The 72089-nt window shown below is 36.9% G+C and overlaps 2 protein-coding genes across 2 annotated transcripts in view; one reads left to right on the forward strand and one right to left on the reverse strand.

Annotated features, from left to right (window-relative positions):
* Positions 1 to 11578: 11578 nt before the first annotated feature.
* On the reverse strand, positions 11579 to 37078 carry LOC129928933 (uncharacterized). Its single transcript, XM_056045482.1, has 7 exons — positions 36863 to 37078; positions 33007 to 34100; positions 26416 to 26604; positions 20104 to 20218; positions 17665 to 17777; positions 14031 to 14135; positions 11579 to 12085 (listed from the first exon to the last, which is right to left on the reverse strand). The coding sequence occupies exons 2-7, from the start codon at positions 34066 to 34068 to the stop codon at positions 11990 to 11992; spliced, it is 1680 nt and encodes a 559-aa protein (XP_055901457.1). The 5' UTR covers positions 34069 to 34100; positions 36863 to 37078; the 3' UTR covers positions 11579 to 11989.
* A 28151-nt stretch (positions 37079 to 65229) lies between these two features.
* The window catches only part of LOC106076462 (alpha-(1,3)-fucosyltransferase C-like), a 13700-nt gene continuing 6840 nt past the window's right edge, over positions 65230 to 72089 (forward strand). The window contains exon 1 of the mRNA XM_056045634.1: positions 65230 to 65944. Coding sequence (XP_055901609.1) covers positions 65353 to 65944 — 592 coding nt within the window. The 5' untranslated portion in view covers positions 65230 to 65352. The remainder of the gene's footprint in view (positions 65945 to 72089) is intronic.

The raw sequence follows: 72089 nt of genomic DNA on the forward strand, positions 1-72089 counted from the left end.
TCTATGCGTTACCGAATTAAAGTTAGAAACCTGCTAAACCGAAGCGTTATCTTGTAACAAATCATCATGAACTAAAAGACAAACCCGTTGATTTCTTTAAACTACAAAGTAATACTTATGCTAATCAGTAGCAAACTAATAGCAATGCGACAACAGGAAATAAAAAATCTCTTAATGCTTCAAATATCTTTGCATAGAGAGTAGCGCAGGCAAAAAAAAAAAAGGACTCCAGGTTGCTGAGAGCCTGATTATGCAAGTGATTTTAGAAATATGCGATTTGGGAAGACAAATTAAGTGGATGTCATTTCATTACACGCTGTTTATTTATTAATTTTTCTATCTCATTTGGGGGCCACTAAACTCACTTCGCCTAGAGCCATCATTGTGTGGCCTGTAAAATGGTATACGAACTGAAATTGTTTGAGAATCTCTGATCTATATAATTTTTTTTACTTAGGGATCCATGAGCAAGCTTTAACTTTCTAAAGGGGCCTTGTTTGAGAACCTCTGCTCTTGACCACAATAGCTTTAATGGGCAATACTTTTAGTAAAGCAGTTTTTAAAATACACGTCACTAGTATGTGAATAAGTAAAAGTAGGCTACACATGCAAGTCTAAACTGTATGGCCACATCACGTGGTCATCAGGTTTCGCAAAGACCTTCCTGCATTTCTGCAAAGAAAGGTACCAGAGAAAAAGGGAGGGTGAAAGAGAAAACAAGAGGAAGACAAGATCAAAGATTGGAAGGACCTCTCATCAAAACAGACTTAGTCAATACAAAGAGAAATAAAGAATGACGGTGGACAGATTTATGTGTGGTGCCCGAACGATAGGTGAATGTGCAGTAAACATGATACGGTGACTCATTCCTGACATTTTATTGACACAAATTATTTCAAGCACGCGGAGTATCTGCAATCATTTCCTTGAAAAAACAAAATGTCGCTTCTAATAGAAGAGGACCGCCTACCCAGCAGATCATGTATACGTCACTGTTGATCGAGATCTTCAAACTTACAATTCATCACTTAATTAAATAATTAAAAAGGGCGGATCAAAGCCACTAAAGCAGGGGTTCTCAACCTGTGGGTCGCGACCCCCTTGGGGGTCGATTGACGATTTGCCAGGGGTCACCTAAGACCATTGAAAATATGGATTGTTATTGTCTATTCCTCTATTGATGTATGTGTGTGTGGGGGGGGGGCTTCGCGGCAGAGTGGGGGATTGTAAAAAGGGGTCGCCGAGCATAAAAGGTTGAGAACCGCTGCACTAAAGTAAAGTTCCCCTTTCACAACTTGTGGTGATGTAAAGGCCATCGGTTTCTGTGGGCTACGTTTAATGAGGATGTCATGTGGCCAACACAACGACCACCCACCTTTACATTTTCACAACTAATGTGAGGTACCCATTATAGCTAGGTGGACTCTGAGGCGCTGAAATTGAAAAATCCCACTCTTCACAAGAATTTGAACCCGGGACCCCGGTTCGGAAGCCAATCGCTTTACCGCTCATCCACCGCGCCTCCGATCAAAGCGTAGATGTAGATAATTATTGATACAATGACGAACACAACTTTACTATGTAATTTCAAGCCAAATCTTTTTTTGTTGATGTCTATGCATTCATTAGTACTAGTATTAAAAAAAAATACAAGTTTTTTTGTTTTTTTTTTTTTAGCATGTTGAAGCTCATGGTTAAACCATTAAAAATGTTTGTAATATTTTGCGCATACAATTTTCAAATGTTTTTAATTTAGCGTTTAATGGCAGTTTATATTAGACGTGTTAAGTGTTTTTATGTTTGTTTGTTTGTTTGTTGTTTTTTTTTAGAATTAACACAAGTCATTTAAACTTATAATTTTCATCCTTGGAAATAACAGAGGTCAAGAATTGTAAATGAAATAAAAATGTTAAGATTAGGATTCAACTCGTTTGTTTGTTACAATAAAGTGTCGTTTAAAAATGTGTACATGGATGTGTTGAAAAGAAATATTCGGAGTGGCATAAACCGTTTGGCTACTTATCTAGGGATGCCTAGTTCGAATCCCAACTCGAGCAATTGCCTGGAGGCCGCACAAAAACCATTTCCCACATGCCCTCTGCGCCTAGAGCCTGCGATTAGTGGGGACATTGAATAGGACTCATAACAATTTTTTTTTAGATAAGAAAAAGCTAAACTAATGACCTGTGCTGTTATTGTAGTTAGTAAACTATGTTTTAAATAAATTTTTGCTGTGTAGTAAAGTAATGCTCCCCTTTTACTCCTTGTGGTCTATAGGGCAGATGATGTAAAGGTCATCTGTTTTTGTGGCCCACTGTTAACGAGGGTGTCATGTTGCCAGCACAACGAGCAACCGCCTTTACTTTTCCCCAACTAATATCAGGTACCCATTAGAGCTGAGTGGACTCAGAGGCGCCCAAAGATCCCGAAATTAAAAATCCCAGTTCAGAAGCCAAGTGCTTTACAGCTCAGCCATCGAGCCTGTGTAGTTAATAATTTTCCAGAGTGTCAGAAGGTCATGTGCCTGTTTACTGTTGTCATGTCGCTTATCTATTTCATTGCACGCTGTTTATTTATTTATGTTTTCTATTTCATTTGGGGGCCACTAAACTCACTTCGCCTGGAGCCTCAAAGTATCATAGGTCAGCTCTGGTTGCCCCCACAGGTTCACAAATAGATTAAACCAAAGCGCTTTAGTATTATATAGCATGGAAGTCGAGCTATGCAAAAGTAATGTCTTAAAAAAATTGCAACCTTTTTATTTGTTCAAAAAAAAAGTTTGTAATCAGTTACATAAAACAATATCTTCAACACAAATCACCTTAGCATTAAATATGGGACTTGATTTTTATATATTAATTAACCTTGTCAAATGTCTTCTAGAGATGAAATCATATTATTCTATACAGATCTTTACTGTTAATCGGGCACATATATAAATGATTAGCACAGGGACTGAATTAGGGGTGGGGCGAAATCGGCCCAGTCATTTTTATACAATCTGGCCCATCTGCATATTATGTGATGGACACCCAGTGGTAGGCCTAACTTGATTATGTATCGATCACTGTACGCATACTCTTTATCTTTATAAGAAATATGCGCCTCGTGTTGTTTTTTAATCACTAAGAGTGTAGGCCCTAGAGGATAAAGCCTGCTAGTAGTAGGGTAGAGTCTGTAAAAAAGATTTTTTTTACATATTACCTCTATTCAACTCAGAGCTTCATGGAGGAACCTGGGTGGGTGAAACATGGTTGGATACGGATATCAAAAACGGTTCTAAGGATTTTACTATAAACTTTATAGTCAAAGTATATATGGCCTCCTTCCATCGCGAAGCGACTATGGATCATCTCATGGAAATGAGATGAATGCCTGGGCATAAGTTGTGGCCGGAACGATGTCGCCCACACATCAGTTCCCCCACTCCACGAAGCTTATATATCCAAAGGAACGGCAGTGCCGATACAGTTTGGGGTCAGCGGCGTCGCAGGTTCTGCCAGATTGTAGCACTGAGTGTTGCAAACTGCGTTACGATCGCCAGCTCCTGATTTTTTCTCAGGGTTGACTCCCGAAGCCTTTCCCATGATTGGGTATAGCTGCAAGGCAACAGAAGTTTGAATTCAGAGTTTTCCTTCTCCTAGGTAGGTAGCCAGCCAAGGCTAACGAGCCCCTCCTGCCCGAAGCTTACTGGTTAAGGCGCCAGTTACTCGACTTTGAACCTTCTCCTGTTAGTGAGAACTGTTCCGCCGGACTCAATATCTGAGCCACACGTGAAGGCCAGGAGTTGGACTGGTTGTCAGAAGCTATTTGAGACGCATGCCATGTCAGTTAAAGTCTAGTGTTGGGAAAAATACTAGCTTGTTATAAGAGAACATTATAAAACCTTTAACTATTAGTATCCATTCGGCATTTTTTGTGTCCCTAATGGTACATTTGGTTACCGGCCCACCGGGCATTGGCCCTAATGCCCATATAGCCAGTCCGCCCCTGGATTAGCATTAGAATTACATAAGACAATAAGACATTGTCTTTGATTCCCGAAACTAAGGATTAGCGCAGTATTTCACTGGCCTAATTTTAACCTTATTTCGACATGTATATTTTAACACATCTTAAGCAGACAAATTAGTTGTCCGCCAGGGATTTATTTAATTTTCTTTTTTTTTTTATTGGAATGCAATGAAATCGTATTGCTCAAAATATTTTAATAAAATATCTGCATTAAAAAAAAAGCAATAAAATAGCATGTTATCTTTCTAAATGAATCACTGCTACAAACAACAAATAAAGGAAAAACAATACATGTAAAATTGTAAAATCTAAAGTGCTACTAATATTTAAAAATTTATATTTATATATTTATTTATATATTTATCAATACCCGGTAATCGACAGATATGTAAGGCATGTCTTCTAATCCGAAGATAAATCAGGAGTGCACTACTTCACATGGCCACGCAGCCAAAGCTGCGACATTCATATATATATATATATATTATGTAAAGAAAGTCTGGACTCTAGAAACTGGAGACCTTAGGCAGGATTAGTGTGGAGATCCCTACACTATTCAAACTTCAATTTTAATACTCCTTTTAATATCAATAAGCTTAATATGAAGGCTCTAATTCTGAATAATGGACTAAAGAATTTGAATAGGCCTATTTAATCTTTTTTTCCAATATATATTTTAAAATTTTAATGAACATGTTTTGTTAATAAGCGTACTGGTCTTTTATGTGGAGGCCCCTTTTCTTTTGGTCGAGGCCCGTTGCGGCCTCGCTGTCGTGTACTGTTGTCAAACTTAACATGTATATAGGTTATAACTATTGATTTTTATAAAATTATTAGGATGGGGGGTTTACTCACCCGTCAGCAGCAGCAAACGTTTCGGTTTCATGGTGAGTCTCTTTACAACTTCTTTGACGATAGGCCACGAGTGATAATGATGATGCCACAGAAAGAGAAGCTTAAGAGCCTAATAAGAAAAACGAAGAGAGAGAGAGAGAGCTACTTAGACAAACGAGACGCACACAGCACACAATATAGTAAAAAGTGGGCCTAATGTATGGGCATCAAAAGACGTCCTACCAAAGTAATTGTTCTAGTTCCGTTTTGTGAGAATAGAACGGAGAGGGCGCGTTATGCGATAACAATCAGGGGCGCCCTCAGGATTGTTATGCAGGAGGGGGGGGGGGAAGTGTCAAGTTATTCCAAGATCCGCCAAACAGTCAAAGAGCTTCTCAAAGCTTTGATTAAACGTGTCAATGAATTTGTATTTTTTAGTCCATCGTATCTCACCCAAAAGAGGTAAATGTAGCACCAACGCTCTCACTTGGAACTGCCAAGTGAGGAAATTGATAATCTTCTTCATGACACCAACAGCATTATTTAATTTTATAACCTCATTCAGGTCATAGAATACAAAGATTGACAAAGGCGGTGACTGCAGTACAAACAGACCCAGCTGATGCAGTTAATTCATGCTTCTGAAGCACGTATTTTCTTTTTTTTTTTTTTTTTTTTGCTTCTGCCAGAACCTAGTTGATCCAAAAAAAATCACTGATTTAACTCGAACGAGAACATGTGGAGAATTTTCCTAGACTGATGGACATGTTTTAGGCTGACATTTTATCGAACGCTAACAGCGACCGCAAGTTCGCTAGACTTAAAATAAATTTACAAAGATGACTGCGCTCTTCATTCTGGTTCAAAAAATCTTTCACATATATCTGATCGAAAGACATCTTGCAAGGATGTCTCCTCCAAGGCAAAAAAACAACAACATTTTATCACATTCTAGTCCTTAGCTTACGATTATGATTATATGCAAATCAAAACATAACGTCACGACTACCGTTCCGTAAAATATTTCATACCTTTTATAGTGCAAATAATTGCAAGCCTATAGGTGACAAACCATACATGGTTGGCCCTAAACGCCTGATTAGCCTTCCCATATAACATAGGATATGAGCATAGCAGACACGATATGAATTATTGAATTGAATAAGAAGAACACAAGCAGTGAGTGTCCAACTCTGAGTTACGGAACGAATACATGCATTGACCTCTTGCAGTCGAAAAATGACTTCAGTTTTATTTCATGTAGCACATGTGACAAGAGAACCTTAATCTCGAGAAATATTTCCGTCGAAATACAAAAAAAAAAAATATTTTGAAACAGGATCTTACAACTTCTTCGCCGTCAGAAAATAGATTATGTTTTGAGTCAAGGAAAGAAAATATAAAAAGATGTTTCAAGTCAACTTTTAATTCTCCTCTTTAAGAAGATTTTGCATGTTTTTTTGTTTTTTTTTATATCGTCTTATTTCTAGACCACATTTACTTTTCAAACTTAGGGCCCATTTTTTTTTTAAGATCTGCATCTTTTGTTTTTGTGGTGAGGTTATTAATTTCCCAGACACTAAAGCAAAAGTTGATGCAGCCTTCTCAAGAGGATTTTGTATGGAAAAATACACACTTGTTGACGTCGCTGTAAGCATAATGCATAAGAGAAGATTATGCCAATCAGAGTAGGTGCGAGCACTACACATCTACACCAGTGCCAAAGAAACCAAAAATAGATTGCTTAAATGATTTCCGCCCAGTAGCACTAATACCTATTGCTATGAAATGTTTTGAAAAATATATCCTTAAACAACTTGTAGCAAAAGTCAATAACAGCCTAGACCTTAACCTATTTGCATATAAAGCAGCTAGGGGAACTGAGGATGCCATTCTATTGCTTTTGGACCAGTTTTTATAAGCATCTCGATATACCCAAAACATATGCACGAGTCCTCGGCTTTCAATACCTTACGGCCACATCTAATAATAAACAAACTGAGTAACTTAAATGTAAGCACTTACGTACAAGCATGGGTTCTAAACTTTTTAACCCAACGTCCCTAGTATGTTAAAGTCAACAACACCAAATCGTCAACTCGAGTACTATGTACGGGTGCTCCACAAGGTTGTGTAATTTCTCCTGTACTGTACACTCTTTACACTAATGACATAAGAAGCATCTATGACTCAGTTAAACTCATTAAATTCGGTGATGATACTGCCATAGTCGGTCTTATTTCAGGAGACGAAACTCAGTATAGAAGCTCGATAGAAGAGTTTACAAATTGGTGCAACGACAACTTTCTAGAACTGAATGTTACAAAAACTAAAGAACTTATAATAGATTTTAGAAAGAAAAAACAAACTATGCGTGAACTGCAAATAAACACTACATCTTTAGAACAAGTAAAGGCATATAAATATCTAGGCGTTATCATCAACAACAAGCTTTCATGGGAAGACCACCATGGAACTCTGACAAAGAAAAAAGCCCAGCGACTCTTTTTTCTATACAAATTCAATAGCTTTAAACTAAACAAGAATATCCTTGAGATTTTTTACTGCGCGACTATACAAAATCTGCTAACATACGGAATAACTTGTTGGCAAGGCAACGCCTCATCTAAACTGTTGTGACGTCTAGAAAACATAAAAAAAGCATCAAAAATTACACTCACAACATTACCACATTTAATGGAACTTTTTGAACAAAAGTGCCTAAGAAAAATTGAAAAAATCTTGGAAGACAACGGCTACCCGCTCCATCAGAACTACGTTAGGTCGTCGCGAAGTGGGCGACTGCTTTCAATCAAAACAAGAACGGAACGGTACAAAAGCTCGTTTGTACCTCACTCGGTCAGACTCTATCACCGCCACTCATTGATCAGGGAACGCAAAAAGCACCAGGATACCTGTGTGTAGTCGCTGAATGAACTCTTTATGTTGTGTCTGTTGTATTTATGTGTATTTTTCTGTTGTGTTGTCTTTATATGAGAAAAGGGTCCTTGTAATCACAACAAATTTCCGTAAGCATCAATAAAGTTTTAGTCTTGACACCACTGCTAACCTCAAAGGGTGCTGTTTGGGCTCCATTGAATTTCACACTACATTTTGATTCCTCATAAAAGCACACAATGAACTTCATTTGTTTGGGAGGACATTCTATTTTCATTAAGAGTTTGACTAAGACTTATATGTCATGCTCCATTGTTCGTAATTGCACTTTCTAGGATAACAGAAGACAAGATCATAGCAGATACTACATGAAATACCAAGCTGAAATAGAAAAAACCCTGAAGCTAGTGCATAGCTCTAAGTTACAGAAAGAATGTTTTAAATTATCTATCGTGAAACACCGAATTGTCAGTGGACGATTTGTCGTGAACCAACTGTCGGTGAACAAGTGGTCAGTGAACAAGTTGTCCACACTTGAGGAGGGGGGGGACATTAAATATTAAATATTACACCACTGTCATGTAATCTTGCTCTTCACTAGTAGACAGCACTGATCTAGATAATGTTATAGATGCCATGGCTGCACAGACAGCACTGATCTAGATAATGTTATAGATGCCATGGCTGCACAGACAGCACTCATGTTATAGATGCCATGGCTGCACAGACAGCACTGATCTAGATAATGTTATAGATGCCATGGCTGCACAGACAGCACTGATCTAGATAATGTTATAGATGCCATGGCTGCACAGACAGCACTGATCTAGATAATGTTATAGATGCCATGGCTGCACAGACAGCACTGATCTAGATAATGTTATAGATGCCATGGCTGCACAGACAGCACGACGTAAAAGAAAAAAAAAATGTCCACCAGACTACCCGGATGTAAGACTTGGGAGGGGGGGGGAATAGGGCTGGAGAATCAGGTCACCTATACCGTATGGGGTACACTAAATGCGAAAGGTAATCTTTAAAGCGAGCTTTAAAAAAGGAAGGCGTATGAGACAAGCGAGATGAATAGGAAGGTAAAAAAAAAGAAAGTTGTTGAGTCAATCAACATCGACTGTTACCCTTGACAAAGCAGGTTGACTGAGTCCCATCTACGCCAGCAGATTTATGTCTATCCTGTTCGTTTTTGTTTGTTTATATGGGCGTTTCTTATTAGCCGGGATAACAAGTTGCAAATATTATAAAAAAAAAAAAAACTACACTTTGTATAATTATTGTTCAGAAAACTTCAGGGCCCCGGCGGACTTTGTCTGAATCAGATGTGGAAACATATGCAAGTCTCAACTGGATTTGCGTTATTATGTGAGACATTGAACTCATCTTAAATCTTTGAAATCAATGGCATTACTATTGTTATTATTATTATTATTTTGGAAAGGAAATTTCATTCTCTGGCACTGCCAGAATTTTTAAAATGGAAACAAAATTCGTTGTAGTCCCTTTAACTGTGTCTACCTAGAAATTTTCTAATGATGTGACAGGTCTGCAGCAATAAAAAAATAATAATGTGTAGACTCACCGGAGTGTCCACACTTTTGGCCTTTTGTCAACAACATCGAGTTATCGGATATGCTTTATACAGTTGTAGTCCTGATAACTTGGTCATGTGCTGGTGTAACCAAGCCGTCTGTTCCAGGGTAGAGATGACCTGCATTGAGTCATGCCAAGGAAGCAGCCTTGTCCCTGTTGTCACCGTACGATAGAGCTCGGAATTTCCCGTGAGGTGCTTTTTCTTCCAATTAGCGAATCTCATGCCCTATGTCATCTAAAGTTTTTAAACCAACATTCTTGTTCAGTGGAGTTGTTCAAAGTCGTTATTATTATTATGTAAATAATAACGAATATCCTTTTTCAATATGTAGTTTTCTTAAACAACAATACATAATTAAATAAAAAGTACTTTACTAATTAAAACATTTGCGTTCATAAAATAATTCGTTAAGTTTTGAGTACCGAGCAGTAAATATACCGTTCATGTAGTATGATGTAGGTCTAGCTAGTTATGCAAATTGTCATAATATTCTTCTCATTTATTTATTTATCTATTTATATATATATATCCTGTATGTTTCTAGTATATTTTATTTGGCACCAAAGTTTTTAAATTGTGTTTATGTGACACTGCTGGTCTAACTTTAGTTTATCTCATCAAATACCATAAATCAAAGCAATTGTAGGATTTAATCTCATGCATCAGGAGGACTACGCCCTGTCAATGTCTCATGCAACTCTGTGAACTGTTATTGTCACACGTCTGTATTAATGACCTGCATTACACTCCAGACTTTCAATACGTCAAAGACGTAAACAGTAATAAAAAAACAAAAAAGAACTCTTCCCTCTTTGACAAAGCAAAGCAAGAATAGGATGTTAAAAATTTTAAAACATTTGCTCTTTATTGAACGAAACAAAAACCCAACTTATTCTAGATAGTACCTAATCAGTTATTTGTAAAAAAAAAATAATTACTAAGAGAGTTTCTTTTATCACACAAAATCACAGACGGCCCCCAACAGATCCACCCAAAGACAAAGAATATTCAGGTAAAGGTCTTGATTTATTAATGAACGTAATGAGATTATGTATGGTTAATGCAGGTCTGTAATGACTGCTTTCTGTAATGATGGTGTCTGTAATGACTCCTTTCTGTAATGATGGTGTCTGTAATGATTGATTTCTGTAATGATGGTGTCTGTAATGATTGATTTATGTAATGATGGTGTCTTTAATGATTGCTTCCTGTAATGATGGTGTCTGTAATGATTTCTTTCTGTAATGATGGTGTCTGTAATGATTGCTTTCTGTAATGATGATGTCTGTAATGACTCCTTTCTGTAATGATGGTGTCTGTAATGATTGCTTTCTGTAATGATGGTGTCTGTAATGATTGCTTTCTGTAATGATGGTGTCTGTAATGATTGCTTTCTCAAATGACGGTGTCTGTAATGATTGCTTTCTGTAATATTGGTGTCTTTTTGAATCATTTTGATTTCCTTTCTTCATTCTGGAAATCACTCGGTAAAATAGAGTAAACAACACTGAAATAAGATAAGATTATTTTATTCGTCTAAAAAATGAATGTCACTTTCACTACATTTGTACACTTCAGTATTACTTATATAATAACAATACAGGCGCTAACACAACAATAATACCAAAAAAAAAAAACAGACACAAAATCCACACATAAACAATGCTTTATAAATCGACTCCTTTGTTCCTCTTGGTAACTATAAATATATTGAAGCGCCTTGAGGACTGAGAGTTAATTAACTCTTTCTCTCCTAATTGACGATACCATCGTTGATTTGACCCCATTAAATTCAATTATTTTTTTTTATTTTATAAACTCGGCTAGCTAACACTTTTACAAAAGATGAATGTGGGTAAGGATAGTTTTCAAAACCAGGCTCTAGGCGCATAAGTCATTATAGTCGATTTACAGCTGACTATCATCTCTACGAAACATACTGCTTATATCTAGCAACCTTTCCACTGTTTACTGCATATTGCCTTTTTCAGACTCTGACGTTTAATCATCTTCTAGAAATGAGATGAGTACTTCGGCATGGTCGGAACCATGACTCACACAAAGCGTATCCCCAACACATCATAAACCTTCACACATAGTAAGCCCCATACATCATAAACCCCCACGAAGTATCTCCCCCATACAGCATAAACCCAAACACAACACGAATCTCCACACAGCATAAGTCCCATACATCATAAACCTCAATATATTGTAAACCCCATACATCATAAGCTCCCACAAAGTATCTCAGCCATACAACATAAACCCACACACACACACCGCATAAAGCCCCACACGGCATATCCCCGTTTCCATGCAGCTTATATGTCCAAAGGAATGGCGGTTTCCGATTGCAGTTTGAAATGAGCAGCATTGCAGGTTTGCCATAGTGTGCTAAACAAAATATCATCACAACACTCATACATCTAAAAGTACTACAAACATATCCAAAAATGATAGTCTTAAGACTTATGGAAGAGCTCATTGAGTGTAAATTAATGCCAACCCCCCCAATCTTTATGCCAGCTGGTCATTTCAGGCTCATCATTAAGGCGTCATTTCCTCTCCTAGTTTGACATTCTTGCAAGCGCCTCACAAGCGATAGTTTTCAAGCTGTATAGGTTCCAAATTATTTTACAACATATCTACGCAAACATCCATGTTATTGTTGGTTGTTGAACTCATTTCATCTTTAGTATTCTTTTCCTTTTTGCCAGTCACGTGATAGATCTTGCATATGTAAAACAAAACAAAAAAAAAAAGAAAAAAAAAAGAATTAATGTTTTTAAAATAACACGTTTTATGTTATAGTGATAACTAAAATTAGACAAATTTCATGTATATTGGATATTCCCAAGGCAAACTGAACAAAGTCAAGGAAGTGGAATTGTACGTCGCTGTTGCCTATGAAAAACATACAACAGAGCTCTAGTTGGACACCATCACAATGGCTAGCAGTTGATCTGTAACGATTGTGTCTGTAATGATTGTTTCTTTCATGATGGTGTCTTTCATGATGGTGTCTTTCATGATGGTGTCTTTCATGATGGTGTCTTTCATGATGGTGTCTTTCATGATGGTGTCTTTCATGATGGTGTCTTTCATGATGAGTGTGTCTGTAAAGATGGTGTCTTTCATGATGGTGTCTTTCATGATGGTGTCTTTCATGATGGTGTCTTTCATGATGGTGTCTTTCATGATGGTGTCTTTCATGATGATGTCTTTCATAATGAGTGTGTCTGTAAAGATGGTGTCTTTCATGATGGTGTCTTTCATGATGAGTGTGTCTGTAAAGATGGTGTCTTTCATGATGGTGTCTTTCATGATGGTGTCTTTCATGATGGTGTCTTTCATGATGGTGTCTTTCATGATGGTGTCTTTCATAATGAGTGTGTCTGTAAAGATGGTGTCTGTAATGATTGTGTCTGAAATGATTGAATCAGTGATAATTGTCTTTAATGATGGTGTCTGTAATCAACTCTCTTTTAATACCGCTACTTTTTTGTTCATTAGCTTTTAAATAAGTATTAATTCAGAGAGAAAAATGTAATCCATCCACTAACTGATAATTATTTGTGCTAAAATTAAATTATGGCTTTTATATAGCGCTACATTCATGCTTATAGCATGCTCAGAGCGCTTTGGTCCAATCTCAATTGTGGACCAGTGGGGGGGAGGAAGGGGGTATCTAGGAGAAGGTTTTTCCGTGCTGCCTTCAGGCGCTCAGTAAACACTACTCTGCCCGAGTCGGGTGTCGAACCTCGAGCCCCCTTCATAGGTAGCCAAGCCAAGATTCGACTACGCTACAAAAAGAAGAACTTTAAACTAATGATTATGATGTGCTAAAAAGACCAGGAATACGATGGGCTGACCATATAGAGGAAGAGTAACAAGACACGAAAAGCTCAAAAAGCTTTAGAGAGAGAAGACTTATAAGTAAGGTAACAATTATACATAAATTACTGAACCATAATCTTCAAATACAAAGGAAAGCAGAATCTAATAAAATACTCAGAAAGACACCAAGATACAGTCACATTTCTCGTTCCGTTTACTAGGATAAATGTGTACAAATGTTCATTCTTCCCTAGTGGTATTAGAACATGGAATGGGTTGCCTGAGCCGCCAGGAAAACCAGTGACTTGGCAGAATTTAAGCCATTGGTTAACATGCATGACTAAATGCATGACGTCTGTATTCTTATCTTATCTTATATAATACAGACGTTACTTCAAAAAGAAGATGATTACGTCCTACGCGTCATGCATTTAGTCATTATATTAGATACGATATAAGAAATCTGAATGGAAGACTGTGCTGAAGCAGGCAAGAGCTCTCCATGGGCAGTAACTCCAAAGGAATGGATAGATGTGCCAATCAACAGGTCCTTCTTTATGTACATCGACTACACCAAAAAACTTTAGCCCCTAAAGGAATATGCATAGAAGGTTTCACCTTTTCAACTACATACACTTAATGTTGATGTTGAAATGATAGACAACTTATTTAACTGCGCTCAGTTACCGAATTATCGTAATTCAGTAAAAAAAAAAAGACTGTCTGGGAATTCTTAAACAGTAATCCCAACCCCCAAATGTTCCGACCTGTTTGTTTCTTACATGGCTTTCCTAAATTAATATGGTTATCTCAATACACCGATAAGTTTAGATCATACCGGTTTTCTTAGGGTCCACAACTCATGTAAATGTGTGAGGTAGAAATGGTCAAACACGATTCCCTCCCCTTGTTGAATTCTACCGTCTCGTATACAGCCAAGAACCTGAATAGGATAGGAATATAATAAATGATTTGAAAAGTGACAAAATGAGAGAGAGAGAGAGAGGGAGAGAGAATAAAGGAGAGGAAATGCCAACTAAAAATACTAGGCATTGTCGCTATGCCGAAAAACATATTGGTACAGTAATGCTACAAAGCATGAAATCACAAACATAATTCAGTTACAAAAAATAAATAATTAATACCTTAAAACAAATATTTCTAGTATGTGGTATTAAATCGTACGTGGTACTCTCGATGCACTATGATCCTATAGCCTGTCTGGACCAGTTGTGAAAGGGAGGGGGAAGAAGATATATCCTAGTGAATGTTTACACGATCATTTTTTTTAATGCACTGAAAAAAATGTTCACTCACAGCTAGAGTCCTCAAGGGGACAAATTCAACTTTGTACCAACTGACAGACAAATGGAAAGAATTGATACAGACTTTGTACCAACTGACAGACAAATGGAAAGAATTGATACAGACTTTGTACCAACTGACAGACAAATGGAAAGAATTGATACAGACTTTGTACCAACTGACAGACAAATGGAAAGAATTGATGCAGACATTGTACCAACTGACAGACAAATGGAAAGAATTGATACAGACTTTGCACAGGACGTTGGCTGAATTTCTCATTGTTTTAGTAAATGAAAAAACAATAAATTTGTAACAATTTTCAAAACTTTTCGTAAAATATAGTACAAAGGATTGAACATTCCAACATACCTAGATAAATACTAATACGATAAGCAGTATTAATTAAAATATTTTCTTCCCAAAGCGTTGAAGTCAGCAGTGCTAAGAGGTTAACATCTAGTGCATTCATTCGAACTAGACACTAAACTTTATATTTAAAAAAAAATGTATTATTCATGCTTAGTGCGCATTTAGAACTTCAATGCAGATTTGTCAAAGCGTTTTTAAAACCCTTTTTATGTATACCATTCCATATCAATGTGAATAAAGTCAAGTACTACGACAACACCATAAGCGGTATGTCTTACTTTCCATATTAGTATTATTGATTCTCTACTATTTTCTAGCCTTTTGTTAACAGAATAAACGTGATCACTGGCCTGCCTTTGAATATCAGGTGAACTGCTTTGGTAAAAGTTATTCACAACCAGAAATAAAACATAACTTTACTAAATGACATAAATGTTATGAAATATAACTTGCTTATGATACAGTATGAATATACTAAACTAGCGTATCATTACACAAATCAGAAGCTGGATTAGTATATAATATTATTTATTAACAGAATGTAACGAGCACCGGCAAGGTATACTGTAATCTAAACGACTACCCATGAATTAAATGTCATCTCATTTACAAAGTAAAGATCATACTTTACGATCATATATATAATATATATATATATATATATATATATATATATATATATATATATATATATATATATATATATATATATATATATATATATATATAGAGAGAGAGAGAGAGAGAGAGAGAGAGAGAGATAGATAGATAGATAGATAGATAGATAGATAGATAGATAGATAGATAGATAGATAGATAGATAGATAGATAGATAGAAGACAGGCCTGTCAATGAAAGCGACTCTAATTCTGACAAAAGCCAGAGAGATATGGAGAGATATGGTCAATGGATCATTGGTTATGCCACAACGGATCAAAAGACTAAGGGAGAATTTAAGACTTCTTTGAAGTATTCATTTTTGCTGATAGAGTAAACCTCACTACCAGAGGCGGAACTAAGTAAGTGGAGGCCCAGAGGCAGAACTTCGTGGAGGCCCACAGGCAGAATTTCGGGGAGGCCCAGAGGCAGAATTTCGTGGAGGCCCAGAGGCAGAATTTCATGGAGGCCCAGAGGCAGAATTTCTTGGAGTCCCAGAGGCAGAACTTCGTGGAGGCCCAGAGGCAGAACTTCCTGGAGGCCCAGAGGCAGAACTTCCTGGAGGCCCAGAGGCAAAACTTCCTGGAGGCCAAGAGGCAGAATTTCGGGGAGGCCCAGAGGCAGAATTTCGGGGAAGCCCCTACACTTTTTCGAACGCGTTAATAAAAAATAAATTATTAATAATAAAACATAACTAAAAGCATGCCATATTTTAGAAGAACAAAATAGACTTGCCCTACTTGTAAATTTAATCCTATTTTTCTTTTAAAAAATGTATTATGTAAATTTTAGTTTTGAAATGTCTATTTTTGAGTTTGTGGAGGGTTAAGTCCTGGGTTGACGCATTGGCTTAATCTGTAGATGTTTTTTATATTACAAGAAGGCTGCAAGAGGACTCAATTTGATGAAAATACTGTTTGAAAAAAGTTTTAATTTTTGACTCGTCAAAATTCGGATTAAAAAAAAAAAACTCTTTTGAAGTGAGCCCTCCCCGGGAAAGTATCCCCGCCTGGCTACCCACCCTTAAAGCCGGACCTGTTCTCTACGAGATCACATACATTCATTTTTACAGCATATATTTATTTCAATAGTTATTCAAACTAGATCAATATTTATTCCCAATGTTTGCACATATCCTCTTTCTCTTTGCAACTCCAACTCAGTGAACTAGAGATCATTATATTCGATTGAACAGACAGACAAATCAATGGCTCTGGTTATATCGTAAGGTCATAAAACATTTTCCTATATCTTTATTCAAATTATTATGAAGACATGTCGTGATGGATTAAAATACAAACATCTTAGCATGGAGTGGTTCTCGGCTTTTTAACGGAGTCTCATATCTCAACTTCACCTTAACCATGTTCCCCACAGGAGATATTTGAGAAATATCGCTAACTGCGTGGTCGGGTGTGATAAAAGAGTTTCTAGGCACCAAAAGGAAAAAAAATGAATGTTGTTAAGTAAGAAACTAGAGATTGACATGAACCCCCGGAGAAAACAATGAAACACAACCATTGGACCGCCCCTACATCACGGTGGACACCAGAAAGATGGCGTTCTGCAGAAGGGAAATGGTTCCTCACTGAAACTTATTAACTGTACATTTTAAATAATTGTTACATTTTTAATTATAAAAAAAAACAGTCTCAATTAATATCAAAGGTGTTCAAGCTAGGTTACAGACCATGAACCCCCGGAGGAAACAATGAAACACAACCATTGGACCGCCCCTACATCACGGTGGACACCAGAAAGATGGCGTTGACCAGAAGAGAAATGGTTCCTCGCTGAAACATATTAACTGTACATTTTAAATAATTGTTACATTTTTAATTATAAAAAAAACAGTCTCAATTAATATCAAAGGTGTTCAAGCTAGGTTACAGACCATGAACCCCCGGAGGAAACAATGAAACACAACCATTGGACCGCCCCTACATCACGGTGGACACCAGAAAGATGGCGTTGACCAGAAGAGAAATGGTTCCTCGCTGAAACATATTAACTGTACATTTTAAATAATTGTTACATTTTTAATTATAAAAAAACAGTCTCAATTAATATCAAAGGTATTCAAGCTAGTTTACAATTAAGCCTATATTTCATTTTCCATTCCATTCTATTTAACGTACCGGTATGGATGTAGCTGCCATCCCTACGGCTAGTAGAACGAAGCTTGATATATGACACACCCAGTAGCTGACAGGTTTATATGGCAGGTAAACATCCATGAGTGTCCACAGACCTGACAGGAAATATACATTATTACATTTTGACTGAGTAAAAGTGTTCATTATAGTTTGCTCAAATGGATATTACTTCTTCTTCTTCTTAAACTTTCAGGTAGAGTTGAGCCTTCGGCTCTTGGAACTCTAGGTCAGCAAAAGTGAACAAGAGCTCCCTCTAACCGGCCTGAATGAGAACACTCAGAACAGTGTACACTGTTCTGTCTGGCGGGTGGGTCAGACTCGAGGCAAGAGACCGCGTACACTAAGACCCCCGCCATTTTTCTTTTCTATACCAGGCTAACCGTGCGGGACACGCCACCATTTATGTAACGGCCCCTTGAGGAACAGCGCCTGGATTGTGACAAGGTTGTGGGAGCTTTTTTAACAACTCCGCGTAGTTCAATGAGGATGCTCTCGCACCCCTTTAGGCACCCCCCCCCCCACGGTAGTCTTGTTTTGCTACCCTTTAGCCTAATCGTTTCCTCTTACGATCGTTTCCACCAGGGCGCCACAATGAGGCAGGGTAGCATGCCCGGGAAAGGTATATTAAATATGACTTCACAGGATAGTTTGGAGCTTAGACCAATTGTTATTATAACTTAATTATCAACGTCACTTCCGTCATTAAAAAATAACGTAATGTATCTGTTAGAGAAAGAAGCTTATTATATAATAAGTAAGTGGTTTGTTGCAGTGGCGTAGCTAGGGGTTTTGGGGCCGGCGGGGCTTGACCTCTTCAGGGGCCCCTGCATTATAAAATTCGACATCATAACATGAGGTAATAGCGTAAATATTTAATGTAAAATTAATTTCGGACACTCTTTTGGCGGCCACGTCTTAAGTTGGGATCGGGGGAAATGTCAAATTTGCCCCCCCCCCCTTCCCCACCCTAGCTACGCCACTGGTTTTAGGAATACATCTACATGTTAAGTTTAACAACAATATTGTTTTTACACTTTCATTGCTGCCTGGGCCTGGTCGTTTTGGTAATTCCATCCGGGCAACGCTTCTCAGCCTCAGCATGGCGCTTGGATACAGACGATGTTTAAAAGATATTATGGCCCATTGGGGAAGCAAATAGAACCGAGCTCATTCCTGACACATCGTCAAAGAAGGCCTGAACACTGACATGCAACGTCGCTACCTGTAGGCAGTGAAGACCAATAGCTCGATGCCACGTCATAGGTCTGTACGACGTAGCAACGAGCTTTTGGTCTACAAGTGTTAGTGTTGAGGCCTACTATGAGGATAGATGTCGGTTCATTGCCCATGAATGGATAGAAGAGAGCCCTAACCATATCAAAGCTCACCTTAAGGGGTCGTTTAGGACGGAGACAAACACGGCTGTTACAGAGAAGGGAAATGGGGTTGGTGCGGGTCCCCCCGGTGCGCTTAGTATTTGGCCGCACCTCTGGCCATGTGATTCATCAGAAACAGAAATTAAACGAATATACATCTGCTTATGATTTCCGGAGGGATTAATAGTTCAGACAGACCGTTTCATGGGAGCTACCTCCTGCGTGTTGCTTTAAGAGACGTTGTCTTCACTCTTATGAAAGCTACAAATCGGTTGCTATGTTATGCGAAACTAAGCTGTCATCATTATTGTCCCAAGACCAACGTCCCAGCAGCCACGTCCCTCAAGAGTCTGTTGGGACCGAATAATGTTGCAAACATAGACTTATCTATATTGTATCTAGACTGGCCATGGGGTTATTTTAAACCCACAAAAAATGACGTGATTTTAATTTAAAAGTTGAAACAAGGCGTTGTTTTGTAAAGTAGTTATAAGAAGTAAATTATTTTTTCAACCCAAACCTATGTAACATATAATTTAATTTATAGATCTTATTCTAGATCTAGTAACTGAACATACAGAATGACAGTCTCATGATTATTATTTTGTAATTTTTAGATACATAATCTAGAAAGATCTAGGTAATCAATCTATTTAAACATACATAACATTATTAAATTAACAGACATGAATTATTTCGATCTTGGATTTTTGAAACATTATCTAAATGTTTCATATATTAGCATGAATATATAGTTTTATAATTACTAGCCCATTCTAAAGAAAATCCGAGAAATGATTTGGCATTATTTCTAAACTTTGAAAACTAAAGATCATTACTTTTCTAAGACACAAAAGATTGATTGGGGCGACTTCCCTTGGAGCGTGAAAAAGAGTTACGTACATAAAAATCTATTCATATAGGTCTTTGAATCGATCAATCGCGGATAAGAATTTGTTTCCGGTTTCCAGTCTAGATATAATATATAAGTCTATGGTTGCGAAGGTAATATTCACGAGAGATATAATAACAATGTCCAACTAACCTCTCCAGTGATTGATGGTAACAACAGAGTGAAGAATTGTGATAAAATCTTCAAAAATTAAAGATACGATCCAATGTTGGCCTTCTAATGCTAAAGATATTCTTGTCACATAGTCCTGAATAAGAAATTAAATCAGATCATTTTAATAAAGAGTAAAGCAAAGTTCCACTTTCAGACCTTGTGATGTATCAATGTATAGGGCAGATGATGCAAAGGTCATCTGTTTCTGTGGCCTACGGTCAACGAGGGTTTCATGTGGCCATCACAACGACCAACTGCCCTTACTTTACCTCAACTAATGTCAGGTACCCATTACAGCTGAGTGGACTCAGATACGCCCAATGATCCCGAGATAAAGGATCCCAGTCTTCGAGCCCGGGACCCGCGGTTAGGAAGCCAAGCGCTTTACCGCTCAGCCACCGCGCCTCCTAATTTTTAATAAAATTAAACAAACATTTAATTCAAAGTACCCAATGAGTCGTTACGTCAGGATTGTGAATTTCAAGTGTTAATTCTAGGAGGATTCATCGAGACTCTCGTCCTTTTGAAATTTCTTACCACTTTAATAATAAATGTAAAAGAATATATCTTTTTTATGGTCTATAGTAAGTTGCATATGCGTTGGCTACAGTATCATATAAATTAATTGTGATTGGCAGTCATCTCGCAGGAAATGTTTTTGAAGTAGTCTATAGTGTACTAGTCGACCGGCGGCGTAGCATAAGCCGCTATTTTGCAGGGCCGGCCTTAGAAATGTGCAACCTACGCGACCGCAGTGGGCCCCACACTTTTATAGGACCCGCGCTAATTCTAGGTGTATAAATTATTAAATTAAACCATTTTATAACGATTTATAACAGATTTCCCGCGGCCTTCTGTCTCATGAAATATACATACAAAAATTGTCATTTAGGTGTGTTATTCATTCAATATGGAAAAACGATAATTCTACGCGCGATGAGTAAAAACGGCATTATGCATTACCCGTAATTGTGAAATCTGGTGAAAGAAGCTTCTCGTGCCTTAAACTAATGAAGAATTACTTGAGGTCAACAATTCTCGTAGATAGATTGAAACATTTGGTAATTCTTGCTATGGAGCGTGATCTATGTAGGAAATACAATTTTTATTATATACTGTATGACTTCTCTACACGCAAGGCTCGTAAAGTCATTATGTACGTAGTAAAGAATGAATAAAATGCAAAGACGAATTTAATACAAACTCTTAATTTTCACTTATTATCCGTATCCCTACTCAAACTTGGCCCCGCGAAATCCGTTTCGCATAGAGCTCCACAATGGTTAAGTCCGGCTCTGCTATTTAGTGACGGGTGAATACAGAATAGATTACTCGTTCTGTTTCTATGACTTCTTGGTCACAATGGTTAAGTCCGGCCCTGCTATTTAATGACTGGTTAATACTACTTGTTCTCCCTCCCCCCTCTTTTTCTTTTCGCCTCTTAAATTACGTAGGTTAACTCTAGTAATGCAATGGCTCAACGTGGTCTCGAGAAAATCTCATTCGCTTTATTTTTTTTTCTTTACATCTTCTTTGTTTTATTCTACGTTAACATCTTATTTATAATTTCAGATACGGTGTAATAGTAATCCCAAAAGTAAGTAATAGTAAAGGTACCGCTATTAGATTTTGCTCTGTATGAATGATGTATACTTGTATAGCAATGGTCAGAGTGGGTGTCATGTGGCCAAACCAACGACCAATCTTCTTTACTCCCTCTACGTGAGTCAGATTTTATTAGAGATGGGTGGAATCTAAGGGAAGTAAAATTCCGAAGCTCAAAATTCCAGTCTTTACCTGGATTCGAACTTGAGACACACACCTCGGTTAGGAAGAGCTTTACCACTCAGCCACCAAACCCCTAATTGAAAAGTACGAGCCCTTTTTTTTTGGGGGGGAGGGACACTAAGAAGTAGTTAACACATTGTCAAAACTGGTTGACATCATAGGTTACTAGGCCTTGATCGTAAGCTACATTTAGTGAGGTGGCCGTTATATTATCACAAGGTATACTTTTTGCAATCATTACTATTCTCAACCTGGACATGCCCTAGAGCCGGCCCCAATATAAAATCAACATTTAAGTCTTTGTGAAGAAACAAGTCCTTTTACGTTTATAGTGCCTTTTAATTGTGTAACATTTCAACATAACATATATACATGGCAACGATATATACAGATACCCAACTTCAATCGCTGACTTTCTCTCTCTCTTTCTTGTTTACACACTCGTCACTTCCCGCAAGTCCCCTAACTCTCGATACCCAACTCTTGACCATGTGTCACGGTTGACCACACAGTAACCGTGTCACCCACAGTCCTTCCAGGGCAAAGAAAAATTCTGATCGTATCAAAATTTCATGAACCAAACAGTTTGGGTGTACATCAATAATGTTTTACATCGACAAGAAAAAAACAATGACATGTAATACACTGGCATCTTCAATTATGAGAGAACTGATAATGCCTATGACGACAAATAAATCTTCAATAATATGTTATTGCAAGGGACATTTCCAATTGAACCATCGCCGAAAGCTTTCCTGTTATATTATACAACTTATATAAAAATAAATCCCGCATTTAGTTTTTTTCAATGTAACGATAGTCTTTTGAATGCCAACACTGTCAGGTGAAAAATGCACAATTAGTTAATACTTTATGTTACATCAAAACCTCTTCCAAATTAAGGGAATTGTTTACTTTGCGTTTCTTCCATACCAGTTCCTAAATGGACATTTATGACTATAATCAACATAAAAAAAAACTAAATTGTAGTACAAATTTCACATCTCTGAATGAAATTTAAAAAAACATAAAAAAAACTAAATTGTAGTACAAATTTCACATCTCTGAATGAAATTTAAAAAAAATTCAGAAGCGTAATGTTCATTCAATTTTGACAAGACAAATTTTAAAGTTATCTTACAAGTTATTTGTTAATGTTCTCATTATCTGATGAATGAATGAACCAAAGTCCAGCGGTCCCTAGACACATCTTGTCAACACGTCAGCTATCACGTTGATTTGTCCCGGAATAGCTTGAACTGTAAAGCTGAAGTCTTGAAGTTTTAAAGCCCATCTAGTGGTCCTCTGGTTGGCTAGCTTATTTGTATTGATATAAGCTAGTGGGGCGGGATCTGTTAGTAACAGATGAACGTGATCTTAAGCAAGTAACGGGATAGTTTCGTTATGCAGAACACAATGGCTAGAGCTTCAGGCTCTATCGTGGAGTATTTCTGTTCTGCTGCGTTCAGCTTTCTGCTAATGAAGTAGACTGGTCGTAGCATTTCTGCATTAGCGTTCGTTGAAAGTGTAAATGGTCTGGGCATGTACAGCTTCAGCATATTGATGTGAAATACTTTGTCTCGACCTCTGATGTTTATACTGTAGTCGACCTTCGAAATCACCTTTGTGACTTGGAATGGGCCCTGCCATTTTATAAATAGTTGGTTATTTTTGTCAGGCAGCAGAACCATGACATTATCACCAACTTGTAGTGTTCTCAACTTTCGTCCCTGATTTAGCTTTCTCAATAGTTTTGGTTTCTCTTTATTTGCTTGCTTTTGGACAGTTTCGCTTTGATTATATTTTGTCTTGTCTTGATGACAAGATCGTATCTTGTGAGTACGTCATGTATAGTGACATGGGTCCCCTAACAGGTGAGCCATAGAGCATCTCGAATGGTGAGAAGCCGTTGTTGTGTGTGGTACTTCTCTGTAGGCGAACAGTATGGGGTTGATCAGCTTGTCCCAGTCTGTTGGGTTGTCCTGTGCTTCTTTGTTCAGCATTGTTTTCAGCGTTGAATTCAGGCGTTTGCACATCCCATTCGTTTGAGAGTGAAATCGGGCAGCAAATTGTTGTTTAATATTCAGAGTTTTGCAAAACTGTGCGAATTCATTTGATTTAAACTGGGTGCCTCGATCGCTCAGTATTATACGAGGGTAACCTGTTCTTGAAAATATTGTTGTTAGTGCGTTGTTAGTGCGTCTTCCACATCTTCGGAAGAAATTCTTTTCAATGATATTGCTTCTGGAAACCGTGTGCACATGTCTACAACAGTCAATATGTAGCGATGGCCTCTTCCGGATATTTCTGGCATTGGTCCAATAATATCTACAGCTATCTTTTCAAATGGCATTTCACTTAAGTCTGTTGTTTGTATTGGAGCTTGCATATATGTTCCCTTTGCTCCATTTATTTGGCAAATATGGCAAGATTTTATGTAGGCCTTGACTTCTTGCGTAATTCTAGGCCAAAAAAAATCATTCAAGATTCTATTCAATGTTCTCTTTACTCCCATATGTCCGACAAACGGGGTGTCATGTGCAAGCTTTAAAATTGTTTCTCTATACTTCTTTGGAACTAGCAATTGTTGTGTCTTGCCTGCTTTCAGATGAATTTCTCTCACATAGACACCATCTTTGCCTATCTTGATTAACCCTCGTCTTGGTGGAGCTTCACTTTCTATGAGTTTTATTAGATCTGGATCATTTTCTGTTCACTGACAAATTTTTCTGTTTTAATCTGTAGTGGGTCTTGACTTTCTGTGGAGATTTCATTCGGGTTTGTTCACTTGATTATGGCTTCTCATATCCCTATTTTCTGTTTCTGTATTTTCATTTTCATTGTGTATGTTGGTTGATACGTGCTACCAGGTGTGTAGTTACTTGACCAGTGTAACCAACACAGTCTTGTCTTCTTCCGGTGTACTCTTGTGGGTTGCGACTAAAATTGCGGTTGCGCCTGTATCGTACAGTACGTTGGTCATCTGTTCTCCCACAAAGCCTGGGTATACTATATTATTAGTGTGTTTGGCAGTTCTCTCTCTTCGATATCTATATGTTGGACTCATTTCTTCATCTTTCTCTCTTCGATATCTATATGTTGGACTCATTTCTTCATCTTTCTCTCTTCGATATCTATATGTTGGACTCATTTCTTCATCTTTCTCTCTTCGATATCTATATGTTGGACTCATTTCTTCATCTTTCTCTCTTCGATATCTATATGTTGGACTCATTTCTTCATCTTTCTCTCTTCGATATCTATATGTTGGGCTTATTTCTATATCTTTCTCTTCTTCCTGTATATGGTGGGCTTGGAGTCCGCATTCTTGCAGCGTTGTTCATCATACAAGCTAATGCAGTTGGGTTCTCTCTAGCTAACACTTCCCTTGGGTGTGCGGCCTTATACTGCCTTAGTTGTGCTATCAGGCTGCTGTGGTCTTTGGCTCTCGCTCCGTGAAGTATGTTTTCACATTATTATTGTAAGCTTCCATCACAGCGTCCATTATGATGTGTTCTCTGATGGTTTCATATTTGTGATCCACTTTTGACAGGTCTCTGTCTACCCATCGATCGAAGTAAATCGACATGTTGGTGACGAATATTTGTGGATCGTCGTTCGCCAGAGGTGTCGACTCTTTTAATCTACTTCTGTATTCGTAACTTGTGGAGCCAAATTGTCTCAGCAACGCCTCCTTCACGGCCACGTACTCTTTTCTTTCTTCATCTCTCATTTGGAGACAGATGTTGATGGCTCTACCTTTTAAGCGCCCCATGAGGCTTCTTGCCATTCTGTCTGTGGGAGGTTGCACGCTGTTGCTATGTCCTCAAATCTCAGGAGACATTCTGTCTAATTGTTTGTATTTGTCAAAGTATTCCTCCTTTTCATTTTGCTGTTCTTTGTCTTTCTTTTCTTTAAGTTTTAGTTCTAGTTGTAAGAGTTCCTTCCTTCTACTATTTTCTTCTTTCTTTTTGGCTTCTTCCCTCTTAAATCTCCTTTCTTCCTCCTGTGTTATTTTTAGTGTAATGAACTTTTCCAGTTCTTAGTCTTGCAGGCCATTTTCCTTGCCCGCTTCTCTATATATTTTGTATATTGACATTTCCACTTACTTGTGCCTCGTCGTATCTCGTCGTGGTCGCCAGTTGTGAAGAAACAAGTTCCTTTTACGTTGAAAGTGCCTTTTTAATTGTGTAACATTTCAACATAACATATATACATGGCAACGATATATACAGATACCCAACGTCACTCGCTGACTTTCTCTCTCTCTTTCTTGTTTACACACTCGTCACTTCCCTCAAGTCCCCTAACTCCCGATACCCAACTCTTGATCATGTGTCACAGTTGACCACACAGTAACCGTGTCACCACAGTCTTGTTCTAGATTATTTAAAAAACATTGCAAAATTTTGCAATCAGCGACTCCATTGTTGTGCACATTATATAGTCAAGGCTTTGTGTCATGTATTCTTTCTAGGTAGAAGAAATTTGAATAAAATCTACCTGAGATAGGAACAAGGTAATGGCTAGGCCATAACTGATAACCAGGCTCCACACTCCGCTCATAGTTTTGTCGTCTGGTGTCAGTGTGAAGTCCATCACTTCCCATAATCCTCTCCAAACGGCTATCCCCACTGTGTCAATGACCAGCACCGTAAACGCTGAGTCAGCAGCTTTAAAGTGCAGACCTGACTAACAGAGATACAAAGTAGACTAATAGATACATCTAGAAGTTAACGACAATTAAACTGCATTAAAAAATAAAATTTCTAAAAAAATAGCGATACTACAAAGAAACATATTGCTTAATAAAATGCAAGTAAAACGAAATATAACAGTTGTATGAAGACCCCTTCATTGTGATAGTAATAAAAAGGAACAGATTAGATTGGGCGCAGTTGCTGAGTGGTTAGGCGCTTGGCTCCCGAAACTGGGGTCCTGGGTTTGAAACTCGATGAAATCTGGGATTTTAAATTTAGGGATTTTTAGGGCGCCCCTGAGTCCACCCAACTCTAATGGTTACCTGACTTTAGTTGGGAAAAGTAAAGGCGATTAGCGTTAGGGCTTGCCACATGACACACTCCTCGTTGGCCAATGAAACACATGATTTTTACATCATCTGCCCTACTATAGATCGCAAGGTCTGAAAGGGAAACTTTACTTACGCTGGGCAAGGTCACGTCGAAAGAATGTCAGAGAACAGAGGAGCAAAGATTGTTGACCGGCAAATAAAACAAAAGGCAGGCGACCCAAAGACAGACCACGAGTACGGTGGTAGCTTGGTGACGTAGAGGCAGATCTACAACAGCTAAATGCCCAGGCATGGAGACGTAAAGCCCAGGATAGATCAGAATGGAGAGATGTGCTAGAGCAGCCCCTGGGCCCATCCAAGGGCTACATATCCACTGGGATGGACAAGCAAAACAAACTGATACTAAACGTTTGAGTATATACTGAAACGAAAATAAGTTACAAAAAACTAAAACAATTCTTTTATTCGTGAAATTTTCAAATTACAAAAAATAGGAATTTAAAAACGAAGTGAAAATTGAAGCGTTGAGGAACCAACTGGTTTAACTTACCGATATATAAGTATATTTCTTTTACCGTATATTATTAATTCGGTTTGCTCGAAGCAGCTAAACCAGCAGATTTTGATTCCCTTATTAACATTGAAGATTAGATTATACCTTGGAGAAGACGTTGTTATCTAATTATTTAAAGAACGTCAGTATTTTATAAGATAAGTAGGCTGAAACTTAATAAGCAAAGTATACAAATTATTATTTCTTTTACAAAACAAAGCTCATCAAAGGGAAAGAACACTGCACTTACAACCATATCTTTTAATCATGTAAAATGTATTTGTCTTATTCGATATCCAACAAAATAATGAATTACCAACAAGTCAATTATTGGTTATTTTTTTTTTATCGATTCTTGCTTTGTTAGCTACAATAAATATTTGTTTAAAATTTCATTTCTACTTTATTCGAGAATTGGTGTGGGAGAAATGACGTGTTTAATTATCTAAGTGAACAAAACCTTACATATTTGACCGTATCTGTGAATACTGAAGGATTAATTTCCCTTGTTAACATCAATCAAATATCTAATTACCAGTGATTAATTGACTGATCACATAATTTTTTTTATTGATTCGTGTCTTGTCTATGCCAAAGAATAATAGCTTAAAGTTTCAGCTTGATCCGAGAATGGGTGTGGGAGAAATAACGTGTACACACTTTTTACCAGACAAAATAAGTTGATAAATGCTTTGTAAAAACTGTAACAGATGTTTATCACAAAAACTAATTTAGTGTAAACGGGTAGAATAAAGATATTATATCTTTTGAAGTAACGTCTGTAATCTTTAAGATAAGACATATACTTAATAACCATTCTTTAGTATCCTTATTTCTTTCTGCCTTATTTCCATTACTTTTTATGTCAAAATCAGATCGACCTTCATAATTATATTTGTATTATTTAGGGAATCAGGCTTTGGGACTGATTTGGGTGTCAAGCTGCTCTGTGGACAGGATGGGTCAAACTCGGTCGTTTCTCTGCAAACAATGTGAGCCCGAAGTGTATCGATGTCATGATGACAATGGAGTGCTTTCATGTGACGCTAGTAGATATAATATGTTATTAATGTCTATTCGTCTATTTGCTTCATTATGAGCCATTACTCACATCATGTCATTAAACATATGTTAATTAATGCTTGTTTTTAAAGTACTGTATGTTAGTTCAGTGGCAGTACTGATAAACTGTTGAGAGTGCCCGGGCAGACGAGCCAAGGCTGTACAAATATAACCCTGGCAAGAAGAAAAAGTGTTTTTTTTTAATGGACTGATCAGACCATCACTCTTTTAGCTAGGTATATATATATATACCTCAGAGAGAGAATTGTTTCAGAATCTGTATTCAAAAACTATTTCTTATTACTCTGTCAAGAGCACACTAAACAATTGATTGGTTCTCCAGAAAGATGTCTGCTTAGTCGTGCGATTTGAGCTCATGACTGTAGTTCGGATTTATCGATGGTCCGGGTTCAAACCCTGCCCGCTCCCACCACCCATAATCTTGCGGGGCGTTACAATTACTAAACACATTGGAAACATTTGTTTTTCAAGGCTTGCAAGCTCACCATCGGTTGCTACAGAGATTATTTTTCAAATACGGATTTGTTGTTTTATGAAGTAGTTCTTCAAAACATTAAACATTAATGTGCCTTAAGTATCACAGTAAAAGTTTTGAAAAGAGCAGTTTTTCGTGGATTTCTTGAGCCATAATAATTTGAATAAAAAAAATCATTACCAGACAAGGTCGATTCAGCCAGCTTTATAGAGAAATATGTTACAGAAATACTTCGTTTGCAAAGACTTACATAAGAAGAAAGAAATATTTGACTATATTCCAACAGAGCTCAAGAAATTAGTGAACTCTTCTACAAATCCATTGCCCTAACAACCGATGGGTCAAGGTTTGCATGGATGGTTCTCAGAAAGCCACCACAAACGGAGGAGCTGGAATACTTATTGAATGGTCCAATGGAGAAAAAATAATTTAAAAATTAAGTTCATTGTAACTAATGAGCTCTATGACAACCACAGAGAAGAAATAGGAGCACTGGAGCTAACAGCTACCATGCTAGCGAATCAGCCAAATTCACAAAACAGTTAAATTTATTTCATGACTAATATAAAGACAGTCCTTCAAAGCTTGACAAACTCTGATGCTTCCTAAATAAAACAACTCATGATGCCTGGACTGACGTTCGGTTGTCACCTTGCCTGCTTGCATCTCCCTTCGGGAGATTTGGGATTGGAGCATCCAAAAGATTTTGTACAAAACGTATTATGTGACCTTGTAAAGCGCAAAAACAGCAAGATCACTATTCTCCAATGTTGAAATAGAAAGAAATAGAAGGCTAACACACTTGCCAAATGTAAGAAAACAAATACAAACTTGAACATCGCTCTCTATCAGGAAGAAATGAAGAAACTAATTGTGAATTGTAAAAACGAGAAATGGACAAGCTCTTATTCGTTATACAAGAAAGATGAAACCTATTATAAACTATCCCAATTATAGGACCACGTATAATTGTTCACATCAGAACTGTACACCTCTTAATGAGAAAACATATGTTCCGGAAGCTTAAAATTGGGACCACTGAAATTAGCCCTTTTGGAGTGTCACCACAGAATGCCAACCATGTCTTAAAAATTGCATTCTTCATCAAGAGTCCCAAAACAAAACACCGGCCACAAAACCCAAACATGAAATTCTTTTCATGATATAAGTTTGTGTAAGAGTTTTTACAATTTCTTCAATGGCTAGTGAAAATCAATATCATGTGAGGTTTTCAGTATTTTACTTTAATCATCATCTTCTCACTGTCAGGTCATAGAGAGATTTTGTGGGTGTATTCTGAACTTTATCTTTAAGTATTTCAAAGTTTTGCAAGCTTTTATCTTTTTATCAGGGTGGCATCATCTCAAATTATGCTCCAGCTTGATTGGTTTCATAGCATCATAAACAATGGCACATTAACACTCGCTTGTTTGACAGGGAAGTAATCAAGTTCAATTTCAAATACTTAACGCTGTACAGTCTACATTTCTTTTGGTTAAATTTATAACTATACAAAACAACACTATTTAAATATAGTTATCAAATTAAATTAAACAATATTTCATTTAGTCAGCAGGATAAAAATTTTAAGGATTTTCTAAGGTACAAATCATAAATGTGTGGATGAAAAAATTCCAATTGTCAAAATTAAAGTCACGACATGCTGAATTGAGATTCTTTATCGTAGACCCCCGAGCACATCTCATAGACCCCCAATTCCCATTTTAACTTTCGTAGACCCCTGGGGGTCTATATAGACCACTTTGGGAATCACTGATTTAAATGGAGAAGTGACATGAGTTTGCTATGTGATAATATCCAAAACTAACTTCGGACAATTAGGTATACTTCGCAATACTCTCTAATGATATGCTATCAACTGTGATTTAGGAAACGGATATAATAATAATAAAATCATTGAAATAAAACAACTTCACAATATCGGACTGCGTTCCTTTTTTAATTATAAATCCGGCTGAAGGATAAATTTGGATACTTCCACCGTTATTAATATAATATTATTTTTTTATTTTGTAAGGTATCTTTTTTTTTTTAAAGATTTATGGTTTAATAAAATATACATTACTCTATTAGAGATTCTCATTTATCGAGGTAGAGCTATAAGTATCTAGATTTTTTTTTCGTGTATGAAGTGCACAGAAAAAAGGTGCAGATAAGTTTTAAGTACAGTATCTTTTGATAAAGTCCAGAAACTTTTTTCCCGTTGATCGTAGGAAAGGCTTGGAAGGGCCAACGAACAGGTCTGGACCCTAAGTCCTGTCTGAGGGCTCCCAGCAGTAGCGGTCATAGACCGATTAAGGGGACCTTACCGCGTACACGGCGCACCTCGCTTTGGGCGACGGCGGGCTGAAATCTTCGAGCAGTGTATCCAGACACTTTGACACCCAAAAGATGGATTATCGACAAGGACGTGGAAGCTCTCTTTCAACTCCGCACCGTGCAATGGGAAAGCTCCTCACATTCCCTTGGACACTCCTACAGGAGTTTTGTTTTGCTATTCATTCAGCCTAATCACTTTCTCAAGTGATCGTTTCCACTCGGGTGCTATCTTGAGGCAGCATAGTGTATCCGGGTGCAAGGTAATCCTTACAGCGGAGTAGACTCTCTAAAGGGGAGGTGTGTTTCCGGTGCATTAGGTGGTTTTCTGCTCGTGCGGTATACGTTACAATGTTCTTCAACTTCTTGAGTTCTAATTCTTTCCGCTACCTTGCCGCCCTATAGGAATAGGAACTCTCGAAACATGGGAGATACGTACCTTACTTGTGCAGAGATTGTTTTCAGAGCCTAATTTTACGAACGTTTTTTTCCCCTACCTTTTTATATTCATAATGAACTAATTCTATCAGACTAGAGTCCAAATGACGCTTGTTTACCCAATCGGCAATCATTTTCTCCGCACGAATAGATCAAATTAAGAAAAATTGCTTCCAAAATTGTCTGTTGTCTTTATGAGGAATTATTCCCATTTGCACGGGAGCTACTAAATTTAATTTCGAATATTTCTTCGTGAGGTGCGTGCGTTACGACAAAACGCTTAGCTTTTAGTTGTAACTGATGTCGTTGTTTAAGTCTTTAAATAGCATCTAACAAGAGAATTACAAATAACAACATATTACGTGTGGAATTTCTCATATACTGACCAAGTAACGTTATAAATTTACAACTCGTAATACGATAGAGCGATTGCTGGAACCCACTATGAATGGTTTATTTATTGCAAGGTAGTTGGATACTGGAAAGACTGAAGAGCAGCCTAAAATTGTACATGTTATAATTTGAAAAGCTTTCTTTTCTTAGAAGAAGAACAGAAGAACTACTCGCCCCCCCCCCCGGACTGGGGTATACTGACTTATTTCACTAACTCTTCTACTTTTACAAAGCTTATATCAACTCACTCTGTCTGTTTGTCTGTCTCAGTAAAAAAATGTGTACACGTAATTTCTCTCACACCCATTCTCGGATAAATCTGAAACTTTGCCCAATTATTCATGGACATAGACCAGACATGAATCAGTATTAATTTTTTTTAAAGTAGCAATTCATTTTTTTTAAATAGGAAAAAGTGAAACTATTAATTCAGTATTCACATATGTGGCTAAATTTGTTGGGTTTAGTCCCCTTAACTAATTGTTTATGTTGTTTATCCCTCACGCATTCTCCGGCCAAGTTGAAACTTTATGCAATTATTTATTGTTTCTAACAAAACATGAATCAATAAACAAAAATACTCAATTAATCAATTGATGATTGATAATTAATTATTTCGTTTAATATCGAATAAGGGCGATAACTTGTTCAGTATTGGTAGCTATAGTTTTTAGAACGAGTTCTTCTCCTCTAGATAAGCTTTGTTTTATTTTAAAGGAATTTTAAAAAATGTTGATGAAGTATCTGTTTGTAAAATACAACCGCAACAAAAGATTCACTCACTTGAATTTCGAAATATGTGTTCATTTTAAAATGCTCCTTTACAGGCAGGTCCATTCGTACAGTAGAGGGTGCCGAGGCTATCGTCCGATGCGCCCTCAGCAAGAGCAATAACCCCGAAGCCAATGAACATGTTAGGGCTGCATTTAGAAGGTACGCCCCAGTGTACTCGTCCAGCAGCACCCAGACACATCGCCACTGGTTGACGTTTCCCCAGCACATGACGTAGGTGTAGGCTTGAATGATGGCACACTGGACTGTCCTGTTCTGCTGACGCACGGCAACATCTGACATCACGTCTTGTAGGAAGTAACCCAAAAAGAAGATGGTGTATCCGACGGCTCCAGAGATCCAAGCTGAGGTCACTGGGTTAGTCGGAAAGAGGTAGTTCTCAGGAATATGCCAGGAGTTGCACCAGTAAACAGTCACCAGAGGACCCACCCAGAAGTACGCCGATGCAAAATTTAGCAGCCTGAATACAGAAGAACTATTTCTTTGCGGCGTTTTTATTTGTGTAGCGTCATTAGGTTTTGAGCTGAAAGTATCCTTTGCTTCGTTGCCATTTGCAATAATTCTGTTAGAACTATGTGAATCTAAGTTTTTCATGTGAAGTGTTGTAACTGCCTTTGGATCTGACACAATGCTCGCGGTAACGCGCAAAACAAGTGATGGCTTCTCACTTCGATGTAAAATAGTTGTTTGAAATTCTGAAGAGTTTTTATCTATTAGATCCATGTCGTTAATAGACAATTTTGAAGTAGATTTATCTAAGTTTTTCTTTAATATACTTTCAGGTAATGTTAATAATTGTATACCTTTGTTATCTTGACTAGTATTGTTATTGACAGAGAGTGGCGTCGCCGCTGTAGAGTGGTGATCCTTAGATCTATAGGAGAACTCTGTACTTGATAAAGTTTGTTTGTGAGTTACTCTTGGGACTCGCTGCTGGCCATGCCGTGAACTAGCCAGTATCTCAAACGATCCTTCTGTGTTTGACGTCATTTGATGAACGTGGCTAACCTCCGAAGAATTTTTTAAAATATCTGTGTCGTCTGATGGAATCATAAGGGCTAATTCCCTGTCGTCAACTGAGGTGTCTGCAAAATAGGTTTTAATATATATACATAGAGAGAGATATGTAGATAGATAGATAAATAGATAGATAGATAATAGATAGTTAGATAGATAGATAGATAGATAGATAGATAGATAGATAGATAGATAATAGATAGATAGATAGATAGATAGATAGATAGATAGATAGATGGCCGCCTGGTCGTGCGGTTTGCGCGCTGGACTGTCGTTCAGATTTATCGACGGTCAAGGGTTCAAACCATGCCCGCTCCCATCCCCTCGTCGTCATGCGGGAGGTTTGGACTAGGAAGTAAACTATCTTCAACTCTGAAGGAACATCCGAAACATGTAAAACATTTGACAAAAGGCCTAACAATAATATTTATCATAAAAATTAAAACAAAAAAAATTTCAGTGACAAAATAAGGAACTGATTCCACGACTGTTAACGAGGGTTTCAGGTGACCAGCACAACGACCAATTACATTCACTTCTCACGGGTAATAGTATTTACTCCTGAGGATGGGTGGACGGCGTCCTAACAATCTCAAAGCTTAAAAATCTTTGTCTTTCCTAGTCTGGAAGCGAATTACTGGGAATGCGATATTTATATTGATAAAAAGTAAATTAACCTTTTCAAATGTTGTGATCAAGTGGCAAATGATATAAACTGTTTCTGTGACCTACGTTTAACGAGGGTGTCATGTGGCCAGAACAACGACTACCTCATTTAATTCTCCCCAACTAATGTCGGGTACCTATTAGAGTGGACACAGGGGCGCGCTTGTAATAACCGAAATTCAATCTCCCAATCATCACAGGGGTTTGAACTCTAGACCTTTCAGTTTGGGAGCCGAGGGTTTTATCGCTCAGCCATTTTTTATTCATAAATTACATAAAAATATAGCCACAAATTCCTTGGAACTTTTTTTTTCTTTTTTTGTATACGTGGCGGTAGCATTGTAGCGAAGTAATAGAGCTACGTAAATGTTTCCGACACAAAAGCAAAAAGATTATGTAATTCGGACTATACAACTGGCATAAAAAACTATTTATTTCAGACAGGGCCGGTCTTAGGCCACTGCAACCTATGAGGCCGCAGTGGGCCCCGCACATTCATATTACCTGTGCGAATTCTATGTGTAAATTATTAAATTAAACCATTTTAACTTATTATTAAAGGGTACCTTAAATTTCCTGAAATTGCAAAATATACGAAAAAACATGAAAATCTACTGAAATAATAAAAATCTTCTGAAACCTCATGCGAATCTCCTTAAAAACAGACAAAAATGTCATTTTGGGATGATTTGGTACTTAGTAAAGTATAAATAAAATGCAAAGACGAATTTATTTTCTATTACAAAATCTTAATTTTCAAGTATTAGCCTTATCCCTACCCAGAGTGGGCCCCGCGTAATCCGTTTCGCATTGGGCCCTCAATCTGTAGGACCGGCCCGGATTTCGGACAAGACAACTACATCAAAAATTATGTATTTCGGACAATACAACAGCAAATCTTTTTACCTTAGTACTTGAAGTAATAATTTCGTAAATATCGCAATTGCTTAAACAAGCAAAATATATTTATTTTAAAAAACGAAAGCTGTTTTAAATGGAAGAACTCCATATTTACAGCCATACATCTCTATAATATTTATTTCCCTTTTACGATAGCAAACAAAATTATTAATGATCGCTATTCAATTAACTAATTCGTTATTTGATTATTATTCTTCATATTTTGATATGGACAAGGAAATACTTGATCCTCGAATAGAATGTGGGGGAATAATGACGTGCTCAGAATGTGTCCCAGGCAAACAGACTGAGCCTGCGAAAACCATCTACCAATGTTGCAAGGCAGGCACTTGACTGGAGCCCACAAGGAAAGAGAAAAGTGAGCAGACCCAAGCAAACCTGGAAGAGGTCAGTCATCAGTGAAGCTGCGGGTACTGGAAAGACATGGGAGCAGATGAAGAAAGCTGCTCAGAATCGAGTTCGGTGGAGAGGTGTGGTTGCGGCCCTATGCTCCCTTGGGAGTGCACAGGATTAAGTGAGTAAGTAAACAGACTGAGTTGATATAAGCTTTGTAATAAGGTAGCCAGTATGTTAATCATAAGTCTGCTCAGGTCCGGTAGCTGATTAATCTTTTTATTTGTTTTAGTTTCTTCATTTGTCCGTCACCAACTTCATCTTGCTACCTGCCCAATCTTCTTACAAATTGTAAACTTAGGTCAGGTAGCAATGTTAACCTGCTTACGTATATGTAAGTCAAAACATCTTCTGTACTAAGCTGTGTCAATAGGTCCGGTGGCTACCTGCCCTTTGATGTCAAGCAATCATTTAATCTTATTTTTTTTTGTAACTACTTGTGAATATAGGTCGCTTAGCCTTTTTAAACTTTTGTACTAAGCTGTGTCAATAGGTCCGGCAGCTACCTGCTCTTTGATGTCAAGCAATCATTTAATCTTATTTTTCTTTGTAACTACTTGTAAATATAGGTCGCTTAGCCTTTTTAATCTTGTTAATATGCTAAAGTCGGTTAGCAAAACATCTTCTGTACTAAGCTGTGTCAATAGGTCCGGTAGCTACCTGTGTATTAAAGTCAAGTATTTACTTAATCATCTTAAGTACCTGTTTGTTAAGGTCATGTAGCCTTTAATCTATCTACCTGTTTGTTATGACCAGATAGCCTTTAATCTACCTACCTGTTTGTTAAGGTCATGTAGCCTTTAATCTACCTACCTGTTTGTTAAGGTCAGGTAGCTTTTAATCTACGTACCTGTTTATTAAGGTCAGGTAGCCTTTAATCTACTTGCCTGTTCCTTTCTCTTTGTAACCAACTCGGAAAAGGTTCCCAAAGCGTTGACCTTTCCCCGCGATCACCTGCGATGAAAGGTCAACACCGCAACCGTGTGGACCTGATGAACGTGACGTCACACTGATGGCGTTCTTTCTCCACGCTTCATTGGCAATCCTTAGCATCGTTTTTATGGCTTGATCTGTGAACATATCAAACAAGAAGCTAATCGATGGCAGTTATTAAACAATGTTTGCTTACCACAAACGTAACGACATGGTAAATGAGGACGTCAATTTGCTTTAATCTAATAGCAATGACTAGAACTTTACAAATTTGGAATATAATGCAGGTGTGTATATGTGTGTATGTATCTATGTGTGTATCTATGTGTGTATGTGTTTATCTTATCTTATCTTACATAATACAGACGTTACTTCAAAAAAGAAGAAGACTAAGCCCTACGCATCTTGCATGTTAAGCAATGACTTAAATTCTGCCAAGTCACTGGTTTTCCTGGCTGGCTCAGGCAACCCATTCCATGCTCTAATAGCGCTAGGGAAGAAGGAGTATTTGTGCTAATTTGTCCTAGCATATTTGACGAGGAGTGTGCCTTTATCTTTGTGTCTTTCTGAGTATTTTATTAAATTTTGTTTTTGTGTTTGAATATTATGGTTCAGTGTTTTAATTACTACTTTACCTTTGAGTCTTCTGTCCTGAAGGCTTTCTAAATTTAGGGATTTTACTAAAGGTGTTACTCTAGTCACATGTGAATATTTGTTTGTTATAAATCTCACTGCTCTGTGTCTGTTCCAGTTTCTTAATATTTTCTTGAGTTGAGGGATCCCTATGTGTGTATGTGTCTATGTGTCTTTGTGCTTATGTGTGTATACGTCTATATATCTCTTTGTATCTACGTGTCAATGTGTCTTGGTGTCTGTATATCTGTGTGTCTATGTGCCAATGTGTGCAGGCGTATGCATCTATGTGAGTATGTTTATACGATGGTGTTGAGTGATTAGCATATATATCTCTCTATCCAACTCTTTCACATCTCTTGTTGATGCCATGTATACATTTGGTCTAAGCTTAGGGGACATTACCCGAGCTCTTTAGATCAACACTTGAGTTCAATATTAGTTCAACAACCAACATTTACGATCTAGTTAAAATATCAACTTTGTATTCGTATTTATTGAATAATGCCCACATTAATATTAGTGGCGTTGTAAGGTACTCGTGGTCTAGGTGTCTAGAATGTAATAGTGGGCCCTCTTCACATAGGTCTAAGTTCACCATCACCTATCTATTAGTCTGTTGGACAGCTGGGGCACCACACAAGATCTGTTGACCGTCCTTCTCCTTTTCATTATGTTGTTTGTTGTTTTTTTTTGTTTTTTTGTCCTCTGATAGAACCTCTTTCAATGACAGACCCGTCCATTCTTTCAAGCTGAAAATTTCCACAATCATGTTTTGTCAAATGTTTTGCATGTTTCGGATGTTCCTTCAGAGTTGAAGATAGTTTACTTTCTAGTCCTAACGGGAGCGGGCAGGGTTTGAACCCGAGACCATCGATAAATCCGAACGACAGTCCAGCGCGGAAAGCGTGCGAACAGGCAGTTAAAATCATTTATTGACATAGACAAGAAATGAATCAATAAAAGAATAAAAGAAAAAAAAAGGAACCAATTAGACAATTTATTTCTGGTAATTCATTATTTTATTGAATAGCCACAAGGGAAGCTAATACGTCAGTATTCACAGATATGGCTAACTTAAATAATTATTAACGCTATTTCTCCATCACGCATCCTCCGATCAAGTTCGATAATTTAAACAATTATTTATTGAGCCTTACAAAACATGAACCAATAAACCAAAATACTCAATTAGTCAATTAATTATTTGAGATCTAAAATGGGGAATAACTTCTATATTATTAATAGATTTGGTTTTCATTGCGAAGATAACTTTTTTAAAAAAAGATTTTTTTGAAATTTTTTCCTAGTTTTATTATATGATATCACCTGTATCTGTAGTTGTTTTTTTTTTCATGTGGCCAGTGATTGCTACATTGAACATTACCATCGTCATCCTCGATTCAGTAAACAATCAACGTATTAAATAATTTATATGTAGGCCCCTACATGAATGCCATTAAGATATTATGCAATACCCACTACACCTCTCATAATTCTATTACTCTCTTTATTAGAATAGGGGGTGAAAAAGGGGGAGGGGCACCTGCGTCTCTACTAACAATAAAACATCCCTACGAAAGGCCCGTATGTTTCCGCAATAGTGCAACGTTGCCTTTTAGTAAACAGGAACTGTAACTGTTAAAAATACTGCGACAATTTTTAATATTAAAAATTCTTATTCAGTTCTAAAAAGGTAATGGTAACTACCAATTGAAAAGGTTGTGCAATGTCAAGTTTTGCACTTTAGAGCAGGGGTTCTCCACCTGTGAGTCGCGACCCCCTTGGGGGTCGATTGACGATTTGGCAGGGGTCGCCAAAGACCATTGAAAAAATGAATTGTTATTGTCTATTCTTCTATTGCTGTGTGTGTGTGCGGGGGGGGGGGGTCGTGGCTAAGTGGGGGATTGTAAAAAGGGGTCGCCGAGAACCGCTGCTTTAGAGTAAACAAAAAATCCATATTTCCGAATGATCAATGGAGACCCCTGACAAATCGTCAATCGACCCACAATGGGGTCATGACACACCGGTTGTGACCCAAGGTATAAAATTACTTAGCATGAAAAAAATGTGTACAATTAAAAAAAATAGGCCTATTAAGAGAACTAACGGGAGTTTCGCTATTTTGAGACAAAGAAAGTGCAATCTTTGTGCTATGTTAGCTTTAAACAAAAACAAAAAACGCTTCTTTTGCGATCGCCAAAACGACTTGGGTGTTCTGATTGCCTGGTAAGTAAATATCTATATATATATGATTAATATTTATTTTAAACGAGTCCGTATTCTACAATACCATCTATCATTTAGCACTTTTTTTCAGGTCATAAGTACCCTTACGTTGAGTCGTTTATGTAAACAAATAGTAGGTCGACTTTACTTTTTTATATTGTGCTGGAAAGAGATAGTTTGTTTTCAGGTAGATCCTCGTCGCTATTAATCTGACATTAAGGCCAGTCTATTGACTATTCCGGTACTAGTTCGTCAGGTCAATGCCTTGAAGCGTAGGATAACACCTTTAAGTTGTCCATTTGTTTTATTTTGACAAGTTTTCTTTGCCCTCTCAAGTGGGGGTATCGAAAGAAAATTGACATTGACTTGGAGCTCTTCCAGACAGAACGGTTTGTTCAAGCAGGCTTACACGCCTAGAGTTCGAAAAGCCTTCGGCACAACTCTTTTGACAATCACACGGTTTTGGTTTTAAAAAATCGAGAGCACAGATCTATACAAGAACATACAAACATAGTGAGTCTACAGATATACAGATAGAGATCTAGACAAGAACATACATACAGAGTGAGTATACAGATATACAGATACAGATCTAGACAAGAACATACATACAGAGTGAGTCTACAGATATACAGATACAGATCTAGACAAGAACATACAAACAGAGTGAGTCTACAGATATACAGATACAGATCTAGACAAGAACATACATACAGAGTGAGTCTACAGATATACAGATACAGATCTAGACAAGAACATACATGCAGAGTGAGTCTACAGATATACAGATACAGATCTAGACAAGAACATACAAACATAGTGAGTCTACAGATATACAGATACAGATCTAGACAAGAACATACATACAGAGTGAATCTACAGATATACAGATACAGATCTAGACAAGAACATACACACAGAGTGAGTCTACAGATATACAGATCTAGACAAAAACATACATACAGAGTGAGTCTACAGATATACAGATACAGATCTAGACAAGAACATACATACAGAGTGAGTATACAGATATACAGATACAGATCTAGACAAGAACATACATACAGAGTGAGTATACAGATATACAGATACAGATCTAGACAAGAACATACATACAGAGTGAGTCTACAGATATACAGATACAGATCTAGACAAGAACATACATGCAGAGTGAGTCTACAGATATACAGATACAGATCTAGACAAGAACATACACACAGAGTGAGTCTACAGATATACAGATACAGATCTAGACAAAAACATACATACAGAGTGAGTCTACAGATATACAGATACAGATCTAGACAAGAACATACACACAGAGTGAGTATACAGATATACAGATACAGATCTAGACAAGAACATACAAACAGAGTGAGTCTACAGATATACAAATACAGATCTAGACAAAAACATACATACAGAGTGAGTCTACAGATATACAGATACAGATCTAGACAAGAACATACATACAGAGTGAGTCTGTATAATAAAGAGATTCTGATTGTACTCTTTTAAATTTATAATCATCCTTTCAAGGGAATGTTCGATTATAAAATTAATACATACATTTAAAAGAACAGTTAAATAAAGTTGACTTTGATCTTACATATTTAGTAGAATGTAAGGTGTGTGTGTGTCTTTCATAGAAATAAAAGTTGTTTGACCAATCTTATTAAAATTGGCATGAAAGTTCGTTAGATAATAGTGTTGATCTTAGGAAATGTAAAGGTCAATGAGACATCTTGACATAGAGTGTAACTGTTTCAATTGCATAGATTAAATTTAGAATATAACAAAACAAAAACAGAAAAAAAAAATCCGCCCAAAGCCGGGGTAAAAAACATAGCTAGTGTAAAATATAACTACAATTCACTCTGTAGTTGCTTAACATACCTGCTACAAATCCGAAAGACCAAAAGAAAAAACTACTGCCGAAGACCTGGAAAGACGGCAAAAAGAGAACTTAGAGCGACCACCGGAAGACAAAGATTTTGTCTGTGTTGGTTGTGGCAAAATATGTAGGTCACAGCTAGGACTGTAGATTCACGTGAATTACTGCATCCCCTCCTTATTCTTCGGGCATTAAGACAAGTCTGAGAACAGTCTTCATACAACATAATCACATTGACAAATGCCTTTGTATTTAAGCTAAATATAAAAGCACCTGTGACCTCGTTGGTAACTTTCACTGGGTATAGTACAGCGACACTTTCTTTGGTTATTGGTTACTGCACAGAACGCTTTATACATTGAGAAAGTCATCAGAATTAATGAAGTGCCCTTAAGTCTCACCAATGTTGTGGTTAGCAACACAGCCGCTGCCTGATACACAACAGCCGCTGCTTAGATATTATACATATACACATACATGTATAAAGATAGCGCGAATTGTAAAATTGTTTTAATGAGAGAAAATGGTGATTTAAAGAAGTCGAAATGCTGGACAGTCCTGACCAAAGCCCTCCAATAGATGTCCAGAAAGTCAGCAGTTAAATGACCTATCATTTAGATCTCTACTACTCGCTACAACCGAGACCCTCCTTATAGTAGGCCTCCACACTGACCTGCCAATTCGCAACCTGTGGGTAGTGTAGACCAAAAGCTCGTAGCCACGTCATACATGGGGGCGCGGTGGTTACGTGGTTAAGCGCACGGCTTCCAGACCTGGGGTCCTAGGTTCGAATCTCGGTTCGAATCTTCGTGAATACTGGAATTTTGAATTTCGGGAAGTCTAATGGGTACCCGACTTTAGTTGGGGTAAGTAAATGTGGTTGGCCACATGGCACCCTGCTCGTTAACAGTAGGCCAAAGAAACAGATTATCCCAATTAACATCAACTGCCCTATAGATCGCAAGGTCTGAAAGAGGAAATATACTTACTAAGTCATGTGACGTGGCAACTTGCGATTGGTCTCCACTGCCCATAAGTTGTTGTTACAGATATGTGTGTGTGTGTGTGTGTGAGCAAAGTTAATTATTTTGTAAGGTGTTTTCATGGCTCACCTACACACTTGACAGAGTACAGACAAAGGGTAGGAATAGTGTGACACTTAGATTTATACCTGGTAGGGCGACTCAATACCCGTAGGATGGAACAGCCATGGACGATTTAGTAGCGTTAGTTTAGGCGTGGGTTAGGGTCTCCGCCTATATAGAGTAGAGTTTTGGGACAGTCGGGACACAGCGCCATGTAGTGTTATCAGGGGCGTGTGTCGTGTGCTAGGCGTTCTCTGGTGAACGACACATACAGACATTGGGAGCAAGTCGCCGAGGCTGGCTCGCGATCTTGGCTCCAAGAGGTGTGAGTTGTTTGCCAGAGACAACATGTAGGAATTAGTTCTAAGGGACCATGGTATGAACAAATGTTTTTATTTGTTATACATCTAGCATTACATGTTAGTTGATTATGAATAAATAGAATGGCGCTTTAGCTAGTTGTTAGACATATTTTGGTTATTTGTTTATTTAGAGTGACAGTCTGAGTGACCAACAGTTTGAGTGACCAGTCACAGTCATAGTCAGAGTTAGAGTCAATGTGCAGTCACAGTCAGAGTTCGTGGCGGTAGAAAGCAGTCTGGGTAGCAGTCTTGAGAATGTGACAGTCTAAGCGTAGAGACACTGAATAGATTTTAGCGACAGTGGCGAAGACTAGTCAGCAAGACAATGAGCGACATGCAGTGATTGACATCTGATGACATGGACAGCGGTTCTGAACTCTAATGCAGTCTGCGGCGCTGGGTCCAGTGTATGGAGGATGGAGTAGCCGTGGTGGTCTGATTGGCATGGGTGATTAATTGCTGTTTTGTTGACTATGTCTTTATTGTTTATTATGTTAACAGATACAATAGTTTTGTTGGTATATAGTATTGAAGCCACTTGTCTTATGTTATTATTTTATGTTATTAATAATCTATATTTGCAATTATCAATCCTTACACTTATTACATGATTTTAAAGTGGCCATCGATGCCCTAATTAGAATATTAAATATTAGTGTTAATTAGAGAGTTTGAGTTTATGAGTATTTATTATGTAGTCATGGATGATGTGACATTGTTGTCATTAGTAAAATTTATATATATTCAAAGTACTCTAACAATTATGCAGCCAAAGTAATTACCCGTACCAAGAGTGAGAATCATCACTAGACGAAAAGAGCCAACGGAATTCTACTGGTACATATATATTAAAGGGAGGTAAAATGAAGTAGTAACGAGAGGGCGAGAATTGGGTCGTGACAGTTGTGACGTCGCAGGTCAGTGTTCAGGTATCATATGACGACTGGTCTCGCTTTACCCAACTAAAAAGTTTAGTGTAAACTTGTGGTCACCGAGTTTTGAAGTGTCGGTCACCCTGGTCATCTGCAGTTCTCACTTGTTCCTGTATTGCTGCAAGAAAAGTTGTCGAGATGTAATAGCGTGTTGGGTTCGTGCCTGGACACTAGGTCAAGTCTAGGTCAAGTCTAGGTCAAGTCTAGGTCAAGTCTTGGTCAAGTCTAGGTCAAGTCTAGGTCAAGTCTAGGTACAGGTCTATGTCTTCAAGAGTTATTTCGTCTCTTTTTTTTTTTTTTTTTTTGTAGTATACATAAAGTGTAAACAAGATGAGTCAATGAATGAAATGATGGACTACTTTCTCCCTCCACACCCTTCTAACCATTGAAATAGAGAGACTTTATTTCACGCGCTAATTATTGAGTCTGCGTTGACAACGTAGTTTAAAGATCACATTTCTAAATTAATAAAAGCAATATTGAGAGAATGACGGATAAATTAGGAGCTTTTTAAGAAACATTAAAAAATAATATTTTTCAAAATATCAACATTTAGACATTTAAATTTGCTCTTTATTGTATTTTTTCTGAAAGCTTTGTCCAGCTCTGAAATTCTACAACACAATTATGTGTTCAAAACGCTTTCTATATGTGCTAATATGTTTATATTGCGTCATTGTTTGTTGTGAATGTTTTGTGAGAAAGTAGGATGTGACATAATAAAAAAGATAGTCTTCTATGTCTACTTGTATAAACACAAAGTCTTTGTTAATATTATTGTTATTATTGATTAATGTCTACAGTATGTTATATACCTGGGCTTCGGTGACAACAGAACAGTCTAATTAGAAGGATAATTTTTGGAATATTGTTTATTACCCATTCTCTAAATAAATTCAAGACACATCAGCATTTAATTATGTGTCTAGATTCTGTAATAGATTGTTAACTCATAATACAAACATATAAATAAAATATTCCTTTCAGGGCTGCGTGGTCGTGTGGCATGCCCGCTGCCATTCCACGTCGTCCTGCAGGAGGTTTGGGCTTGGATGTAGATTGTCTTTAACTCTCAGAGCACATCCGTAACATGTAAACGTAAGCCCACTGCCATAAACAATATGTACAGATTATCCCAAACTAGTACAGAGTTAACAACAAACAATATGTACAGATTATCCCAAACTAGTAGAGTTAACAACAAACAATATGTACAGATTATCCCGAACTAGTAGTAGTCCATAGTTTACAATAAACAATATGTACAGATTATCCCAAACTAGTAGTAGTCCAGAGTTTACAATAAACAATATGTACAGATTATCCCAAACTAGTAGTAGTCCAGAGTTTACAATAAACAATATGGCAACACTATGTATTATTTATGAAGGGAAAACAATGTACATTATTCTGTGGTATTTTACGTCTCGGGAGACGATCTTTTCCCTTTGCAACTTCTTGTGTGACAAAGAGGCCAATCCTTGATACACAGCTTCGGTCACAGGCTGGGCATGTGTAATCCAGAGATGGAGTGACCACCTCTCCATTGCTGGGGGAAAGCCTGGGCGGTAATTTGGGGTCCGGTGGCTGCAGGAGTTTGCCAGAGGGCAGTAGTCTTACTACTGTCCCCAAGGCTACAGGACTCCAAAACCGGATTTTCTGTGCATTAATAATACTGTTGAATTTTTTCATAATTGAAAATTTTGAATTGGAACTTATTTTATGTCGCTCGATTCTTAATTAGCTGAAATTAAAAGAAATCAATTGTGCTAATGCATCACCATTAGTAGATTGATATATTTTTTTAAATTGCATATATATTTGTGAATTAGTTGAAATATATTTACCTGCATACCTGAAATATCACTCATTTGTATAGAGCCATCAGGAAAGTACCATGAATCCTGACAGATTAGACTATATTTCAGTCAGTCATATTATATATATACCTGTCTTTGAGTGACGCGGTAGATCAGCTTGAATGTACCTTGTTCCTTATATTTTTTTTTTAGCCCAGTGATTCTAACATTTGTGCACGTTGGGCACTTTCATCCAAGATATATGGTTGTGTACAGAAATACAAATGAATTTTTTTATATTATAATAGAATATTTAAGTCTAATTTTCAAACACATTGTTCTCAAATGATGTAGAAATAGGGTAATAATTTGGGCCAGCCTTAGGCATAGGCCAACTAGGCAGCCACGTAGGGCCTCCGATTGGTGAGGACCTCGCACAGGATTGAAAACATTTTTAAAAAAAATAAATAGCAAAATTGTTCTCATTAAATAATATTGTTGGAGTACACTAGGTTTTAATTTTTTATTTGTTTTTATTTATTTTCCCATGTCATTTGGGGGGCCACCAAATTCACAAGGGCCTCCAATTATCTAAGGCCGACCCTGTACTAAACTTTAATGTATATTCTTATTAGTGGGACAGTTATGTGAGTCTTTGACCAACAGGAAGAAATTTTAACTCATGCCAGGAATAAAACATAGCTTTTCACCGACTCCCCCCCCCACACGGTCTTGAGCCCCCACCCCATCAACTTAATGATCATTTATTCACATAAGTTATTGTAAGACTGTTTCTCAATCCTAGCGAGGTCAAAGGCCTAGCCCACAAGGGGGTCCTCCGTATTCGGTTTGTCTGGGTGAATATTTTTACACGTATTTTTATCCCGCTCCCCCATTCTCGGATCAAGTTGAAATTTTACATAATTCATTGTTCCTAACAAAACATGAATCAATAAGAAAATTAGCCAATTAGGTAATCGATTACTGATATATAAATACTTTTGTTTTGAATAAGGAATAAGGTGAGATAAACCTTGCAGTAATGAGAAATATGCCAGAGATTGTGCGGTGATTTAAAAAAAAAAAAGTTTTTTTACAGCGCAACTTTCAGGTTTATAGCATGCCCTGAGCAGTTTGGTCTAATCTCATTGGTACAATGGGTGAGGGATATCTGGGAGAAGGATTTCCGTGCTGCCCTTAGGCATTCATTCAACACCTCGAGTCCCCTTTGATTGGTAGCCAAGCCAGGCCCAGTCGTCTTGGGCACACATTCCCTTTTATAATCTGTGTTCATTAGTATTTTGGGGGGTTTTACCCTGTTGTGATTCAGCTTGAATAACTTTTTCGTTTATTATCAGAAGTTGGTCTAGAATGAAAGAGGAACGCATGCTCTTTTATATATAATGCAAAGTCAAGTTTATAAAATCAAACATTAGTTCAATTTAACGAGGTCAAATCAACGATGGTATCGTCAATCAGGAGAGAAAGAGAGAGTTAATGCATGTTCAATACAGTGGCTGTCGTCCTCTATCTGTTAACATGACGTATGTTGTGAATACATTAAACTCTAAGAGAGTTTCACGCGAACACTGTGTACGTCAATGCAAGCATTTATATAGAATAACTTTGTGTACGTTTCACTTAGAGTGTGTACACAGTACTACATATCGCTGGCTCATTGCGGGTCGTTTTTATATAGGTATAACGAGTCATTATGCAATTTTTTGAAAGCTGAAATAGTTTTCAGATTTCTTTACTTTTAAATTTTGCCGCATAAGTATACCCCATTTGCACAGGTATGAGGGCTCTACCTTACTCTAAAAAATTGTTCAATTTAAAAAATAAAACCTTAAAAATACTTTTAAAAATACCCTACCTCCATTATGAAACTTATTGAGCGATTGTTTATCGCCGGGGGCAGGACTTTTTTTGAAGGCCGCTTCACTTTACCAAAGGCGTTAATACAAAAAATCTACTTATTACTAGTATCTAAAAGCATGTCATATATATATAGTAGTTGGCCGTTAACTTTGTTATTTATTAAAAGTAAAGTTGCTTAAAGTTTATTGATAGATTATCTAAGCTTTGCTTATATTTTAAAGTAAATCTAATATATAGTACGTTTAGAATCTAGATCTAGAGATCCCTAAAAGTTCTAAATCAGATAATGATAATTTAATAATAATAATTTTATTTATAAAGGTCTGTTAACAAACAAAATGTAGGCTCAAGGCGCTGTGATACCAACGCAAACACGAGAGCTAAAATGACAAACTAATCTCAAAAAGTTTTAAACAGGTAGGTCTTAATGTTTTTCTTGAAAGTAATGTTGCATGTTGTCTTTCTGAGATCAATGGGGAGTGAGTTTCGAACCTTTGGTCAGTGCACTGAAAAACCCCGCAGACCGTAGCTTTTGAGGGTGAAACGTGGCACCAATAAAAGCGTTGAGCCCATTGAGCGCAGGGCTCTCTGGAGGACATACGGAGTAATCAGTTCGCTAAGGTACAGGGGCATCTCATTGTTGTAAATACACTGATGACAAAGTGTGGCGACGTTGTAATCGATTCTCGCGTTCACGGATACATGTATTGAAGTTACGCTACCAATAAATCATTACTTTCTCATGCCATGCCCGACGGCCGAATTTGTAGAATCGTATGTTCTTGAAGCTGACGGTGTCATTATCCCGAGTTCAATTGCCAGTTTGTGCTTTTAAAAAAAAATAACTTATTTATTTTTCTTTTTTTTTTTTTTTTTATAAATTATATTCCGATTTGTATAATGGAGTCCAATGGAGATAATGTCTTTCTTGTTTAAGTTATCTTTTTGTAACCATTAACAACAACAAAAAAAGTAGCCTAATTAGGGGACACGTGTTGCTTTCTTGACTGGATCCTTATATAGGTAAAGATCGATCGCAATAGCCTTAACTCTCAAAGCTTTGACCGACTTCTTTCCAATATGTTTTAAAGCCGAGTTGAAAAGATATCTTAGGAATCGATAACATGCAAAATACAAATCACAAATAGACAGAATGTCAGGACCTTAATGTTTGAATCTCCATTAAATGCGTGTCACGGTTATATTCTGTTTGTAAGACTCCATATCAGAGGCGGCCTAGGGGCGAGTTTCATAAGCGGGCCCGTGAACAATAACCATATAAATACATAAACCGTACTAGGCTCTTTTGCTTCTAATGATATAGCCCTTATTAATGTTAAAATAAAAGTACCTTATGTACTTATGTAGGCTGGACTACTGCACTATTGGTCTTATAACATTTTCGCTCTGTTTGTGGGTAATATACTGTCCCAGTCCTCTAATTTTGACCTACAATCAAGATAAAAAAAACCTATAAAAATAATTTCTGTTGTCTCGGGCCCCCCTCAGGCGCGGGGCCTGGTGCGGTCACCCCACTCTCCATCCCCCTAAGGCCACCTCTGCTCCCTATACAATATATAGGCCCACTCTAAATGTATTTTGCACACTGGCTTTCTCATACGCTTTACTGACTCTTGAGAGTTTTCTGGATTTAAAAGCACTTTTGTATAGAATCTAGGGAAATGAATTTAAGTTACATATATTCTTACAAATCTTTTGTTAAAGTTAGAAAAAAAATTAAAGAAGAAAAAAAAGCTTATATTAAGTGTAATTGTATCAATTAGTTTGAATCAGTCATGTAGTTAAATTTGTAATAGATCTAGACCAGGGGTTCTCAACCTGTGGGTCGCGACCCCCTTGGGGGTCGATAGACGATCTATTCTTCTATTGCTGTGTGTCTTTGGGGGGGGGGGGGGTCGCGGCAGAGTGGTATATTGTAAAAAGGGGTTGCCGAGCTTAAAAGGTTGAGAACCGCCGATCTAGACCAACAACAATAAATCTGTGATTAGAAATATTTTACCAATTGTTTTTTGTTAAGCGCAATTTCAGGCTTCTAGCTCTCTCTATACACTCCATGGTCCTATCACTTGTCTGAAATACGGGCCGGGGTGGTATGCTTGGGTGAATTTTTACCGTATTCGCTTTTTAAAAGCATTTACACAAAAAAAAACAACAACAATTAAACGACCTGAATTCGAACTCATGTCTCAAGCCGACATCCTATCCACTCTGATTAAAAGGCGCCTATGGAAAAAAGAAAATTGTATAGTTATCTATTGTTTGTGTAAAGTTACTTCAAGCGGAGACATGTAAAGGGGACTAATTCAGCTTATACCACCGCCTCAGCTATAGTAGACCCAACAATTTCTTTCGCTTCTCCGAGATACCAAACAAAATAATTAATTACCATCTTATATAATACAGACGTTACTTCAAAAAAGAAGATGATTACGTCCTACGCGTCATGCATTTAGTCATAAGTTACCAAAAGTTGATTAACTAATTGATTTATTTTAAAGTTGATTCTTGTTTTGTTGGGCATAACTAATGCGCGCGCAAAATTTCTGTTTAATCCGAGATAGGGTCTCTGAGAAATGATGTGCATAAACGTTTTTGTAACTGATCCAAAAAAATTAATACAATTACACTTTGTATAAACTGTTTTTGTTTGTTTTGTTTTTTTTTTTTTTTTTTTTTTTTTTTTTTTTTTTAAATTTTCGTTTTTCTTGTTTTAAAGAGGCGAAACCAATATTTCTGTTATTTGTCGATCAAAGCTTAGAACGAGGCTAATTTAAGTCATGCAACAATTACGTGAAGCTCATACGACCTTCAGTGTGAAGTGAACCAAACAGAGTTCTCGAATGTTCTCTCGGTTAGAGTGCTGAGGAACAATGGGAACTGGATAACTCGGTCATGGTTTAAAAAAAACAAAAAACACCTCATATCGCTTACACGTGTTTCTCTGTGGGGCCGCATCTCATTTCACATAATGCTTTAATTGACTATTATGTTATCAGACTGGGTTATACTACCGCAAGGGGTCCGCGTGGAATAGAATTAAAGTTATACTTTGTATTTAAAGAATATTGACATGTAAAAAGGTTTCAACATTTTGCATAACTATTCATTGAATCTGACAAGACATGAATCAATAAATAGAAATAAATTTGGTTTTTGGTGATTAATTATTTGGCTTGATTTTGAAATAATATAAATAAATAATAATAATAATAAATAATAATAATAAATAACTAAATGAGAGATGTGTTATATATGTGGATTTAATCCCCATATTACGTTTTGACATATTTTCTCTCACTTCTTATTCTCGGATGAAGTGGAAATTCTACATAATTAATCATACTTATTCATAGTAGATGACATTACACGAATCAATCAAAAAATTAACCAATTATTTAATCATTCGGTACGAATGAATACATTTTGTATTGTAAAGCAGAAAGGGAGCTTAACCCTGTAATTTTTAGATAAATGGCATTAATAAGCGGTTCTTTACCTTAAATAAGCTTTGTTTTTAACAAGCTTTCTTTTTTTCTATTGCTTGTTAATTTCGGAACATTTAGGGCGCCTCTAAGTCCACCCAGCTCTAATAGGTAGCTGACATTAGTTTTGGAAAAGTAAAGGCGGTTGGTCGTTATGTTGGCCATTTGACAGCCTCGTTAACCGAAAGGCCACAGAAATAGATGACCTGCCCTATAAACCGCATGGTCTTAAAGGAGAACTTTTCTGTCCTTTTTTTGTAAGGCTTTGTCCTCGTCTTTGTCCTCCTCTTGGGGTGAAGGTGTCTGGTAATCCTATCTACAGAGACCTACTTTTGGGCCACCCTCTACATTCGTATATCCGTTCACATTTAGGCTAATAAATGAGTCAAAGAGGTAGCCTCGTTCACAATTAAACGTGACCGGACGCATAAAACAAAAACTTAACTTTTATAACCAAATTTAAACAAAAAATGTTATGTCTCTTACGAAGACTAAAACACGATTTTTGCACAATGACGCAACCAAAAAGGGTGTTCTTTTTATCCACATAAAGATTTGAGTACTACGTTTCATATTACCGTTGCTTATGTGATATTAATTGCTACCTACGTGTTATAGAGGCACCCAAAAGTGCGAGTCTGCAGGTAGTGATTTTAAGTTAAAATCTGGTAACATCTTTTGCCAGATAAAAAGTTCAAGGTGAGTTTGTTGAGTCAATTTGTTTCACTGGCGGATCCAGGGAGAGAGTTGGTAGGGTCGGTGGAGAGGGGGGGGCGGCAGCATTTTAGTCCAAAAATCACACAATTTGTATAAGAATTCTTATGTTAGTGAATATATTAATTATTAATTTATTTTCACCAATGTTAAATTATGTCGTCCCCCCCCTTTCTATTTTGGTGTAGGTGGTGGGGGAAAATACATCAATCCCGCCCCCCCCCCATCCCTTATCCTGGTCAGGTACCCATTAGAGCTGGTCGGACTCAGAGATGACCTTAAGATCCCGAAATTAAAAATCTCAGTCTTCACCAGGATTCTAGCCTGGGACCCCTTCGGCTTTACCACTCAGCCACCTAACCTACCACGTAACTATAATATTTACACTAATTCATGGGATGTCGGAAGTTTATCCTAAAATAACGTCTGGAGTTCCCACTGCATTGATGTGACACCAAGTTGAAGCATTAAATCTAGATGCTTGTCTGTGGGACGATTACGCCACAATGGTATCGTCCCTTTTTGCCTGCTAAATGCAATTTCATTTAGAAGGTGCTTATGTCAGCCTGATCCAATTTCTTGCTACAGAGGTTCCGTTTCACTTGACAATTTTTCTAGCAACTCATGCTGCCAGTTCGCTATGTCATCCAGCATCCAGACATACTTTGGGGTGTATTAGTAGTCGCTGCCACTAATTTCTCCCAAAAGAAAAGAAGCCTCCTCCTCCATGATGTCTGAAACTTCTTTGAACTGGTCTCCGCCAGTGGAGGTCCTAATGGATGTTCCTTTTCGTTCTGCGTAGCAAGAGCTGTTATGCTCTATCTCTTAGTTTTTAATTGAGATTTTGATTGTCATGCGAAAAAGGGAGGAGGCTTCAACTGCATTCTTTTTTTTCATGACACATTTCTTCCATCACCGATAGTAGCCCCCTCTAAAGCAATCCCCGCATGTCGAGAAAAAAAAGCTTCATTTCGTAACTTTAAATGTGAGCAACTTTGGGCCATGACCTTATCGCCGACTCCTTTTCTTATCCCTTCTTGGTAAATATTCTCATCAATCCTCTAATCAATAGATCTATTACAAATTTAATAACATGACTGATACAAACTAATCAACGCAACTATGCCTAATATAAGCTTCGCTTTTTTTTTTTTTGTTCTTTTTTTAATTGTTTTAAAATATTTTTTTTTTGTTGAATAGTGAAAACAGTCGGTATTGTTTGTAACGCGTATTGTATTAATTGACCCTTTCCCAGTTTTAAACCGTCACTTATTGATATTAATGAAGCTAGCATTGGTATGCATACAATGTTATTTACAATCATTGTTTTTTAATTTAAAATACTTTTTTTAAACGATTCAAGTTGAGCATTTAATCATTGACATTATATTTGTTGAATGGTTTACGTGGAGTACAATGAGTTAATTAGTCTCTTTCAATTAAAATATTAAAAAAAAAACTTGTGGCTGTCTGTGTATTTTGGATGTTTCTTAGTAAAAAAGTTCCCCTCTGAGACATTTTGGTCTACAGGGCAGATGATGTAAAGGCGATCTGTTTCTGTGGCCTACGGTTAACTACGGTGTCATGTGGCCAGCACAACAACCAACCGCCTTTACTTTTCCCCAACTAATATCAGGTACCAATTTAAGATGGGTGGACTCAGAGGGGCCCGAAGATCCCAAAATTAAATATCCCAGACTTCACCAGGATTCATACCCGAAACCCCTGCTTTGGAAGCCAAACGCTTTACCGCTCAGCCACCGCGCCACATGCATTGTTCCTACATGGTAAATTTATTAGCGTTAGGGATCTTGGCATATTTAAGTCATAGGTTAACATGCATGATAGATTGACTTAGGAACACGCGTAGGACGTAACCATCATCTTTTTTAAGTAACGTCTGTATTTTATAAGATAAGAAGATAAGATTGTCTTGTTTTACTAAAATATCTATAGGCATATCTAGATTCTTTCAATATACTTAAAGTGTTGTATGTAGTGTGAAAGGCGGACACTGAAAGCTGAGGCCGAAAAAAGAATCCAAGCATTGGAGTGTAAATGCTAAAAAACAAATGCTGGGTTTCAAATACCTGAAATAGTAGATAAAAGAGTTTGTACTTTTTTGTCTGGCAAAGATGAAGAACTCATTATCATAGAGGGACGAAATCTGAGCTGACTTGGTCATAGTGTAAGACATGACTCACTATCGAAAGTCATTCTTCAAGGCACAGTGGAGGGAGTATGAAAAAAGGGTCGTCCAAAAAAATGGACCGGCCTTTCTCTTGATGTCCTGCTGACCGGGAAAAGTGGAGGGATCTAAACACGCACACTGTCACAGGCCCTCTAAGATGACAGTGAAGTTTTGATTTTCATGTTGGCAACACTTTGGCAACAATATTAACAATTTAACACTTTGATTTGTTTTGCCATATAGTCCAGGTGCTACAAAGGCAATTCTTCTTCCTCTTCTTCTAGCCAGCTTTATTGCTGCTGAGCTGCGAGCTACAAAGACAATTCTTCTTTTAGCCAGCTTTATTGCTGCTGAGCTGCGAGCTACAAAGACAATTCTTCTTTTAGCCAGCTTTATTGCTGCTGAGCTGCGAGCTACAAAGACAATTCTTCTTCTAGCCAGCTTTATTGCTGCTGAGCTGCGAGCTACAAAGACAATTCTTCTTTTAGCCAGCTTTATTGCTGCTGAGCTGCGAGCTACAAAGACAATTCTTCTTCTAGCCAGCTTTATTGCTGCTGAGCTGCGAGCTACAAAGACAATTCTTCTTCTAGCCAGCTTTATTGCTGCTGAGCTGTGAGCTACAAAGACAATTCTTCTTCTAGCCAGCTTTATTGCTGCTGAGCTGCGAGCTACAAAGACAATTCTTCTTCTAGCCAGCTTTATTGCTGCTGAGCTGCGAGCTACAAAGACAATTCTTCTTCTAGCCAGCTTTATTGCTGCTGAGCTGTGAGCTACAAAGGTAGTCAAAATTAGGATCATAAAAATAGACACATAATCAAGATGAAAGCAAATTAAAAGTGTTAATAATGTAAAAGATAATATAAATTATAATTATAACATAATAATGAACAATATTTCTGGAACTATCAGATAACGCGATTCACAAAAAGTGTAATAATTATCTAGCACCTAATTACAATCCAAGCCATCAACATAGCAACACACAATATGGGAATAATGATGTCAATAATGTAATAAAGTTATATATTAAAATAGCAATATAAAATTCAATAGCAAGATTTGAATTCTGAAAAAAAAGGCAGAATTAGCTTTATGAATACACTGAAGTTGATTTTTTTTAATAGTATTTTGACATGTCTAGAATTAAACACTTCAGCTAATTTTTCAACATTGAGCCTGGAATAATTTATTTATTCTATAATCTCATTCTGTATAATTTAAAATGCTCACACACCAGATAATAAACGGAATCAATTATTTCATAAGTACAAAATGGACACAAAGTATATACATAATTTGTTCTATTGCGACAGTCTAGTTCTACTGGAAAGTTGGAATTCCTACTTCTAATCTTTAAAATAGGTCTCTCTGTGGCATCTTTATGTAATATCTATAAAGGGTGAGCACTCTTACTCGCAAGTTTAGTGTTTATTATTATGTATAGCCTCCCTTTCTCACTCTCCTACGTTATTGTTGAAATGTACTGTTAACTTTGATTTAGTATTCTACGGTCGATGATTACCAGTGAAATTTTGCTGTCGAAGCTATATATACATACCTAACTTCTCTAATTGTAATTTGACATGTAATGACCATCGACATATTGAGAACTGAATATCTTCAATTAAAAAAAAAACATACATTATTTTAGAGAGTACATTTGTACTTGCCAGTAGATATTTAAATTTAAAAAAAAAAAAAAGCATTCATTAATTATGTCTCTATTGTCAATTTACACGTTTTTCCAAACACAACTCTGCTCGAGTCAGGTGTCCCCATGTCTTGCCCATCTGCATGGCATCTGCTTCCAAATCGCGGCGCCATGTATTCCTGGGCCGTCCCCTCTTCCTCTTTCCTTGGGGGTTCCAGGTTAGGGCTTGCCTTGTTATGTTGGATGCAGGCTTGCGAAGTGTGTCATCTGTCAATCTCCAGCGTCTCTGAAGGATATCTACTTCAATGGGCTGCTGCTTTGTTCTTTGCCACAGTTCCTCATTCGAGATATTGTCTGGCCAGTGGATCTTAAGAATATTCCTCAGACAGATATTTATGAATACCTGGATTTTTTTTCATGGCGATGATGGTGGTTCTCCAGGTCTCTACTCGATAAAGTAGTATTGGCTTAACAATGGTGTTGAAGATCTAAAAAATTAAATTATATGTTTGTCACAGTCTTAGTTGACATTACATGATCTAAAGTTCACGTCATGTTAATAGTTTAAAAGACACGTGGAATTCCTGATGTAGAAAACAGGAAGTAGAATTAATAAAGTTAGACTTAGAGGTCAGTCAGTCAAGTAAAGCAGACAAGTGAAGTCAAGTTAGAAGTCAAGTGTTATTCTTTGGACCGTGTGGTCAATTAATATTTTAGTCCGCAACGGACAGTAGCGACTTAGAAAAGTCTGTAGTAATTTCAGTTAGAAAGTAACTTGTGGGCAGTTGTTGCACTGGCGGATCCAGAACTTTGGAGTGGGGGGGGGGCGATTTTTTTCCAAACCCTAACCCTAACGCCCAGTAAACCCTAACCCTATGCATAAACGTGCGTACAGCACACACACACACATATATATATATATATATATATATATATATATATATATATATATATATATATATATATATATATATATTCGACATAAGAGAATAAAATAAGACTGTTTCTCAGTCTTCGGCGAAAAAAACAGAAAAAAAAAATCTTTCTCTTGCAAGCTTGGGGATCTGGGAGAGCGCTGTAAGCTTCTTCAGTGGGGTTCGGGGCGAAGTCCCGACGCCAAAAGCGTTTTCTTGCATTTTTCTCTGCAGAAACGCATTCTTCTGACATCTACAGCTCATTATTTATCAGTGGGGTTCGGGGCGAAGCCCCGACGCCAAAAGCGTTTTCTTGCATTTTTCACTGCAGAAACGCATTCTTCTGACATCTACAGCTCATTATTTATCAGTGGAATTCGGGGCAAAGCCCCAACGCCAAAAGCTTTTTCTTGCATTTTTCACGGCTGAAACGCATTCTCCTGACATCTACAGCTCATTACTTATTAGTGGTGTTCGGGGCGAAGCCCCGACGCCAAAAGCGTTTTCTTGCATTTTTCACTGCAGAAACGCATTCTCCTGACATCTACAGCTTATTATTCATCAGTGAGGTTCGGGGCGAAGCCTCGACGCTAAAAGCGTTTTCTGGCATTCTTCACTGCAGTAACGCATTCTCGTGCCCTACAGCTCATTATTCATTCTATTATAAAGTGCCTTTTGAATAATGAGAAAAATATTCTAATATGAATTTATAGTCCCTTAATACATTGCAAATAAAACCGATTTGTTCTTTGAAAAGATTAGATACCCCACATATTTAGATTAAGGTTTTGAGGATCGCCGCCGAAAAAAAAAATTCGATTAATAATATTCAATAAAATTCTAGCATACATTGTGAGTTATAGTCCTAAATTTATTTAACTAGAAAAATATGAGATAGAGTAAAGGTTGGAAAAAGTCGACTAGGAAAAGATTATCTGGCTTTTGAACTCATCTCAACCGTAACAGTTATATTGAAAAATTTGGTTTGAATTATAACTTTTCCAAAGCAAAGTCTTTCTTAAAAAAGTTATGATAAATTCATGTCAAATTACACAAACTCTGTCTGGAAAGGGCAAGGGCGGTAAAATGAAAACGATTAATTCTCGCTCCTTTTTATAATTTCTGCTATTGATTGCATTTTGCATTAAAGAATAGGGGTTGGGCGACTCGATATAAGAATTTACTTTATAGCATATATAAATTATATTAGTATCAGATTTCTTTTATTTTGTAATTTCTTACTATAATACAGAAAAGAAAAAGTATTGATTTGTCCGATGGGGGGAAGGGGATTGCATGTATCGCACTTCCACCTGTTTATATTATATAGATATTCGACTAATTTTGTTCACATACTATGATTTCTCCATAAAAGTAGGACCGCCCCCCCCCACTCAAAGGGTTTAGATGGGAAGGGCGGTGGAGGTATTCGCTCTTCCCCTTCCAGTCGGCCAACAGGTGAACGAAATTATATAAAGACCGGTTAAAATACCAATAACAAGTTTTAATCATATAGATATTTAATTGATTCTGTTAGCAAGCTGTGATTTCTACAAATAAATAGGACCGCCCCCCCCCACTCGAAAGTTTATGGTGCGGGGGGGGGGCGGATTGATGCCATCGCCCCCTCCCGACCCTACCAAATCGGCCAAAATACTAGAAGGGGGGGGGGCGAAATAATCTAAAAATAGGTTGAAATATAAATAATTAGTATATATTATTAACATAAGTAATAAATTCGCATACAAATTGTGTGAATTCTATACATTAATTCCTCCGCCCCCCCCCCTTCGGGGGGGGGGGGGGGTCGGCCGAGTGGGGGGGGGGCGATCGCCCCTACCGCCCCCCCCCTGGATCCGCCAGTGAGTTGTTGCAAGTGGTCTTTTGAGACATGTAGGCCTATTAGTTAATCTATATTTCTACACAGTGTTGCCCGCTGAGATGCGGACGTGATTTGTTGTTAACGTATTGGATACTTTTGATACCGCTGTTATGCGGATACGATTATTATTTTTTTACTTGTAGCACTAACAAGGAGTGCAGTACATTATTATTTTAGTAAAAAAAACTTTATGTTGTCTGCTGAACGGACTTGAGTCAGTCGTATAGTGTTTGTCTTGTCACGTGTCTAGAGTACTTCAGGAAGTAAGAACCCAGTATTACACCATTCAACGTTCATTGACAATGTTACATAGGTTAGGGTTGAAAAAAAAACAACAACTTGACTTTTTTGAACTACTTTACAAAACAACGCCTTGATCCAACTTTCTACAAAATGTTCACGATGGATCAGTCGCGGATAAGAATTTATTTCCGGTTTCCAGTCTAGTAGTATATATAAGTCTATGGTTTCAACTTTTATTGCTCAATTTTTTTTACAACTGTTTTGTTATCTTTCTTACAAAGACTTTAAGTCGGTGCTCGCTCTGTGTAACAGTCAAAGGAGCTGTCTTGTATCCACATGAATATTTAATTACCACATCTCACATTACCGTTGCTTATGTGATATTGATTGCTTCGTATGCGAAAGGTGCGAGTCTGAGAGTAGTGATTTTAAATTTAACTCTTACTCTCCTAATTGATGATGTCAACGTGGATTTGACCAATTAAACTAAATAGACTTTTGGATTTATAAACTTTAACTTGTGTTGTTTAATTCGATACCAAATACCAAAATTTTCTGATAAGAAACAACAAAAAAATATTAATTTTTAATCATACCAGGATAGGGAAATACAAATGAGCAAAATGAATTATCTATGGGAACGAGGAAAATAATTACGGAGAGAAAGAGTTAAATCTGTTAACATCTTTTGCCAGATAAATAGTTTAAGGTGAATTCGTTGAGCTTATTTGTTTCAGCTTATTATAAAAACAAAATCAAAATTTTAAAAAATGTTATCTAAAAAACTATGCTTATATTAAATGTAGCTGTATCAATTAGTTTGTATCAGACATGTAATTAAATTTGTAATAGAGCTAGGCTAACAATAATAAATCTGTGCGATTATAAATATTTTACCAATTGGTATGTTTAGCGCAATTACATCCTTTTAGCTTTCTCTATACGCAATGATCCTATCATTGTATGGACCAGTTGGAAAGGGGTGAGGGGGATAAAGAAGGGGTATCAGGGTGATCGCTTTTTCATGTATTTATTTTAAAAAATAGCGATCTGAGTTCGAACTCGGGCCAACATACTAGAGGAGGGGGCGAAATAATAAAAAAAATAGGTTGAAATATAAATAATTAGTATATATTATTAACATTAGTAAAAAATTTGTATACAAATTGTGTGAATTATATACTAAAATTCGTCCGCCCCCCCCCCCTTCGAGGGGGGGGGGTCGGCCGAGTGGGGGGGGGGGGGCGATCGCCCCTACCGCCCCCCCCCCTGGATCCGCCAGTGAACTCGGGGCTAAGGCCTCCTCGAGCCAATACGGTAATCACTAAACCAGGGTGCTGCTAATAAAAATGAGTTTAACAGTTGCTTATAGTTATTTAATTTTTTTTCTACAATCAATAAACTGGATTCCAAAAGACCAGATCTCAGCACAGATTTCTAAAGTGAATATAGCGTTAAATAGTTTTATGTAAACACGAATCATTGTTAGCTTTGAATCTTTGATATATTCGTTAAGAAGTTTGTCGAAACCTGTGGGTTTTAAAATCTTCATTTTTCAAGGAACGTCTGAAAAGTGTAAAACATTTAAAACTAAACATCTAAAACAAATTACCTAAAACAAACATCTAAAACAAATTACCTAAAACAAACATCTAAAACAAATTACCTAAAACAAACATCTAAAACAAATTACCTAAAACAAACATCTAAAACAAATTACCTAAAACAAACATCTAAAACAAATTACCTAAAACAAACATCTAAAACAAACATCAAAAAGAAACATCAAAAACAAACATCTAAAACTAAACATCTAAAACTAAACTTCTAAAATTAAACTTCTAAAACAAACATCATTCGAATCAATTCGATATCATTACCATCATCATCTGTCCCTTGACTCTGTTCCTTTGTAGGGCTGCTGTGACAGTTCACATAACCAAATCCCTCCAGTTTTCCCGGTGAGCAGCTGTTCTTAGCAGGATGTCATTCTTTTACTTCGCCCAGCCAGCTTTTCTTTGGACGACCCTTTCTTCGTGCGACTTCCACTGTACCATGAATGTAATTTTCTATTGTAAGTCAAAATTTACAATATGACCTAACCAGCTAAGCTTTTGTCTCTTCACGGCAATAGATGTAGTTTATGGTTGTACCAGTCAGAGTATTGACTTGTAAGAGTACAGGCTCCTTTGTCTTCTTTTTCTGGTATCTGATACTCAGCATATTTCTGTAACTTATACTTTCTAAGGCTTGATGAAATCATCCTTAGCTTTTAGTGTCCAAGTTTTAAAGTTTGATGTACAAAAATATAAATAAATAAAGCATTGAGAGCCCTTTAGTGAGATTCAAAAGAAATCTCTCTCTATATATATATAATTCTCTTCATGGCCCAAGAGTTTAGACACCAAGTAATGGAAAGATCTTATGTCTGCAAGTCGGACGGACTGGAGTTACTGCACGAAATTTTAGAGGCCGGGGGGGGGGGGAAGAAAAAGTAATATTCCCCCGTCATTAAATAGCAGGGCCGGACTTAACCATTGTGACCAAGAACTCATGGAAAGAAAACAAGTAATCTACTCTGTATTAGCCCATCACTAAATAGCAGGGCCAGACTTAACTATTGTGGGGCCCTAAGCGAAACGGATTTCGCGGGGCCAAGTTTGGGTAGGGATACGGATAATACGTGAAAATTAATTGTGTGTATTAGAAAATAAATTCGTCTTTGCATTTTATTCATTCTTTACTTCTTACAGAATTACTTTACGAGCCTTGTGTGTACCAAAGTCATACAGTATATTATAAAATTCTATTTTCTACATAGATCACGCTCAGTAGCAAGAATGATCAAATGTTTCAATCTGTCTACGAGGATTGTTAACCTCAAATAATTCTTCATTAGTTTGAGGCGCAAGAAGCTTCTTTCACTAGATTTCACAATTACGGATATTGCATAATGCCGTTGTTTTTTTTATCGCGCGTAGGATTGGCGTTTTCCATATTGAATGACACCCCAAAATGACAATTTTTGTCTATTTATTTCAGGAGTTTTCAAAAGATTTTAATAATTTTCGTATATTTCAAGGACTTTTTCGTATATTTTGCAATTTCAGAAGATTTCCAGGAGCTTTTGGTAAATCAGGAGGCCGCGGGAAATCTGTTATAAGTTATAAAATGGTTTAATTTAATAATTTATACACCTAGAATTAGCGCGGGTCCTATGAAAGTGCGGGGCACACTGCGGACGCATAGGTTGTAGTGGCCTAAGGGCGGCACTGCAAAGTAGCCGCGTATGCTACGCCGCCGGTCGACTAGTCTAAAATATTGTAGTAACTCTAAGGCAGGCAACTCAACGAAGTTCTACAGTAAATAAATAAGTGTGTTTATTCACCAGGACAAACACATAGCAGCCTTCTATATTCAAAGTGTCGTGTTACTAATTCTACCAGTCCTTTCCCCTAGCAAACCTGAATACTGACCGACGACAGCCTTCCCCGCTTCGCGCCAGGTTCCTACAGTCTTCAGGCAGCACAAAGGACGGCTCCTTAATTCCGAACGAGTCCAACTCTTCCTGAATTCTTAATGCCGATGTAAACATTGTTCTCTCATTTATTCCAAAGTCTTCCTGTCCTTGTCCAATAGTGCGCTCGTTCGCACCACAAGCACCGGTGCTAAGCAGCGAAAAAGGACGTTTTGGCGCAGCCTTTTTGTCGCGACCGTTTTGGTGCAGCCGTTTTGGCGCGGGGGATGTTTTGGCGCGAAATGTTTTGGTTACATCGTTAATGTTTATTATATTATTTCTATAATTAAGAATGATACATATCTGTGTTTTGTATGTGTGTTTTTGTCTAACGTATTTGAAATGTAGAGAACAAGAGATATTTTTTGTCCATTATTTTTGGTATTTAATTTTTTTGTATAATTAATGTTAAATCACATTTCAACGCAATTGTGAATTTTAAAATTTTCCAAAGCAAAACAAATTATTTTTTTTCAAATAAAGTTATCTCTTTAAAAAGTTTCTTAGCTTGACAATAAACTTATGTCTATATTTTTTTTTTAAATTCTTTTTCGGAATAGAATTCAATATATGCAATCCAATGTGCTTGGCAGAACTCACATATAATTTAGGGAGGGGGGGAGGGGGAAGCATGTCATTAACGTGGTCTCAGGTAAGAATCAGACTTATTATATATTCATGAAATAATCAAGATCTTTGTCAAAATACAGTTCGGTGGATAGTGATAGAAATACTATAACACACAATAATATAGTATAGTATAGTGACAAAAAGCTTATTATAAAAGTTACGTGTTTCTTAAATTATAGTCAAAATATCTCGCGACAAAACATCCCTTGCGCCACAATGGCTCGCGCCAAAAGGTCTCGCGTCAAAACGGATGCGTCAAAATGGTCGCGCCAAAACGGCTGCACCAATACGGCATGTACCGCAGGGCAGGGCTTCAACAAAGAAACAAAACTAGAGTATACACGTAAATAAATTGACATCTGGTGATAATATATTGAGTTTTTTTTTTTGTCTCAAGATGAAATATGATTGTATTTTTTTACTAGGCTTTGAAGACCCAGCTGTTACCAGATGACTCAAACAAAACAAGCAAAATATGTAAAATCCTTTTAATTAAAAAAAAAAAAAGCTTACCTAGAGCTAAGAACTCCGCATTACAACATCTGTCAGTTATGTAGGCGTTATTTCCCTTATTTGATACATATAATATAATATAATATTACTTATAATTAATTGACTAATTAATTGACTAATTGGTTAATTGTATTTTATTGATTCTAGAACCATTTGGTATTATTATTTAAAGTTTCAACTTGATCCGAGAATGGGTGTGGGAGAAATAACAAAACACTGAACCACCCAAACAAAGTATTGCCTTTTCAACCCTTGTAAACGTAGAATTATTTTTTTCAAAGCTTATCTGAACTCACTCTGTCTGTCTGTCTGTGTGTCTGTCTGTCTGGTGAAAAATGTGTTCACGTTATTTCTCCCACACTCATTCTCGGATCAAGCTTTGGGTTAGGGTTAGCTTTGTTTGATATCGATTAAGAAAAGATAAGAGATAAGATAATTTTTATTGATCGAATCTAATGGAAATTCAGTTTGACTTTAATTGACAACCTCAGCGAAAGTACTGTACAAAAACAATATTGATTGCAAATTCGAACATTCACAAACGAAAACACATACACATTCACAACCAGCGCTTTATGAATTTGACTTCTATGTACTTCAATGACGACAGCTGACCTTGTAACACTCTGACCGAAAGTGGGATACAGGAGTTTTTTAAATCTTTCAGTTTTAGTCCTAATGGAAAGGAGACGACCACTTCGTTCAGATCTTATGTAACAGTGGTTTAATGGGTGCAGGTTATCTTTAAGAATAGTGAGTGATTTGGAAAGGCATCTTTATGAAAAAGCTCTTCAAGAGATGGTGGCTTTACTTGAGTAATATACGATGCTTTTTAATTAGTCTATTTAGTCTAAGTCTTTGTGCCAGTGAAGTATTACCATACCAGCAGGTGATGGAAAAGTTAGTAAGACTGCTGATGGTTGCTGTGTAGAATAGTTTGATTATTGTTTTGTCGATGTTGAGTTTTCTTAAAGGGAATTAATTAACTTGTACATTATTGATAGATATAGTTTTAAGGATGGAGTTCTCTGCCTTTGATTTTGCATTTCGGTACCACGCTTGTTTCTGTATTGTTTTGTTTTTTGTGTTGTTGTTTTTTTTTTTGTTGTTTTTTTTTTAGTTTCAAATACAATGATTAAGTTTCCCTCCCTTACTGCCACGGGGGGTTACACTCCTGGTCTGTTTAGCGTTTTTTTTTTCAGATAATCGGTCCTTTAAAAACAAACTCAAATTGCATCTTATTCGGATTAGAACACATGTGTGCATACAAAGTGAGTTTATATATTGGCAACAGTAAGATTAGACTTGTCACTATTATGAATAATACAAAAATGTGTTGTCGGATTACATTATATTGTGCTTTTAAGTGTTTATATATATATATATATATATATATATATATACATATATATATATATATATACATATTGAATTCTAAAAAAAAATATTTAAATTGGTAAATCTGGGGAAAGGGAATCTTAATAAATTTTAACACTCTGGTTAAGATAAATTTCGACAGTTATCCAGAGACCGACCGCATGGTCTGAAAGGGGAACTTAACTTTTTTTTTTTTACTTTATAGAAAGATTATATGAAATGAAATGAAATTTTAAAAATTATTAAAGTATAATCCGATATACAATGAAATAAACAAAAATTTATAAATGTGCATTTAAAAAAAATAATTTTTTGATGAGTATACATAAGCGGTGAGTAGAAGACATTACCGTTTACTTTGTCCTTCATGTAGGCCTACTGTAACATGATACAGAGAAGTACTTTAGATCAATACTGTTTGTACTCTTGATTTATTTCTAGTCTAGCTCTTCTCAAAATGAGGATTTTCTACTCAAGGAATCTTTCCTGCTTTATTTATATCATCGGCTTTATGGCGTTGTCAAGCTTGGCGCTTAGTTTACTTGAGGGCGTCATCTCCATCCGTTCGCCATTTCTTTATGATGCCCCTCTAGGAAATGAAGTGTACAACAGTCCAGCCAGTCCTTTCATAAATGCAAGCGTCCACGTCGCCAGTCCTGATGGTCCCAGAGTTGCCTCAAGCCTTAGGCATGACCAAGGAACCAATCACACCTGCAAGTCAAATCAATACGTCGAGTGCCAGGGCGTCTACACGCCATGGTTGGCCCCCAACGGGACTTTCGGCATAAGCATTCTGAATAGACCATCGGTGATGAAGTTCCCTCAAGTGTTTGACAGAAAGGAAGCCTTAAGTGTATTCGATCTTACCGAGTGTCTGTACAGTAACTGTTACTTTCAAGATACAGATGTATCTGTTCATACAAGCCTCGTGATTATTTTTCTCACTAATTTAAATGATAATTTTAAGTTAGAAAAAAGGTGGCCGCATCAATTATACGCTGCTTATACCTATGAAACTCCATATTATTTATATCCACAGCTCATGCAAGGTAAGGCATTATTTTCATTTCAAAATTAAACATGTATGTATTTGATCTAGTTCAGAGGTTCTCACCCTTTTTACCTCGGAGACCTTTTTTTTACAATTTACAACAGTGCAGCGACACCCAACCCTTAAAATTGTTTTCGTTCAGAAGCATAATGAATTGTGTTTTTGCTAATATTAAAACACTGTAATCCTAATTGCAATTAAATTGCAAATAAATGAAATTTTATCTATTAATTACAGTTTTTACTATTCTGTTTCTTATTCACCATTTTCATGTTGCATACTTTTGTGAGAAATCGAAAAAATAATGACGAACCACAATCACAGGCGCACCTCCCCGTCCTTTTTTTTTTTTTTACCAGATCAGGAATTCTCGGGACAGTATTTGAGAGATCTCAACAAAACTTTTTTTTCTTCTGTATTTATAACTAACAGGTTGACGAACTTGTGTTTCGCACAATCACGTTTATGGGCGAAGAAGGCGCTACTCGGGATTACACTTGATCCAGATTTATGTAACTGACATTGAAAATAAATAATTTTTTCGCTGTATCGCTATTAATCAGTTCAAAAAACTTTTTCTGTCTCCGGAACAACTTCAACTTTGACAGTGAAGGCAGTTCTGACAAGTATAAACGTGATGTCTGGTAGATTTGGAAAGTAGGAGGAAACTTCTCGTCACAGGATACATACTCGAGCCCCGTTAGGAAAGCCAAGCGGTTTAGCCTCTCAGACATAACATCTTACCTTCGTCGATAAGTCAAACAGTAATTCCGATGACCTGTATTGACTCATTATGTACCAACGAGGTGCGGTGGCTGACAAACCAGGTTCAAATCCTGGGACAGACTGTTTTTTTTTTTTTTTTTAATTTATCTTGAGACCACACAGCTCTAATTGTTACCTGGCATTAGTTGGAGAAAAGTAAAAACTTTAGTCGATGTGCTGGCCACCCTCGTGAACCGTGGGCAGCAGGAACCTTAAATAATCTGCACTGGGGATCGCAAGGTCTGAATGGGAATTTCACTTAACTTTGCTATTATGTACCAATAGCAGACTAATAAATAAGCATATTTGGAGCACCCTCTGTGCGACACCACTTATATTTGAATAGAAAATTTTATATTTTACCAAAAAATGAACCAACTTTTTCTCATACATAATGTGCTGTTAAAGTTGTTTCAAGAGGATTGCAAGAGAGAAACTCTTCTTTTAAATAGCCACCATCTACATAACTAAACTTATCTCTAAAATTCCGGGTATCCTTGTTGGCAAAACTCGGATGTGTGCAATCCATTATTGCGGCTTCATTGATTCGGCTTATTGCATTTAGTTTTGAATAAAAACCATTGAAGTAAAACCAGACCTTTGAAAAATCGACCTTTTCTTTTTCATCACATTCTTTTGTTTGAGAACAATGTTTATGTTTGGTTCTATAGTGAAAATATTCCCTTCAATAGCATGCAATTGACTATTAAACTATGGCTTAGTACTAATTATAAACGAAGCTGCTTTTTTTTTCAAGTGCGTCACCACGTCGCAATAAAATAATAAGTCTATATTTCTGATGGTCCAAGCAACCCCTGGCAAATCGTCAGTTAACCTTCGGAATCCCTCTTTTACAGGTTGAGAACCCCTGATCTAGTTTATGAATAAATTTGACTCATAAATATGGTATAGTTTATTTGCATATCTAAACAAAGTATTTAGACTTAATGGACACAAATGTAGCATTTTTTTACCAAGTTTATTTCAACCCACATCGTCTGTCTGTCAGTCTGAATGAACGTTGCTATTTATGTAAAGATAAGATAAGATAATTTTTATTGCTCCAATCAAATGAACATTCAGTTTGACTACAATTGACTACCTCAGCATAACTACTGTAACAATAACAATATAGATGCAAATACGAACAACATTCATAAACTTTTAACTAGCGCTTTATAAATTAGACTTCTATGTACTTCTAGATGACGACAGATGACCTTGTAACACTCATTCTGAAAGTGGGATAAAGGAGTTTTTAAATCTTTCTGTTTTAGTCCTAATCGAAAGGAGACAACCACTTCGTTCAGATCTTATGTAACAGTGATTTAATGGGTGCAGGTTATTGAATCGTGATTGTTTTGGAAAGACATCTTTCATGAAAAAGCTCTTCAAGAGATGGTAGCTGTGTTCGATTGATATACGATGGGTTTTTTTTTAAATTAGTCTATTTAGTCTATGTCTTTGTGCCAGTGAAGTATTACCATACCAGCAGGTGATGGCAAAGTTAATTAGACTGCTGATGGTTGCTGTATAGAAAAGTTTAATTATTGTTTTGTCGAGTTTAAATTTTCTTAGCTAAGATAGAAGAGTGGTTAGTGAATTTTGGTGTAAAGGTTTTGACAGTGTTCGATTTATTTCAGTTTGTTGTTGATGGCTGTACCTAAGTATTTATAGTCTTGCACTTGTTTTACGGTTTGGTTGTTTATCTGTTTCTGCAATATGGCCTTTATGTTTCCTGAAATCTATTATTATTTCTTTAGTTTTCTGAACATTTACAATTAGAAAGTTATCTATATACCATTGGTAAAAAGTGTGAATTGTTGAGTGGTACAAATTTTCATCAACTGCAATAAGGCCGATTATTACTGTGTCGTCAGCAAATTTTAAGATGGAAGTATCAGTATCCGAATGTTATCGGTGTATATGGTATACAATACTGGTGACAGGACGCACCCTTGTGGCGATCCAGTGCTAAGCTCTCTCGTGCCTGACACATGCCCGTTCACTTGAACGTATTGTGGGCGTTCGATAAGAAAGCTTAGAACTCAAGCTTGAATGCCTTTGCTAACGCTCAAGTCAGTGGCGCTAGTAGGGGGTTCGGGGGGTGCGATCAGCACCTGTTGACACCCGTTAGGGGGTGACACCCAAGTGAAAAAAATTGCACGTTTGGAATAACTGACAATTTTTTAAAAAGTAAGTGGCAGTGGCTGAATATTTGAACATGTTATTCACAATTGATGAATAGATCTATACACATTTTTTTAAAAAATATTTTGGCTAAACATATTTTTATTTTTTAATGAACTTCTACAAATAGTCCATAACGTTACATCATACTTTATATCAAATGAAGAATTGAAAGATTACTTTCAGCTGTATAGTAGCTGCATGTATATAAACACTGCATTGATTTCTAACAATGTTTTATCGAATCTATTGAACTAGTAGCTAGCAGAGTATTATCAGGAGGCCAACTAATACTCACTGTTCAACAAATGACAACATTCTTCAGGCATAAAATATTATCAAAATATCACATGTAATTAATGTACATTTTGTAGAATTGGCAAGTAAATAAGTGGCCATTGAGATTTCTGAAGATGATGATGTAATTTTAGATGTTGAATCTAAAAGAAACTCTAGCCAAGATGAAGGAAATGTTTCAATGAATCATTCTAATGATATAGACTTTAATATTTTAGGGGATTGTTTCTTTTTGTCGTGTGTCTATTTCACAAAAGAAAAAATACGCCAGTTGTTAAAAGAATGCTTCTAATGCTTTCTATCAGGCATGATTTAGTCACTTCATAGCAAGAAATTGTATGGTTTTTGCTGTCAACTATTTTCAACTAATTCTATAGAAATGAAATTAATAACTTAATTTAATAAGTGCTGGAAATAAAGTCCGAAATTGGAACATCAGAAGACGTGTGAAAACTAGTCATCTGGATTGGGAAATCGAAAAACAAGGGCATCTGGCTACAAATACTTTAGGCAAAGAAGTCTTTGCTATGATTATTGTAAAGAAGAAAACAATGGACGGATAAATTGAACAGATTGTTTCTATAAAATCAGAATGTTTGACAATTCGTGACCATTTGAACCACGAGTCTTTATTTCTTCTTCTTCTTCGTTCTCATTTTTCATGTTGAAGGGTTCAGAGCAGTAATTGTAGATCTGAGATGAACCGCGCGGTGGTTTCCAGATCAGGCAGCTCTCCGTATAGTTTTTGTTCTATAGGAGAGTTTGGGGCCAGAGTCTTGTTCGGGTCTATTGGTATAGTATGCAGCTTTGAAGTACATGGTTAGCATTCTCTGGTGATGCTCCACATGGGAGGTTTTTTCTAGTCCCGACTTTTATCTTCCGGAACATATGGTGTCTCGTTCTGTTAAGTCTGGTTCTGAGTAGAAAAATTATGGGTTGGTCATGTCGAGATAATTGGGATGTGAGCTGGTCGAATTATCATTTATTCAGTCTTTATTGAATATACCATTTCCATAAGATGATGGAAATGTGTGAATAAATCCCATAACTGAAAGTGTATCTATAATGTTGAAATGTTTATAAAAGTTTTAGAAAATCACGTAAAAGATATATTTATAAGAGTTAAAATTACTGTAGTACATTTGTATTTTGTTTGACAGAAAAACTGACATAGTGCACACTGATCATATTAAAAAGTTATAAGATTTTAAGGGAGAAAAATTTGGTGAGATTTACTTAGCTACATTAGTCTAGAAAAGGGGGTTACCTTGAATTTATGTTATGTCGAGCTCAGGGATATAAAAAAAATGCAGCTTCGGTGTATGGAGCTATAAAGGAGTAAAGGAAATTTTAAGAACCAACAGAAAAGCTGTTTAATACATGTGTATTACATTCCCTTAATCTACATCGCCAACATCTCTTGAAGAGCTTTTTCAAGAAAGATCCAAAATCACTCACGATTCTTAAAGACAACCTTCACCCATTAAACCAATGTTACATAAGATCTGAACGAAGTGGTCGTCTCCTTTCCATTAGAACTAAAACAGAAGGTTCAAAAACTCCTTTATCCCACTGTCGGTCAGAGTGTTACAAGGTCAGCTGTCGTCATCGAGAAGTTCATAGACGTCTAATTCATAAAGCGCTGGTTGTGAGTGTGTATGTGTTTCGTGTATGAATGTTTTTCGAACTTTTCATCTATACTGTTATTGTACAGTAGTTACGCTGAAGTTGTCAATTGTAGTCAAACAGAATTTCCATTTCTTTGGATCAATAAAATTATGTTATCTTATCATATCTTATCTTATTCTTTTCAAAAAATGCTTCTTGCCTGAAATTGTTGGTACAATGGAAGTTATTTTTTCGTTCTAAAATTATAGCCTGTAGAGATGCAGCTTTATTTTTGTTTGCGTGAAACGTGTACTCGAAAGCCAAAGATACGTAAGAGGAGGCCTACCTTTAAACTATGGACAAACTGGTGGCTAATTAATCTTTTTCTTTACCAAAAGCACAACTCATTGGACACTTTCACAACGGGCACATTTATTAGAAACGAAATTGTTAAAGACATTAATTGTAAGTGGTTTCTACGTTTTCAAGTTTGAAATCCAGAAAAGAAAAGAAAAAAATTGTAATTTACTTAAGTTTGCATTGTTGCAAAATCGAACTTTAGATAAATTGTCATTTATAGTTGTTTAACAATCAATCAATGTATTTAAATATAAATTATGTGTATTATGACACAACAGACACACAAAAAATGACGGGGAGGGTCGGGGAGTGACACCCTGAACTGACCTCACCGAGTGTCACCCACCCTAGTGACGCCACTGGTTCAAGTCAGATAGTTTTTTGAGTCATGCGATGTGGTTGGGTGGTGATGAATGCGGATGAAAAGTCAACGAATAATACTCTGGCGTAGTGTCTCTTAGTACCAAGATGATGGTATAGACCAGTGATGCCCAAAATACGGCCCGCGGGCCACATCCGGCCCACATCGTGGTTCTATCCGGCCCGCTGAAACATCAGAGCAAAGTGTAGAAAATTGTCCCTTCATAAAAGAAAAAAGTTGAAAAATGTATCTTTTCCTAATTTAGGAACCTCACTATTAATCTGTAGCACTGGCGCGTTTCTAAAAAGGGACTCTGAATGATTAAACGCAAAATATGCATAAGCATTTTGAAAATATTTTTAATTTATGCATTTTCAGTTAAATTTTGTTGAATGATGCTTCATAATTTTTCATGCCTCATGTTAACTTGTAAAATGTTTGTAAAATGTTTTACATGTTTCGGATGTTCCTTCAGAGTTGAAGATAGTTTACTTCTTAGTCCAAACCTCCCGCAGGACGACGGGGGATATGAGCGGGCAGGGTTTTAACCCTCGACAAATCC

The sequence above is a fragment of the Biomphalaria glabrata genome, chromosome 11, assembly GCF_947242115.1.
Source record: "Biomphalaria glabrata chromosome 11, xgBioGlab47.1, whole genome shotgun sequence".
Taxonomy (NCBI): Eukaryota; Metazoa; Mollusca; class Gastropoda; family Planorbidae; genus Biomphalaria; species Biomphalaria glabrata.

What these genes read in the sequence shown, in the direction of transcription:
- LOC129928933 (XM_056045482.1), bottom strand. Translation starts at nt 34,068, where the DNA reads ATGATTCCATCAGACGACACAGATATTTTAAAAAATTCTTCGGAGGTT. An exon ending in ACACATATTTCGAAATTCAA is followed by an intron (nt 26,605 to 33,006) that starts GTGAGTGAATCT and finishes TATCTCTGTTAG; the next exon opens with TCAGGTCTGCACTTTAAAGC. An exon ending in TACCATCAATCACTGGAGAG is followed by an intron (nt 17,778 to 20,103) that starts GTTAGTTGGACA and finishes ATTTCCTGTCAG; the next exon opens with GTCTGTGGACACTCATGGAT.